Raw genomic sequence first — 72,089 nt, 5'->3', positions numbered from 1 at the left:
AGGTGCTTGGAGTCCTCCAAAGGTCCTATATACTATCTATACATTAGAATCCTATCTATGGTCTTAAGGTAACATACACCACATTTAATAAATCGGCAAGATAACACAAGGAGTCCCTGCAGGGGAGCCCCCAGGTCACTGAGGGACTCAACCTGACAAGGCCTACAGGTAATACAGGACTATGTACCTGTAGTGGGACACCACAGCTGCAATTCGATAAAACAAATCGGTTCATTAAACTCCATTTGGTGCAGTCCTGGCCAGGGGATCTAAAATGTCAGCTACACGTGTGAGGACATGGGGCAAGGAACTCTGGGAAGGCGGGTAGGCGAGATGACCCTGAATCATATGCGGCATGCAGTAGCCAGCCAGCCTTGTGATGTCACAGCCCCATATATTCGGCAGCTATTGCTGAACACAGGCATTTCTGGGACTTTTTGCTCAGAGAGCAGACACTGTGTGTTCCAATACAGAACAGATCTTTACAGCGAATCCATTCACCTGAAGCCCACATCACTGCAGGCAGATGGACAGGGACAGTAGAGGGAGAGAGAGAGTACACTTTATGTTGCAACTGTATTGGAGTATATTACTCTTAAGCTAATAGGGGCCAGTTAGTGTGAAAACTAAAATACCTAGTCACCTAGTCCCCTGCTTTTATAGCTCCCTATGGGGCTATAACATTGCAAAAAAAAGTGTAAAAAAAAATGTATAAAGATCATTTAACCTCTCCCCTAATAAAAGTTTGAATCACCCCCCTTTTTCCATTTAAAAAAAAACTGTAAATAAAAATAAACATGGTATCGCTGCATGTGTAAATGTCCAAACTATAAAAAATATATTGTTAATTAAACCGCACGGTCAGTGGCGTACACGTAAAAAAAATTCCAAAGTCCAAAATAGCGTATTTTTGGTCACTTTTTATACCATAAAAAAAAATGAATAAAAAGTGATCAAAAAGTCTGATCAAAACAAAAATGGTACCGCTAAAAACGTCAGATCACGGCGCAAAAAAATGAGCCCTCATACCACCCTGTACGTAAAACTAAAAAGGTTATAGGGGTCAGAAGAGGACATTTTTCAATGTATTGATTTTGGTGCATGTAGTTTCAATTTTTTTTTTGTAGTAAAATAAAATCAAACCTATATAAATCCTTGCGACCATAAATAATTTTTTTCTGGTTTTGCAGTAGATTTTGTGGTGAAATTATTAATGGTATTACAAAGTAAAATTGTTGGCACAAAGAACAAGCCCTCATATAGATTTGTAGGTGGAAAATTAAAAGTGTTATGATTTTTAGAAGGTGAGAAGGAAAAAACAAAAGCGCAAAAGTGAAAAATCGCCAAAGAGGGAAGGGGTTAAAGGCCAGAAATCTCTACACACCTGCTTTTAATGCCTAATTCAGATGTAACCGTACCGGGGCGTATTTTCCTATATACACTCTCAGCTGTTGTACAAATATGTCAGGCAGATTAGTGACAGGATGTGCACAGAGGAGTGGCAGAGGCGCAGGCAGAGGTTGCAGCAGATTAGGGGCAGGAGTAGCAGTGAGAAACCTGAGCTCCCGGTATCAGCTAGTGGTGGTGTTTCGAGCAGCAACCCATCTGCCATCATCGATTGGTTAATTTAGTCATCCACTTCATCCCAAGTGTCTTCTGACACACAGTCAGTCAACTGTCGGTGGGTTCCTCAGACTTAAGCCTCAGTTGGCATGGCCCGGGAGCAGTCCCTCTCCTCCAACTGCCTCTGTCATATGCTGTTCCCTCCTAAAAGCCTTGCAAGTTAGAAGGGTTCCATTTGAGGAACTGAATGTACATATAAAGTCGATAATGTTTAACCCCTTAAGGTCCCAGGACGTCAGCCCCCATGCCGACGATCATCGCAAATCGCGAGGGAAATCGCCCCTGCGATCTGCGGCGATACCGGGCTGATCGGGTGACCAGTAATTTTGCATGATCCTGGTTGTCACAGACAGCCAGGACCATGCTGAAGTATAGGAGCGAGGTGGCAAGTCTGCCACCTCCTCCTATACCCTGCCATTCCTCGGTTAGCTAACCTGGACAGTTTTGGCATACTCTGAGTTGTAGTTTTGCAACATATGGAAGGGCACAGATTGGGAACCACTGTATTAGTGGTCTGCAAACTGTAGTCCTCCAGATGTTGTAAAACTACAACTCCAAGCATGCTGAGTCTAAAGATGTTGCCGAACTACTACTTCCAGCATGCCTGAGAATGTTTGGGAGTTGTGGTTTTGCAACAACTGGAGGGACACTGGTTGGGAAACATTGTCTTTTTCCTAACTCAGTGTTTCCCAACCCGTGTGCCTCCAGCTGTTGCAAAACTATAACTACCTGCATGCCCTGAATGTGCATGCTGGGAGTTGTAGTTTTGTAACAGCTGGAGATTCCCCCCTGTGAATGTACAGGGTACATTCACATGGGCAGGGGGCTTACAGTGAGTATCAGGCTGCAAGTTTGCGATGCAGCAAATTTTGCGCGGCAGCTCAAACTCACAGCAGGAAACTCGCTGTAATCCCGCGCCCGTGTGACTGTACCCTAGAAACACTACACTACTCTAACACAAAATAAAATAAAAAGTAAAAAACACTACATATACACATACCTCTACACAGCCCCCCTCCCCAATAAAAAACGTCTGGTACGCCACTGTTTCCTAAATGGAGCCTCCAGCTGTTGCAAAACAACAACTCCCAGTATTGCCGGACAGCCGTTGACTGTCCAAGCATGCTGGGAGTTTTGCAACAGCTGGAGGCACTGGCGTAGAATACCCCTATGTCCACCCCTATGCAAATCCCTAATTCAGGCCTCAAATGCGCATGGCGCTCTCTCAATTTGGAGCCCTGTCGTATTTCAAGGCAACAGTTTAAGGCCACATATGGGGTATCGCCGTACTCGGGAGAAATTGCCTAACAAATTTTGGGGGGCTTTCTCTCCTTTCACCCCTTATGAAAAGGTGAAGTTGGGGTCTACCGCAGCATGTTAGTGTAAAAAAAAAAATTTTTACACTAACATGCTGGTGTTGCCCTATACTTTTCATTTTGACAAGAGGTAAAAGGGAAAAAAAGCCCCCCAAAATTTGTAATGCAATTTCTCCTAACTACGGAGATACCCCATATGTGGGCGCAAAGTGCTCTGGGGGCACACAACAAGGCCCAGAAGGGAGAGTGCACCATGTACATTTGAGGTGATTTGCACAGGGGTGGCTGATTGTTACAGCGGTTTTTACAAACGCAAAAAAACAAAACACATGTGACCCTATTTCGGAAACTGCACCCCTCACAGAATGTAATGAGGGGTGCAGTGAGAATTTACCCCCCACTGGTGTCTATCATATCTTTGGAACAATGGGCTGTGCAAATTAAAAATTTTGTACAGCCCACTGTTCCAAAGATCTGACAGACACCAGTGGGGGGTAAATGCTCACTGTACCCCTTGTTACATTTCTCAAGGGGTCTAGTTTCCAAAATGGTATGCCATGTGGGGGTTATTTTGCTGTCCTGGCACCATAGGGGCTTCCTAAATGTCGGTTATTAAGGCTCACTTTATTCCTTGTTACATTCCTCAAGGGGTCTAGTTTCCAAAATGGTAGGCCATGTGGGTATTTTTTGCTGTCAACTTATGGGGTACCTCCATACTGATGGGGTTACAAATTTTGAATTTGAATTTTGAATTGTGAATTTTCTCCTTCACTTTGCTGCTATTCCTGTGAAACACCTAAAGGGATAAAACACTGGCTGAATGTCATTTTTAATACTTTGGGGGGGTGCAGTTTTTATAATGGGGTCATTTGTGGGGTATTTCTAAGATGAAGACCCTTCAAATCCACTTCAAACCTGAACTGGTCCCTGGAAAATTGCTTGGAAATTTTGTGAAAAATTGGAAAATTGATGCTGAACTTTGAAGCCCTCTGGTGTCTTCCAAAAGTAAAAACACGTAAATTTTATGATGCAAACATAAAGTGGACATATTGTATATGTGAATTAAAAAAATTATTTGGAATATCCATTTTCCTTACAAGCAGAGAGCTTCAAAGATAGAAAAATGCAATATTTTCAAATTTTTTATCAAATTTTGGGATTTTTTACCAAGAAAGGATGCAAGTTACCACAAAATTTTACCACTGTGTTAAAGTAGAATATGTCACGAAAAAACAATTTCGGAATCAGAATGATAAATAAAAGTATTCCAGAGTTATTAATGTTTAAAGTGACAGTGGTCAGATGTGCAAAAAATGGCCTAAGGTGTAAAATGGCTGGGTCCTTAAGGGGTTAAAAATGTTTGACCAGAAGATCCCAAGTATAGCTAATATGGATGATGAACCTCCAGCCCACCAGCAATTACTCCATATTTGTCTACTCCACAATACTGCCTTCAGCAGGTGCCCACTATGACACAACCACAAGCTATTTCTCACATTGTCACTCCATGTCAACCTAAAGTGATCTATCACCAACCGTGTCCTGTTTGCATTGTGGAGACTGCAACACATCCGATTGGTAGGTGTCTGGTTGATTCTCCAAGCCCTGCAACATGTCCTTCATGCCATGAGAATGTAGTGACAAGAGTTACTTTCCATTCTGGACTTCTTACCTAGCGTTTTATGTATAACAATTATTTATTGAAATTATATTAAATATTATTAAAAAATTTACAAGTCAAATGTAGGTTACAGGTATCGCTATTAGAATCACTGACACAGAGCGTCCGGATGGGGCAGCAGGGTCGGGCATCACAATTGAAGAGATTAGAGATTTTTTAATGTAATTTTTATTTAATTTTAACTTTTTTAAATCCTTTTTTGAGGACCCATTGGAGGGCAAGTCTGGTGCCAGCAGACGCGGTAATTCCAGCTCCAAGTAGTGGAAGTGCTAACATTTTTGAGTAGAGGAAAATTACAAATCTGGAAAAATTGTTTTGAAACCTACTGGTGGCAAAACATTAAAGGGGTATTCCAGGAAAAAACTTTTTTTTTATATATCAACTGGCTCCAGAAAGTTAAACAGATTTGTAAATTATTTCTATTAAAAAATCTTAATCCTTTCAGTACTTATGAGCTTCTGAAGTTGAGTTGTTCTTTTCAGTCTAAGTGCTCTCTGATGACACGTGTTCTCGGGAACCTCCCAGTTTATAAGAGGTCTGCTATGGGGATTTACTTCTAAACTGGGAAGTTCCCGAAACATGTGTCATCAGAGAGCACTTAGACAGAAAAGAACAACTCAACTTCAGAAGCTCATAAGTACTGAAAGGATTAAGATTTTAATAGAAGTAATTTACAAATCTGTTTAACTTTCTGGAGCCAGTTGATATTTAAAAAAAAAAAGTTTTTCCCTGGATAACCCCTTTAATTTGAGAACTCCCCTGGTTAAACAACCTCACTCAGGTTTATGGAACGGACTGTTGCTGTTGTTGAAATTTCTACAACTTAAACTGTCCCTCTTTTAAATACACCCTTGATGACCTTGTCACATATAATACTACCTCTTTTTTGATAGAACTTTTGTCACAGATCTTAGTGTTTTTTGAAGTTTGTATTTTTTGCACTTGCATGCTCTGTAATCAGGGCTGTAGGTGCGCTGTTGCGAGGGGGAGCAGCGGCCAGGGCTGCATTTGCACAGGGAGTCCAGTACACATTACACTGAGGCATTGATTCCCAACCGGGATGCCTGGACACTCTGGTGGGAAATAAAAAATCAAACATTTTTTTGATTTTCCTGCCTAGTCCTGTGCACCTGTGAGTCACAGGTGTGCAGACCGGGGGGGGGGGGGGAGGGAAGTCTGTATGCAGTGCCAGGATGGGTGATGCTGCAGCTCCAATCCTCGTGTATCCTCCCTCTCCTGTGGAGCAGCTCTGGACTCCGGATTCTCCCTGGTCCCTCAGCAGAATGATGGGGGTGGGGATGGAGGGAAGGAGCAGGGGCAGCGCTGACAGAGGCCTACTCAGCTTCAGGTACTGAACCCCTCCCTTCTGTCACCCCTCTACACCCCTTGTCACCCCTGTACATACATCTATCACCCCTGTACTCCTCTCTACACCCCTTTGTCACCCCTGTTAGCCCTGTCCACCCCTATGTCACCTACGTACACCCCTCTACACCTCTGTCATTCATCTACACCCCTCTGTCACATCTCTACACCCCTCTGACACTCCTGTTCACCCCTCTAACACCCATGTGCACCCCATCTGTTTGTAATGCACATCATGTAACAATGTTTAGCACTTTTATGATCTCTGTTATAAATGCCTTGTAGTTTGCAAATTTTGTTTAAAGACGTTTTATAATTTATGAATAATTTTTAAATAATATTTCACATAATTTAAATACATAATTGCTATACATAAAAGCCAGGTAAGAAGTCCAGAATGGAAGGTAACTCTTGTCACTACATTTTCATGGCATGAAGGACATTTCCAAAAGAATCTGCTTGTCATACTGAATAACAGTATTATAACAGTATTATTTCACTAACCCAGCACACTACCTATGCATGTTATGGCAGGGCAAATTGTTCAAACACCCCTATTGAGGCTCTCTGTAGCCTGGAAATAGGAGTTTTTAATAGTGATTCACCGCAAATTGATTTGGATCGAACCAATTTTTGGGGAAAATTTGGCGAATCGGCCGAATCAAATTTTTCAAAAATTCGCTCATCTCTATTCATCATGTTCAACCAAGGAGTTAAAGGGAAGGGGTATGGGAGGCTTAATGAGAAGGGACACTATGTTTCTGCATATGCATTAATGTAAAAATTTACAGTTCTTATGGTAAAGAAAGCTTGTCGCCCCTGCAGACTAAACCTTTTTTCTCCAGACAGAGGCAGGCTTATTCTTCATTTGAATGGGCAATGGGGCAGGGTGGCCAGAAGGCAGCCTTTTCGGACAAATAAAAAATCTTTGCCGGGCTCAAGTTTGCAAAAACAAACATCCCCCCACCCAAGGCCTTGGGAAAATATTTTATGGTCTGATGAAACCAAGGTTAAACTTTTTAGCCATAATTTCAAAACAGCACAGAAATGACACTGCACATCACCTAAAGAACACCATACCCACCGTGAAGCATGCTGGTGGAAGCATTGTGCTTTGGGGCTGATTTTCTTCAGCTGGAACCGGGGCCTTTGTCAGGGGGGAGTGAATTATGAACATTTCCAAATACCAGGCAATTACGGCATAAAACCTTTAGGTGTCTGTTAAAAAGCTGTTAGGAGGCTTTTTTTTAAACACTAAAGAGGCGATCTAATTGGTTGCTATGGGCAGTGTAGGCCCAGGTCATAAGGACAGGTGACCTACAGTTAATAGGCAGGTATTATCAGGCAAGGGCGAGATCAGGGTTCCTGGCTCTTATAATTTTGACTGCACTAAGAACTGTTTTGTTCCCACTAATTGAACCATTGTTTATTCACAAATAAATATTCATATTGGAAAATGTTTTTCTTGATTCTCTATGGGCAACTAGTCAACTACCAGGGTTGGTGCAAGAATTTTTGCCCCCTAGGCAAAAGCTCATTTTGCTGCTCCATATACTCTGCCTATTGGCTCTGCCATTTTACACACCCCTCCTACTACTAGGTTTAAATGCTGTAACATACTCTCTCCTCGTGTAATTGCCTTACTACTGGAGTGACACACTGTAACAAAACCCCTACTCAGAGTCCTCACAGGTTTGGACAAATCTCCATTGAGTTTATTTATTTTTTCCTGGCATCATAGTTGTTGGTGTGATGTTAATTTTTTAAGTCATCATTGTATATACTGCACATACCTATTGGCCAGTGAATTGTATCTGGATAATAAGCGTAAACAAACAACAAAAAACGTGGTCTCAAATGGCTGGAGGTGCTCAACCCCAAATGCAGTTGTGCATATATACTGGGGGAGCAGATCCTGCCTTTGTAGTCTGTTGCTAGAGGCGATCCCCAGCATAAAAATGCATACAAGGGAGGATGCCTGCAACAGACTACAAGTGCCACAATAGAATCCTACACCAGATAGACGGTGTGGATGTGTAACAATTAGAATAATAAAATACAGGAATATTGGTGCACTACTGTGGTAGATGTATACAATGACATTGGCTATCCCTCAACACTGATGTTAAAATTGAGACATTCGCCAGTATATCCTTGTATGAAGGACATACCAGAGCCCGATGTTTCACATCCACACCGTCTATCTGGTGTAGGATTCTATTGTGGCACTTGTTTTCCGCTGCAGGCATCCTCCATTGTATGCATTTTTATGTTGGAGATCGCCCCTACAACGGACTACAAGGGCAGGATCTGCTCCCCCAGTATAAATGCACAACCGCATTTGGGTTTGAGCACCTCCAGCCATTTGAGACAACGTTTTTAGTTGTTTGTTTAAATGTTATACTTGAAGGTGTGTAAACTTCATATGCTAATGCGCCTTGAATATTTTCCAGGCAGCATTAGGGTAACACCTGTGAGGCCATGCACCTATATTAGCCAACTTAGGTGGGGCTTGCAGCTTGCCTCTCTCCACCCATTGTTTGTGTGTGCTTGTAGCCACGCTGGAGGGTATCTGGGAGGACGCTGTGAGTCGACCGAATGCTACCTTAATTGCCCACTGGCCCCTGTTTTGCTTATCGCGCACAGGTAGGTTTAGCGATAGGTCCCATTTGAGAAACCTTGGCGTTGGTGTGCGGGCTCTGGTATGTCCTTCATACAAGGATATACTGGCGAATGTCTCAATTTTAACATCAGTGTTGAGGGATAGTCAATGTCATTGTATACATCTACCACAGTAGTGCACCAATATTCCTGTATTGGATAATAAGGGTATACTAAATTTATGAATTGTTTTTAATTTTAATTGTAACAATGCTGGATGTGGATCCACTGACATGTGTGGCTGATGACACTGGCCGTATCGGGGAGCGGAGTCTAATGTGCCGCTGGTCTTCAAAAGAGCCCGCCACAAGGCAGGATGGGCTCACTGCGGCAGACGACATCCAGGTTGCTACCCCCTGATACGACTCTACCACACTGGTAGCTGGGCAGGCGAGGTACAGAAGGATAAGGCAAAAGGCGTAGTTGGACTTAGCAGAAGGTCAAGGCAGGCGGCAAAGGTGCGTACTCAAAAACGTAGCGGAAGGGTCTAGAACACGGGCAAGGCAAACAGAAAAAAGTACGCTTAATCTCAGGCAGTGGGCACTGAAGATCCGGCAGGGAGAAATGGGCAGAGCTGACTTAAATAACCTGGCAGAAGGACCAGGCACCAATCAATGGTAAAAAATTTAAAAAGATCAGTCCTCAGTGTTCCACTCACGAATGAGTGTGTAATGGATATCTGGTTATAATTAATTTTTATAAAGCCAGTTCGTGTTCAAAATAGTAATATTTATTGCACAATTCTAAAAAATCTCTAGAAGTCTGCCTGCCGCAGGGCCCTTGCGGTATATAGGCTCGCTTCAGAGAATATATAAAACAGTATGGATTAAGATAATATAATAATGCGGTTCACCTCTATAATCATAATAATTACAATATATGTAAAATAATCCTGTAATGATCCTGCAGCAAAGAAAAAATATGATATTTTTTATGTTTTATTATTTTTTCTTTGCTGCAGGATCATTACAGGATTATTTTACATATATTGTAATTATTATGATTATAGAGGTGAACCGCATTATTATATTATCTTAATCCATACTGTTTTATATATTCTCTGAAGCGAGCCTATATACCGCAAGGGCCCTGCGGCAAGCAGACTTCTAGAGCTTTTTTAGAATTGTGTAATAAATATTACTATTTTGAACACGAACTGGCTTTATAAAAATTAATTATCACCAGATATCCATTACACACTCATTCGAGAGTGGAACACTGAGGACTGATCTTTTTACATTTTTTACTTTTCTCCCTATCCTTTGAGTGAAGAAAATCAATTAACCTCGTGTTCCTTAGTGTGAGCTCCAAGTTTTTTTTTTAATCACCAATCAATGGTACTCTGGCCCTTTAAATTTCAAGAAGCCGGTGCGTGGACCCTAGGAGGCATGGGCACGCGCGCCAGGGACAAGAGGACAGAGCGTAGGCAGATGAGAGGCGGGTCGAGATTCGCATGTGGGCATGTCCCGGGATGCGAATCGTGGCCCGGCCGGGAGAGCGGGAAGGTGAGTGCTCACGGTTGGAGCGCTGGACCGGAGCGCTCACCAGGACATTAATAAAGTTCAGATTGTTATGGAGTATTTTCTGGATAAAGTGCCTGTAAAAGGTTCAGTTTGCCTCTTCCCCAGTTCCCAGATGCAGATGAAAAATGCCTCTCTAAAAATGTATGAAATAAATAACAAAATACCTCTTAAAATAAATCTCTGGTCTGCTCTCTAAGTGAATATTCAGAATCTCCAAACATTAGAAAACTTGAAGACAAGGGATATTAAAGACCTGAAAATAAATTAAGAATATAAACAAATTAATTTAAGTAACAAGAAGCTATTAAAATGATAGAAACAAATAATTACATAATAGTGCTATGCCCAGTTGACGAAGGGGGCAGCATTATTAAGCAAATTAAGCAAATTAAGACGATTACCCCAATGATTTGTCACTACTGCTGGGGGACACATACAAACAATGAACACAGGACCCTTCTAGGTTATATAAAATAGAATTTATGTCCTTAATTGCAAAGGAAGTAACTAGTGGTATACTGTCTAAACAAGAAGCCAACTATACTTCCATTAAGAGACTAAAAACTGGAGTTCTTTTTTAATCCTATCCTGAAAGTCCATTAATTTATCCTTCCGGACGAGCCGGTATTGACTGTCTAACTTCCAACCTATCCTGATACATTCAAACACAACTGTAAGTATGCTTCCAAAAAGCTTATCAAAAGGACACCAAGCATATATTACAATTATTCAATGAGATTGAATGAAAAGATAACTACATCCTAGGCACCCTTGAAGTAACGTCTTTATTCAGACTTTTTTTAGAACGAGAGAATTATCCCAAAATAACAAACCTTTTTATTAGAGACTGTGTTCATTTTATTTTAGCACATAATTATTAAAATTATGATTGAAGTTTTTATTTACAGCAGTAGGGCACCACTATGGGGACCAGATTCTTGCCCAGTTACTCAAACCTATATGTAGGATATTGGGAGAGGTCGGCCATCTTCTCTGGTGGAGACCATGTCGTGTGTCTGGTAAAGCTTCATAGATCATATTGTTTTATCTTGCAACACGAATTAGGTTTTTAAATTATATTAATAAAAATTATTTTTACTTAAAATGTATTCCCACTTACAACTCCGCTTAGGTAAACTTTTTGAATTTAAACATTTATATCACAAGGTTAACTGTGCACAAAAAACAAACCTTAAACCAACTGATAGCAATATCTACGTAAATATCACAAGTTGTTATTTGCCCTTATGGTTAAACAACATACCCAGGAGTCAATTCTTGAGACTTGATGGAATTTGTAGGGATTAAAAGGAATTTGAAGAAGAGGCAAAGCTATTACAAAAGACATTTGATAAAAAATGGTATAAGAAGGAAAAAGTCCACGAAATTGAAAGTCCGACAAATACATAGGGACACCTAACAAAGAAAAAAAAAACAACAATCCTGAATGAACAAGAACCCAGCAATATGGAAATAAATATTGTTATAATGACATAGTATGTAGGCATGTATACATAGTTTTTATACTACTAAAGAAAATTATAAAAATAACACTGGAGTACACTCCATAATGATAGTTACATGGAAACTTTTATCCTAGAATCCATCATTTGTATTTAAAAAAATCTCCCAATTTAGGACACCTAATAGCTCTTACTATAAAGAATTAAGGTTTAATTACCAAGTTCCACATTTTGTTTTCTTTTTTCCCCCCAAAATGTCAGCTTATTTCTTCTACTAGGCTTTTGCATAATGTTTCTCATCCCTTTCCATGCCTGCACTTTACCTTAAATTGACTTTGTCCCCAAGAAAGATTTCTGTTGATGCCCACATTGGGGAGATTGTTATAACTTTTCTGCATAAAGTCATAGGAAAAATGGCTTAAGTATTTATGTAAGATTCAAATAGCAATAGTTACTAATACTACAGTAAATGTAGGCATACAGTTCTAAATTTATATAAAGTAGGAGAGTCATCTTCTTTTCCTGCTGAAGTTCTCAATCTAGTTCTTTAGAGGTTCTATAAACCGTTATCAGGTCAACATTTCTGCGCATAGCCATATGGGGAAGATTTATCAAAACCTGTGCAGAGGAAAAATGAAGCAGTTGCCCATGGCAACCAATCAAATAGCTTCTTCTATTTTTAAAGAGGCCTCTGAAAAATAAAAGGCCCAATATAACTGGTTGCTATGGACAACTGCTTGACTTTTCCTTTGCCCAGGTTTTGATGAATCTCCCTCCATTTTCAAAAAATTTCTTACTTCAATTACATTAAATAGGGTCAACCTCACTGTTTCAGCTCTCCCTGTGGCAAATAGCGATTTAAAGATTAGTTACAGAACGTCTTGTTTCAAAAGTTACATTTTTACACAAGAAGACAACAGACTAAATCTTTTCTAGGAAGAACAAGAGACTGTGACTAAGCAATTATATATAAAGCTCTATGGCCTATAATAAAGTTAACCTTTGTATTCAACTAAAATAGATTATAAATATCATGACAATGTGGATGTTCTTAAAATGAACAGCTTTGAAACGCAGTATAAAAAATGAAAACAGAAAGAAAAAATGGTGTTCAGCTCCCCAACCAATAGGGGCACTGGATAACAGGATTGTGGCTGTAGTGCGGCAGTGCAGGAATGCTTGGAGAATGGACAATGCGGGCTGTATCCTATATGGAATAGATAGAACAAAAATGGTGGGGTCCAGCTCACAAAAATAAAAATTAAAACATAACTTTTACTGAGTGATATTAAAGCATGAACAAGTGCAACAAAAAAAACCTAAAGGTGCATCAAAAACACATCCCAGACGCGTTTCAAACTTCAAATGAGTTTTTAGTCAAAATAACATAAAATCGTAAAGGTTTAAATACATCCATACCTGAGTATTGGAGAGGTGTCGGCAGTGGATTCGGTGTGTGACGAGAGTTCGGGTTCAGCGAAGAGTGCAGTCACTTAGAGAATATCGTTCTCCACAGGGTAGTAACACTTGGATGTCCACTGTCAGATGCTGCAAGTGTCACCAACCGAGATGTTCTATGTGCAAATTCATGTCTAGTACAAAGCAATTAACATCTTGTGTCACAAATAGCACTTACCGTATCAAAAATCTGATAAACTCCAACACTGATCCCGTCATATATTTAGCCACCTGCAGAGACTGTTCCTTGCATTATGTAGGATGTACAACCAGAAAACTAAAGCTTTGAGTAGCGGAACATGTGAGACACACCCTGCCCTCCAATACTACCTCCGGTAACAGACCTTCTTCTGGTCTTACTAAACATATCCGTGAGGTACATGCAGGGAATACATCCTGCATTACGATCACTGGGATAATGGCATTAATTCCCAACCGGGATGCCTGGACACTCTGGTGGGAAATAAAAAATCAAACATTTTTTTGATTTTCCTGCCTAGTCCTGTGCACCTGTGAGTCACAGGTGTGCAGCCCGGGGGGGGGGGGGGGGGGGGGGGAGGGAAGTCTGTATGCAGTGCCAGGATGGGTGATGCTGCAGCTCCAATCCTCGTGTATCCTCCCTCTCCTGTGGAGCAGCTCTGGACTCCGGATTCTCCCTGGTCCCTCAGCAGAATGATGGGGGTGGGGATGGAGGGAAGGAGCAGGGGCAGCGCTGACAGAGGCCTACTCAGCTTCAGGTACTGAACCCCTCCCTTCTGTCACCCCTCTACACCCCTTGTCACCCCTGTACATACCTCTATCACCCCTGTACTCCTCTCTACACCCCTTTGTCACCCCTGTCAGCCCTGTCCACCCCTATTTCACCTACGTACACCCCTCTACACCTCTGTCATTCATCTACACCCCTCTGACACTCCTGTTCACCCCTCTAACACCCATGTGCACCCCATCTGTTTGTAATGCACATCGTGTAACAATGTTTAGCACTTTTATGATCTCTGTTATAAATGCCTTGTAGTTTGCAAATTTTGTTTAAAGATGTTTTATAATTTATGAATAATTTTTAAATAATATTTCACATAATTTAAATACATAATTGCTATACATAAAAGCCAGGTAAGAAGTCCAGAATGGAAGGTAACTCTTGTCACTACATTTTCATGGCATGAAGGACATTTCCAAAAGAATCTGCTTGTCATACTGAATAACAGTATTATAACAGTATTATTTCACTAACCCAGCACACTACCTATGCATGTTATGGCAGGGCAAATTGTTCAAACACCCCTATTGAGGCTCTCTGTAGCCTGGAAATAGGAGTTTTTAATAGTGATTCACCGCAAATTGATTTGGATCGAACCAATTTTTGGGGAAAATTTGGCGAATCGGCCGAATCAAATTTTTCAAAAATTCGCTCATCTCTATTCATCATGTTCAACCAAGGAGTTAAAGGGAAGGGGTATGGGAGGCTTAATGAGAAGGGACACTATGTTTCTGCATATGCATTAATGTAAAAATTTACAGTTCTTATGGTAAAGAAAGCTTGTCGCCCCTGCAGACTAAACCTTTTTTCTCCAGACAGAGGCAGGCTTATTCTTCATTTGAATGGGCAATGGGGCAGGGTTGCCAGAAGGCAGCCTTTTCGGACAAATAAAAAATCTTTGCCGGGCTCAAGTTTGCAAAAACAAACATCCCCCCACCCAAGGCCTTGGGAAAATATTTTATGGTCTGATGAAACCAAGGTTAAACTTTTTAGCCATAATTTCAAAACAGCACAGAAATGACACTGCACATCACCTAAAGAACACCATACCCACCGTGAAGCATGCTGGTGGAAGCATTGTGCTTTGGGGCTGATTTTCTTCAGCTGGAACCGGGGCTTTTGTCAGGGGGGAGTGAATTATGAACACTTCCAAATACCAGGCAATTACGGCATAAAACCTTTAGGTGTCTGTTAAAAAGCTGTTAGGAGGCTTTTTTTTAAACACTAAAGAGGCGATCTAATTGGTTGCTATGGGCAGTGTAGGCCCAGGTCATAAGGACAGGTGACCTACAGTTAATAGGCAGGTATTATCAGGCAAGGGCGAGATCAGGGTTCCTGGCTCTTATAATTTTGACTGCACTAAGAACTGTTTTGTTCCCACTAATTGAACCATTGTTTATTCACAAATAAATATTCATATTGGAAAATGTTTTTCTTGATTCTCTATGGGCAACTAGTCAACTACCAGGGTTGGTGCAAGAATTTTTGCCCCCTAGGCAAAAGCTCATTTTGCCGCTCCATATACTCTGCCTATTGGCTCTGCCATTTTACACACCCCTCCTACTACTAGGTTTAAATGCTGTAACATACTCTCTCCTCATGTAATTGCCTTACTACTGGAGTGACACACTGTAACAAAACCCCTACTCAGAGTCCTCACAGGTTTGGACAAATCTCCATTGAGTTTATTTATTTTTTCCTGGCATCATAGTTGTTGGTGTGATGTTAATTTTTTAAGTCATCATTGTATATACTGCACATACCTATGGGCCAGTGAATTGTATCTGGATAATAAGCGTAAACAAACAACAAAAAACGTGGTCTCAAATGGCTGGAGGTGCTCAACCCCAAATGCGGTTGTGCATTTATACTAGGGGAGCAGATCCTGCCTTTGTAGTCTGTTGCTAGGGGCAATCCCCAGCATAAAAATGCATACAATGGAGGATGCCTGCAACAGACTACAAGTGCCACAATAGAATCCTACACCAGATAGACGGTGTGGATGTGTAACAATTAGAATAATAAAATACAGGAATATTGGTGCACTACTGTGGTAGATGTATACAATGACATTGGCTATCCCTCAACACTGATGTTAAAATTGAGACATTCGCCAGTATATCCTTGTATGAAGGACATACCAGAGCCCGATGTTTCACATCCACACCGTCTATCTGGTGTAGGATTCTATTGTGGCACTTGTAGTCCGCTGCAGGCATCCTCCATTGTATGCATTTTTATGTTGGAGATCGCCCCTAGCAACGGACTACAAGGGCAGGATCTGCTCCCCCAGTATAAATGCACAACCGCATTTGGGTTTGAGCACCTCCAGCCATTTGAGACAACGTTTTTAGTTGTTTGTTTAAATGTTATACTTGAAGGTGTGTAAACTTCATATGCTAATGCGCCTTGAATATTTTCCAGGCAGCATTAGGGTAACACCTGTGAGGCCATGCACCTATATTAGCCAACTTAGGTGGGGCTTGCAGCTTGCCTCTCTCCACCCATTGTTTGTGTGTGCTTGTAGCCACGCTGGAGGGTACCTGGGAGGACGCTGTGAGTCGACCGAATGCTACCTTAATTGCCCACTGGCCCCTGTTTTGCTTATCACGCACAGGTAGGTTTAGCGATAGGTCCCATTTGAGAAACCTTGGCGTTGGTGTGCGGGCTCTGGTATGTCCTTCATACAAGGATATACTGGCGAATGTCTCAATTTTAACATCAGTGTTGAGGGATAGTCAATGTCATTATATACATCTACCACAGTAGTGCACCAATATTCCTGTATTGGATAATAAGGGTATACTAAATTTATGAATGGTTTTTAATTTTAATTGTAACAATGCTGGATGTGGATCCACTGACATGTGTGGCTGATGACACTGGCCGTATTGGGGAGCGGAGTCTAATGTGCCGCTGGTCTTCAAAAGAGCCCGCCACAAGGCAGGATGGGCTCACTGCGGCAGGCGACATCCAGGTTGCTACCCCCTGATACGACTCTACCACACTGGTAGCTGGGCAGGCGAGGTACAGAAGGATAAGGCAAAAGGCGTAGTTGGACTTAGCAGAAGGTCAAGGCAGGCGGCAAAGGTGCATACTCAAAAACATAGCAGAAGGGTCTAGAACACGGGCAAGGCAAACAGAAAAAAGTACGCTTAATCTCAGGCAGTGGGCACTGAAGATCCGGCAGGGAGAAATGGGCAGAGCTGACTTAAATAACCTGGCAGAAGGACCAGGCACCAATCAATGGTAAAAAATTTAAAAAGATCAGTCCTCAGTGTTCCACTCACGAATGAGTGTGTAATGGATATCTGGTGATAATTAATTTTTATAAAGCCAGTTCGTGTTCAAAATAGTAATATTTATTACACAATTCTAAAAAATCTCTAGAAGTCTGCCTGCCGCAGGGCCCTTGCGGTATATAGGCTCGCTTCAGAGAATATATAAAACAGTATGGATTAAGATAATATAATAATGCAGTTCACCTCTATAATCATAATAATTACAATATATGTAAAATAATCCTGCAATGATCCTGCTGCAAAGAAAAAATAATAAAACATAAAAAATATCATATTTTTTCTTTGCTGCAGGATCATTACAGGATTATTTTACATATATTGTAATTATTATGATTATAGAGGTGAACCGCATTATTATATTATCTTAATCCATACTGTTTTATATATTCTCTGAAGCGAGCCTATATACCGCAAGGGCCCTGCGGCAGGCAGACTTCTAGAGATTTTTTAGAATTGTGCAATAAATATTACTATTTTGAACACGAACTGGCTTTATAAAAATTAATTATAACCAGATATCCATTACACACTCATTCGTGAGTGGAACACTGAGGACTGATCTTTTTACATTTTTTACTTTTCTCCCTATCCTTTGAGTGAAGGAAATCAGTTAACCTCGTGTTCCTTAGTGTGAGCTCCACGTTTTTTTTTTAATCACCAATCAATGGTACTCTGGCCCTTTAAATTTCAAGAAGCCGGTGCGTGGACCCTAGGAGGCATGGGCACGCGCGCCAGGGACAAGAGGACAGAGCGTAGGCAGATGAGAGGCGGGTCGAGATTCGCATGTGGGCATGTCCCGGGATGCGAATCGTGGCCCGGCCGGGAGAGCGGGAAGGTGAGTGCTCACGGTTGGAGCGCTGGACCGGAGCGCTCACCAGGGCATTAATAAAGTTCAGATTGTTATGGAGTATTTTCTGGATAAAGTGCCTGTAAAAGGTTCAGTTTGCCTCTTCCCCAGTTCCCAGATGCAGATGAAAAATGCCTCTCTAAAAATGTATGAAATAAATAACAAAATACCTCTTAAAATAAATCTCTGGTCTGCTCTCTAAGTGAATATTCAGAATCTCCAAACGTTAGAAAACTTGAAGACAAGGGATATTAAAGACCTGAAAATAAATTAAGAATATAAACAAATTAATTTAAGTAACAAGAAGCTATTAAAATGATAGAAACAAATAATTACATAATAGTGCTATGCCCAGTTGACGAAGGGGGCAGCATTATTAAGCAAATTAAGCAAATTAAGACGATTACCCCAATGATTTGTCACTACTGCTGGGGGACACATACAAACAATGAACACAGGACCCTTCTAGGTTATATAAAATAGAATTTATGTCCTTAATTGCAAAGGAAGTAACTAGTGGTATACTGTCTAAACAAGAAGCCAACTATACTTCCATTAAGAGACTAAAAACTGGAGTTATTTTTTAATCCTATCCTGAAAGTCCATTAATTTATCCTTCCGGACGAGCCGGTATTGACTGTCTAACTTCCAACCTATCCTGATACATTCAAACACAACTGTAAGTATGCTTCCAAAAAGCTTATCAAAAGGACACCAAGCATATATTACAATTATTCAATGAGATTGAATGAAAAGATAACTACATCCTAGGCACCCTTGAAGTAACGTCTTTATTCAGACTTTTTTTCAGAACGAGAGAATTATCCCAAAATAACAAACCTTTTTATTAGAGACTGTGTTAATTTTATTTTAGCACATAATTATTAAAATTATGATTGAAGTTTTTATTTACAGCAGTAGGGCACCACTATGGGGACCAGATTCTTGCCCAGTTACTCAAACCTATATGTAGGATATTGGGAGAGGTCGGCCATCTTCTCTGGTGGAGACCATGTCGTGTGTCTGGTAAAGCTTCATAGATCATATTGTTTTATCTTGCAACACGAATTAGGTTTTTAAATTATATTAATAAAAATTATTTTTACTTAAAATGTATTCCCACTTACAACTCCGCTTAGGTAAACTTTTTGAATTTAAACATTTATATCACAAGGTTAACTGTGCACAAAAAACAAACCTTAAACCAACTGATAGCAATATCTACGTAAATATCACAAGTTGTTATTTGCCCTTATGGTTAAACAACATACCCAGGAGTCAATTCTTGAGACTTGATGGAATTTGTAGGGATTAAAAGGAATTTGAAGAGGGGCAAAGCTATTACAAAAGACATTTGATAAAAAATGGTATAAGAAGGAAAAAGTCCACGAAATTGAAAGTCCGACAAATACATAGGGACACCTAACAAAGAAAAAAAAAAACAACAATCCTGAATGAACAAGAACCCAGCAATATGGAAATGAATATTGTTATAATGACATAGTATGTAGGCATGTATACATAGTTTTTATACTACTAAAGAAAATTATAAAAATAACACTGGAGTACACTCCATAATGATAGTTACATGGAAACTTTTATCCTAGAATCCATCATTTGTATTTAAAAAAATCTCCCAATTTAGGACACCTAATAGCTCTTACTATAAAGAATTAAGGTTTAATTACCAAGTTCCACATTTTGTTTTCTTTTTTTCCCCCAAAATGTCAGCTTATTTCTTCTACTAGGCTTTTGCATAATGTTTCTCATCCCTTTCCATGCCTGCACTTTACCTTAAATTGACTTTGTCCCCAAGAAAGATTTCTGTTGATGCCCACATTGGGGAGATTGTTATAACTTTTCTGCATAAAGTCTAAGAAAAAATGGCTTAAGTATTTATGTAAGATTCAAATAGCAATAGTTACTAAAACTACAGTAAATGTAGGCATACGGTTCTAAATTTATATAAAGTAGGAGAGTCATCTTCTTTTCCTGCTGAAGTTCTCAATCTAGTTCTTTAGAGGTTCTATAAACCGTTATCAGGTCAACATTTCTGCGCATAGCCATATGGGGAAGATTTATCAAAACCTGTGCAGAGGAAAAATGAAGCAGTTGCCCATGGCAACCAATCAAATAGCTTCTTCTATTTTTAAAGAGGCCTCTGAAAAATAAAAGGCCCAATATAACTGGTTGCTATGGACAACTGCTTGACTTTTCCTTTGCCCAGGTTTTGATGAATCTCCCTCCATTTTCAAAAAATTTCTTACTTCAATTACATTAAATAGGGTCAACCTCACTGTTTCAGCTCTCCCTGTGGCAAATAGCGATTTAAAGATTAGTTACAGAACGTCTTGTTCCAAAAGTTACATTTTTACACAAGAAGACAACAGACTAAATCTTTTCTAGGAAGAACAAGAGACTGTGACTAAGCAATTATATATAAAGCTCTATGGCCTATAATAAAGTTAACCTTTGTATTCAACTAAAATAGATTATAAATATCATGACAATGTGGATCTTCTTAAAATGAACAGCTTTGAAACGCAGTATAAAAAATGAAAACAGAAAGAAAAAATGGTGTTCAGCTCCCCAACCAATAGGGGCACTGGATAACAGGATTGTGGCTGTAGTGCGGCAGTGCAGGAATGCTTGGAGAATGGACAATACGTGCTGTATCCTATATGGAATAGATAGAACAAAAATGGTGGGGTCCAGCTCACAAAAATAAAAATTAAAACATAACTTTTACTGAGTGATATTAAAGCATGAACAAGTGCAACAAAAAAACCTAAAGGTGCATCAAAAACACATCTCAGACGCGTTTCAAACTTCAAATGAGTTTTTAGTCAAAATAACATAAAATTGTAAAGGTTTAAATACATCCATACCTGAGTATTGGAGAGGTGTCGGCAGTGGATTCGGTGTGTGACGAGAGTCCGGGTTCAGCGAAGAGTGCAGTCACTTAGTGAATATCGTTCTCCACAGGCTAGTAACACTTGGATGTCCACTGTCAGATGCTGCAAGTGTCACCAACCGAGATGTTCTATGTGCAAATTCATGTCTAGTACAAAGCAATTAACATCTTGTGTCACAAATAGCACTTACCGTATCAAAAATCTGATAAACTCCAACACTGATCCCGTCATATATTTAGCCACCTGCAGAGACTGTTCCTTGCATTATGTAGGATGTACAACCAGAAAACTAAAGCTTTGAGTAGCGGAACATGTGAGACACACCCTGCCCTCCAATACTACCTCCGGTAACAGACCTTCTTCTGGTCTTACTAAACATATCCGTGAGGTACATGCAGGGAATACATCCTGCATTACGATCACTGGGATAGAAAAAGTCCAACAACCCCGTCGGGGAGGGGATTGGGCCCATCTTGTGTTTACACGGGAGGCATTCTGGTTATTGAGTCTAGACTCCCGTGTACCAAGCAGGCTTAATTATCGTAACAACCTTATGCATATCTACTAGTCCATCAGTATAATGACTTTGATAACCCAAGTGTGTACCGTAATACACAGTAACTATCATGTGCGATTTAGGTCTTAGGTTTCAATTATAATATTATCATCATTATATCTTTAGTTTATGTCTATTGCAATTTGTTTCTACTCAAATTGCTCTGTTTATATGTTGAAACTTGTGGTCTCCCTTAGCAACCACTGTTCATCACTCAACACATGGTGCACTGTCGTTGCTACGTAAGAAGGCATTTGACATATCAGTGCTAGCCATGTCGATCCTCAGTGAGACTCTCAATAAGCCATACAAATATATTATTCCAGATTTATGTTTTCACTGTTCATAATTTACTTTTCGGTCCAAAATGTTACTGATCGGTCGACATGACATCATATTGCTGCTATTTATTTGTATGGAGATTTCTTTAGATGTAGTGATGATGAAATTCATATGTTGTGTCCCATTTTGGCCAATTTGCAAATGTCAGGCAGTGAGTTGCTAATGACTACCACGATTCTCTTGTTCACTCGTCTGCAGGGTCTGGTTCCACACTAGATATTACTCCTTATCCTTGCAGCCGGCTGAACCGGAACTCTCGTCACACGCCTAATTCACTGCCCGGCACCTTTCCGATACTCAGGTATGGATGTATTTAAACCTTCACGATTTTATGTTATTTTGCCATGACTAAGAACTTGTTTGAAGTTCGAAACCCGTTGGCATTGTGTTTTTTATGCACCTTTAGGTTTTTCTTCTGCGCAAACCATAGTCGTGTCCTGGCCATAATAATATACCAGTCGCAATGCAATATGGACCAACCAATGAGAAAACAATGAGACGTAATGTAACGGTTTAGTCCTTTTCCACAAGGAATTCACAAATTTGATTGACTGATTTAAATTAGTTACCCCAAGGTTAAAGATGATCCCTTATCCAGGTCTCCTTGTTCGAAGTGCCTCAGGTTAAAGGAGTGGCAGTGGGCATACTGATCCAATCACCCCTGAAGAAAGAGATCTCCGTTCTCGTGATCAGTGAGAGTCAATGCCCCCAAGGTATGACTGGAAAAGGAGGTCTAATGACTCATATGGCCAGTAAAAGAGGCCGACACAGTGACCTCTATGTACTGCAGCTCAGCAGAATTTACTTGAACGGCTTTAGCTATGATGCCATATATGTGTGGATGGTGGTCAATATGTAGAGTACTGTAGTGAAGAGGGTACATAGCTTCTGTGAGTACTGCAACTACTTCATTCTACTGATCGTGGAAGGTCCCTCAATGATTACACACTGATAAGCCAACAAGGTAATAGCCCATCTACATATTATCCCTGAAAACCCATTTAGTAATTGATAAGTGTTTTTTTTGGTACTTAATGCCGTATCCTGTCTTTTGGATGCAACATGCGGATCAAGAACTGGATAGGCTGTGGCCTATCCTGCATCCTGCAAGGGTACCAACATTTTACCTGTGAGACAATTGCCTTCAAGAAAGTACTACCCATTAGTGTGGGGGAGCAGACACCACTCCAAGCCATCAAGGGACACTTTATTGGACTTTTTGGTGTCTTTCAGCCACGCAAGATTTAATTCAGCCGTGCCACACAAGTTACCACCCCATCAGGGGTTAACATTACGCCACAATGTTGCACCAGAAGAAGTTACCATCTAAAAGCTCCAGCGTCAGCCCATAATCATGTTGCTGCCCATTCAGAGCAATTAACCAAATCAAATTATAATAACCAAGGGAAAACTTAGATGAGATCCCCAGATTAGGATGTCGAGAGTCCAGACATAGTAATAGATGTGAGACAATGTATCATCTTTATTATTATCGCTTCAGTGGCTTCATGGAAATTGAAATGAGTTCTATTGAATCCCAGTTTTGTAGACCATGACTCAAGTCACTAAATTGCTCTTCATTCACTTAATATATTTTCATAGGCACACATTATTTTAGTTAAAGATAATTTATTCTAGAACTGTCAAAAGGTTAACTGTTTGCTATTAGGTCTACAATCTGGGAAATTGTCCAAACTGAGATTATTGTGTCAGTATCCATACATGTTGCTTCTTGCTAAGAGTCAACAATATAACTTATTATGTTTAACATCAGAAGGAAATTAAATTAGCTCTGAATAATATCCATTAAGCAGTTGCCTAGGCCTCCAAAGCCAGAAGCTGCTGCAAATAATTAACTCTAAGCTATTTGTTTTACTAGTTCATCAAATATACCAGTAAGACTTCTGGCCATCAAGTATAATGCTATGTTCCTCTCCCGCTGGTGTTCTGCTCGTCCCCACAGGTACTCCCATCAGGTTACCTTTTCCACTCTCCCTCTTGTATTCTGCTTATTCTCCTGTATCCCTAGCTTTGTACCCTGTTGAAGGGCCAGCATGCGTACTGTCAACCATTCCTCAGCCTTTCACCATAGGTCATCTGGTATTTAGGGCAGTCACTCCCATCTCAATCTGCCTGAGCAATATGGTTTCCACACCATTAGAGTTTCCTGTAAAGGTATGCTTGTGTATCCTGATGTGGTTACAGCAAAATACTCCGGCTTGTTACCTGACAGGATCTCTGCATACTGTCCATATTTTGTAGGATCTCCTTTGTCTGACATTGGACTGTTTCCGATCTACAAACCTGTGTTGCCCACCCTGAACAGCTTGCCCTTCCAATGACTATGAATAGACTCAATTCATGCCAATGTCAATTCAAATCTCGACAAGTATCCAGATTCCTTTCCTGTCTGACCTTTGGTGTCTTGCGTTGGTGTCTCTTGCCCCACAAGGCAGCTGCTCCCTACAGTGGGACCACTCCTATTCGTAACAACCTGGTAACCCTCTCCACCAAAGTCCAGACCTTCATAAGGGGGTTAAAGGGTAATTACCAGGGGACCACTTAGACAAAGCCCTCAGGAGTGGCCCAAATTCAAACGAGTTAGGGGGCACGGGGATTCACACTGTGCCACCACACTATCCATAGATGTATACATAGGTGGCTATTATATAACAACTGTCCACAAAAGGGGACCACGAAAATGAATACTAATACAACATCTGCATAATAACCGTGTTCATTGCCTCATTATTCAAATGCTTTTCAGTGTTGCTGTGGGTATTTACATTCAAAAACATATGTTTGAGTTTAGTAATATGTTGTCTACCTCACCCATAAGATATAGAAGCTTGGACACAAAAAACCTATAAAGGGTTATTCCGGTGAAAAAGATATATATTTTTTTGTATCAACTGGCTCCAGAAAGTTAAACAGATTTGTAAATTACTTCTGTTAAAAAAAATCTCAATCCGACCAGTACTTATCAGCTGTTTAAGTTGAGTAGTTCTTTTCTGTCTAACAGTGCTCTCTGCTGACACCTCTGTCTGTCTCAGGAACTGTCCAGGAGAGGTTTGTTATGTCGATTTGCTCCTACTCTGGACAGTTCCTGAGACAGACAAAGGTGTCAGCAGAGACCACTGTTGTCAGACAGAAAAGAACAACTCAAGTTCAGCAGCTGATACATACTGGTAGGATTAAGATTTTTTATTAGAAGTAATTTACAAATCTGTTTAACTTTCTAGAGCCAGTGGATATGAAAAACATTGTTTTTCACCGGAATACCCTGGAGTTACATAATATAGTATTCATTATCGTCAATTCTCTTCCACCTTATCCTATATATTCCTGAAAAAATCATATCAATGAGGGGCATGGGTATAAATGCACACTAAAATTGGGGGAAAAGGAAAGATCTCAAATCAAACCTTTACTCCTTAAGGACTGAGCCCTTTTTCACCTTAAGGACTGAGCCCTTTTTCACCTTAACCCCTTAACGACAATGGACGTAAATGTTCATCATGGTGACGTGGTACTTAACGCACCATGACATACATTTACGCGCCGCCATGATCGAGAGCACCATGCGTGGCAGGTCCCGGCAGCTATCAGTATCCAGGGACCCACCCGTAATGGCGGACATCCACGATCGCGCGGATGTCCGCCATTAACCCCTCGGATGCTCAATACAGATCATGGCATCTGCGGCAGTGCAGTACTTTGTATGGATGATCGGATAGCCCGCAGCGCTGCCGTGGCGATCCGATCATCCATCATGGCGGCCGGAGGTCCCCTCACCTGTCTCCGGCTGTCTCCCGGGGTCTTCTGCTCTGGTCTGAGATCGAGCAGACCAGAGCAGAAGATCACCGATAATACTGAGCAGTGCTGTGTCCTATACATAGCACTGCACAGTATTAGCAATCAAATGATTGCTATGAATAGTCCCCTATGGGGACATAAAAAGTGTGAAAAAATGTAAAAAAAAGTAAAATAAAAAAGTAAAAAAATTTGAAAAATCCCCTCCCCCAATAAAAAAGTAAAACGTCCGTTTTTTCCCATTTTACCCCCCAAAAAGCGTAAAGTAAATAATGAATACACATACTTGGTATCACCGCGTGCATAAAATTCTGAACTATTAAAATATATTGTTAATTATCCCATATGGTGAACAGCCTAAGCGTAAAAAAATTTAAAAGAAGTCAAAAATTGCAGTTTTTTGTCACATTTTATTAAAAAAAAATGTATACAAAATTAATAAAAAGTAAAACCTAAGAAAAAGTTATACTGTAGCTATTACGCCCCCTCCTGTAGGCTTGCATTGCGGGGCTGAGCGTGACGTCACACGCCGCCCGCCCTGTAGTCGCCCGTAATCAGACCCGGAGGGAACACGCTTCGGGGACTGATTATAAACAGGGTGCCGCGTGCATGATCCCGGGGGTTCCCAGCGGCGCGACTTCCGCGATCAGGCATCTTATGCCCTATCCTTTGGATAGGGGATAAGATGTTTAAGCACCGGAGAACCCCTTCAGGGTCCTGAAGCAGACACTGTTGAGGAACCTGAGGAGGACATCAGTGACGTGCAGACACAACTCGATGATGATGATGATAAAGCCGATCGCAATTGGGTACAAAAGGGGCTTCATCATCATCAGGAGAAGAGAGTTGAAGGTTGCCCGTGAGGCAGCAGCTGAGCCAGCAAGGTGGTAGCATGGTTGGCAGTCAGCGTGGTGGCAGAAGTGGAAATTCTGGAGCCAAACGTGCCTGGGGGAGACCACCTGCTTCGCAGCAGCCTACCTTTCTGGGAGGTAGTGGAACAGGGGTTCCTGGAGACGGCGGCAGTAGCAGTCAATTAGTGCGGACTGTTGGTGGGAAAATCAGCTACTCGGCGGTGTGGCAGTTTTTTATCAAGCATCCGGAGGAGGTTCACATAGCCAAATGCAAGATATGTCAGCAGAAGGGGAAGCGTGGGCAGGGTTTCAATTTTGGCACCACGGCCCTGCGTCAACACATGCTTCGCCACCATAAAGCGGCCTGGGAGAACCGTGGCTCCAATGTAGTGATCCAGACTGCTGCATCACCCAGTGGACAGCCGCTCCCTCCTTCAGCCAGCCAAGTCTCCACCACCTCAGCTGAAGGGAGCTGCACGTCATACCCTCCTTCTGTCGCTCCAGATGCTCCTGCTTTTCCCATTTTTAGTCAGCCATTCCGCCAACAATCCCTCCGCGAAGCCATGTCCAAGAGACAACACTCATCCACTCATCCAATGGCGCAGAAGCTGAATGTGCTCCGGTCTAAGTTGCTGGTGTTGCAGTCCCTCCCTTTTCAAGGGGTGTACTCTGCACCTTTCAGAGAACTGATGGCTTGTGCCGAGCAGAGGTGGAGAGTAGCAAGCCATCATTTCTTTGCGAAGAAGACAGTACAAGCCCTGCACAATTTTGTGGAAGAGAAGGGGGGCCAGTCCTAGAGCCTGTCGGTATGTACCAAAGTACACTGCAGCACCGACGTCTGGAGCTGTAACTACGGTCAGGGACAATACATGTCCTTTACGGCTCACTGGGTGAATGTCGGTCCTGCACAGCCACAATCCCAACTTGGACAGGTCAAGCCACTTCCTCCTCCACGCTGTCAGCCTGTTGGTCCTGTGACAGTGTGCAACTCCGCCTCCTCATCCTCCAACGTATCCTTAGCCACCACTGCCCGGACAAGTCTCAGTGGCCCTTCAGCATACCAGTGTGCAGGGCACGGCGGTGTCAGGCTGTTCTTCACCGGGTTTGCCGTGGCGAAAAGAGTCCCACAGGGGATGAACTGCTAAAAGTAATTCGTAAAGAAATCGGAGCATGGCTTACTCAATGAAAACCGGAATGGGAACCATGGTGACCGGCAACGGGAAAAACATTGTGGCGACAAGGAAGGGTGACCCATGTGCCCTGCATGACACACGTTTTAAACCTGGTTGTCAAGCAGCTCCTGAAGTGTTCCCCCCATTTGTGAGACATCCTAAGAATGGGAAGGAAACTTTGCATGCACTTCAGCCACTCGTACACCGCAAAGCAAACCCTCCTTGAGCTGCAGCATCAGAATGGTATCCCCCAACATAGTCTGATTTATGATGTTGCCACACGTTGGAATTCCACCCTGCATATGTTGGACCGACTGTACGAACAGAGAAAAGCCATCACCGATTTCTTGATGATCCAAGCGGATAGGGGTAATCTTGTGTGTAACTTCAATGTGAACCAGTGGCAGCATATACGTGACACCTGCCGTTTTTTCAGGCCCTTTGAGGAAGCCACATTATACGTAAGTCGCCAGGATTACGGGATGAACAACGTCATTCCACTGCTTCATTTCTTACAAGTGTTGGAAACGATGGCTGGTCAGGGCAATGGAGACGTTGTGCCTGCATCTCACGGCTACATGATCCCTGTGGGGGCTGAACTGGAGGAGGAGGATGAGGGGCACAGTGGAGCACAGTTTAGGTTTGATGAGATGGGTGGTGTTTCTAGTCACTTGACAGGAGTATGATGAACTAGAGGAGCTAGAGGGTTATGAGGAAGGCGAGACAGAGGACCCAGACACACCGTGGCAGTATGCAGTGGAGATGGAGGCAGGGAGCCCCTCCGAGTCACTTGCACAAATGGCACGATGCATGCTCACTTGCTTGCGTAGTGACAGCCAAATTGTCACTATTAGGCAGTGGGATGACTTCTGTGTCTCCACCTTATTAGACCCTCGCTACCGGCACAAAATGGGTGCCTTTTATACACCCATTGAGAGGGAGGACAAACTGAACTACTACAGAGAGATCCTATGTAGTCAGTTGGCTGATGCCTATCGGCGCCATCGTCCATCCACTAGCAGGTCTTACTCGGGGGGCCATCTGCACTCACCTTCCACTGCCATGGCTGCTGGGGAGGGGTGGCAGGAGCAGTACCAACTCTGTCAGCAGCAGCCTGAGTCTACAGTCACTGATGAGTACCTTTCTTCACCCGCATAGTGAAGCAGCTCATCAACAGCAAGTAGACATGGAGCAGGACCTGAACCAGCAGGTGGTGGCATACCTTGATATGCCAATGCCAACACACCTTGAAGATCCGCTGGACTTCTGGGCAGCCAAACTTGATTTGTGGCTGCAACTTGCAGAATTTGCCCTGGAAAAGCTGTCCTGCCAGGCCAGTAGTGTGGCATCAGAGCAGGTGTTTAGTGTGGCGGGGGCCATAGTTACCCAAAGGAGAACTCGTCCGTCCACGAAAAATGTGGAGAGACTGACCTTTGTGAAGATGAATCAGGCATTGATCAGCCAGGATTTCCAACCACCGATGCCAGATGCATCAGAGTAGATTGACCATGGTGCTACACCAACACTGCACAAATATGGATAGTGCCAAACAGATTTAAGCCACTGCTTCCCAGTTACAAACATTCCATGCATCTTCATCACTGGGTACTGGTATTGCCACCCACCGCACCACTCTGTCACCGGGTCACTTTCGGGACTCCTGATGCTGCTCCTGCCACCTCCAAGCTGTTTCATTCAGCCACTATTTTGTCTCCTTATGCTTCTGCCAACTCCAGGCTGTGTCATTTAGGCAATATATACTCTCCCAGCATTATTGCCATGTTGATACCAGACCAGTAATAAAAGGAATATTGCCAAGGACTAGCAGAAATAGGGAACTGTGGATACTGAACACCGGCTGTTGGAATTGACTGACTATGTCAGGTGGTAGATTTACCATTTAGAAGTTCCTCAGTTCCAGTAGGTTTTAAGTCGTTCATTCTTTGTTGTGGTTCTTCAGATGCAGAATTAAATTGTATCATGTTTTCCTGTTCCTCCTTTGAGACAATGTCACCGGAACACACAATACTCATATTGTCATGTAATGAAGGATCCTTTTCTTCAGAAAACATATCTATCATTTTATTATTTTGAATGTCAGGTGGTATTCTGACAATTTTTGTGAAGCCCTGGGGTCTCCTCATGCTTCAACCAACTTCAGGATGTGCCATTCAGACACTATATGGTCTCTGCCTACTGATGCCACCTCCAGGCTCTGTCATTGGGCTGACATGTGACATGGGACTCCTTGTTAGATGAGGTCCTTTGTACCCACACACCGGGGCCTGGGCTAATAAAACTTGGGAGTTAAAAGTTCCATTTCAAAATCCTCAATTTCAATTTCAAAATCTTAGATTTCTATTTAAAATTCTTGTATTTCAATGGTCTCCTCATGCTTCAGCCACCTTCAAGCTGTACCATTCAGACACTACATGGGCTCCTTATGCTTTCCCCACCTCCAGGCTGTGTCATTCAGCCAATATATCGTCTTCTGATGCTACTGGGACTGGGATATTAACTCCAAATATGTTCTGGTAGCACTAGCTAACATAAATGCTTAATTGAGATTTTAAGCTTGATCTTTCAATGTAAGGGGATATGAAACCCTCTGGTGTACTGCTGATGCCTGCTCCGGACTGCTCCTGTGTCTTTCAGGAATTACTTGGCTTACTGATGCTTCTGGGCTTGGGCCTTACATTTTTGGATGTTTAGCACGAGCTAAATACATGCTTATTAGAAATTTCAACATTGATCTTTCAATGTAAGGGGTTATGAAACCCTGTGGTGTATTGCTGATGCCTGCTCCTGGCTCTGTGTTTCAATAACTACTTGACTTATTGATGGTTCTGTGCTTGGGCTTTACATTTTTGGATGTTTAGCACTAGCTAGATACATGCTTAATAGAAATTTCAACTTTGATCTTTCAATGTAAGGTGTTATGAAACCCTCGGGTGTGCTGATGCCTGCTCCTGACTGTGTTTCAGAAACTACTTGGCTTATTGATGATTCAGGGCTTGGGCCTTACATTTTTGGTTGTTTAGCACGAGCTAAATACATGCGTAGTAGAAATTTCAAAATATATCTTTCAATGTAAGGGGTTATGAAACCCTCAGGTGTACTGCTGATGACTGCTCCTGACTGTGTGTTTCAGAAACTACTTGGCTTACTGATGCTTCTTGGCTTGGGCCTTAAATTTTTGGATGTTTATCACAAGCTAAATACGTGCTTAAAAGAAATTTCAACATTGATCTTTCAATGCAAGGGGTTATGAAACCCACTGGTGTACTGCTGATGCCTGCTCCTGACTGTGTGTTTCAGGAACTACTTGGCTTATTGATGCTTCTGGGCTTGGGCCGTACATTTTTGGATGTTTAGCACTAGCTAAATGCATGCTTAATAGAAATTTCAAAATTGATCTCTCAATGTAAGGGGTTATGAAACCCTCAGGTGTACTGCTGATGCCTGCTCCTGACTGTGTGTTTCAGAAACTACTTGACTTACTGATGCTTCTTGGCTTGGGCCTAAAATTTTTGGATATTTAGCACAAGCTAAATACGTGCTTAATAGAAATTTCAACATTGATCTTTCAATGTAAGGGGTTATGAAACCCTCTAGTGTGCTGCTGATGCCTGCTCCTGACTGCTCCTGTGTCTTTCAGGAATTACTTGGCTTACTGATGCTTCTGGGCTTAGGCCTTAAATTTTTGGTTGTTTAGCACAAGCTAAATACATGCTTAGCAAGGGGTTATGAAACCCTCTGGTGTACTGCTGATGCCTGCTCCTGACTGTGTGTTTCAGGAACTACTTGGCTTATTGATGCTTCTGAGCTTGTGCCTTAAATTTTTGGATGTTTAGCACGAGCTAAATACATGCTTAATAGAAATTTCAACATTGGACTTTCAATGTAAGGGGTTATGAAACCCTCGGGTATACTGCTCCTGACTGTTCCTGTGTCTTTCAGGAATTTCTTGGCTTTCTGATGCTTCTGGGCTTAGGTCTTAAATTTCTGGATGGTAGCACTAGCTAACATGCTTCTTCAATAGAGATTTCAACATTCACCTTTTGATGTTAGGGGTTGTGAATCCCTCTTGTGTACTCATGCTCCTGCCTGCTCCTGTATGTGTCATATAGCAACTACGTGGTTTAGTGATGCTGCTGAACCTAGGACAGTACCTATATATGTTTATGGTAGAACTAGGTACCATACATCTTCAATTGAAATTTCAAAATTCATCTTTTATTATTAGAGATTGTGAGGCCCTATTGTCTCCTCATCTGCTGCCAACTCCAGGCTGTGCCATTCAGACACTATATGGTCTCCTCATGCTTCAGCCTCATCCAAGCTGTGTCATCCAGCCACTATATGGTCTCCTCATGCTACCACCACCTCCACGCTGTGTCATTCAGCCACTGTATTGTCTCCTCATGCTGCCAACACCTCCATGCTGTGTCATTCAGCCACTATATGGTAACCTCATGCTTCAGCCTCATCCAAGCTGTGTCATCCAGCCACTATACGGTCTCCTCATGCTGCCACCACCTCCACGCTGTTTCATTCAACCACTATATGGTCTCCTCATGCTGCCAACACCTCCACACTGTGTCATTCAGCCACTATATGGTCTCCTCATGCTGCCACCACCTCCACGCTGTTTCATTCAGCCACTATATGGTCTCCTCATGCTGCCAACACCTCCACACTGTGTCATTCAGCCACTATATGGTCTCCTCATGCTGCCAACTCCTCCACGCTGTGTCATTAAGCCACTATATGGTCTCCTCAGGCTTCAGCCTCATCCAAGCTGTGTCATTCATCCCCTATATTGTCTCCTCATGCTGCCAACACCTCCACGCTATGTCATTCAGCCACTATATGGTCTCCTCATGCTGCCAACACCTCCACACTGTGTCATTCAGCCAATATATGGTCTCCTCATGCTGCCAAAACCTCCACGCTGTGTCATTCCGCCACTATATGGTCTCCTCATACTGATGTCACCTCCGGGCTCTGTCTTTGTGCCGCTCTGCGGCAGTGATTCTAAAAGCGATGCCGGTAATCTGCATGTTATTCTGAATAACAGTATTATTTCACTACCCCAGCACACTCCATATCTCTGTAGGCCAGAAATAGCTGTTTTTAATATAGATTTGCCGCAAATAAATTAGGATCAAAACAAATTTTTTCAAAAAATTCGGTGAATCGGCTGAATCTAATTTTTCAAAAGTTCGCTCATCTCTAGTCGGTATATCACTTCGGTGTGGTGGAGGGTGCACACCAGTGAATATACCTCTACAGGGAGAGCCCCCTTGCTTGTTTTTTATCTGTCCTTTCAAGCTCTTATCCACTACTAAGATCTTATGATTGCCCAACCCTATTTGACCATATTTAACTTTTTTCAAAATTCTGGCCAAGAAGTAATATTTAAAGTTTGGCATAGAAAGGGGTCACCCTTATAAGGGTGAGTGCCCAGACGGTAACTGTGCAAATAGGGGTAGCCTCGCAACATCTCCCATTACAGGGTATACTAGGGATATCATTGCCCTGTGACCACCCTCTCTCCCTGTTTTAACTTATCCTAGGCATCCCTTGGTTATTACCGTGATCATTATGCATGATGGCTGCTAATCTCTGTTTTTGAGTTACACTATATCCAGCCTCTCAGCATTGTCTCATGAATGGTTTTCTTGTCCATTTCTGAAATATTATTGTATATGTGTTAGTGGGGTTTGTATGTTTTTACTGGCACTTTATTAAATTTCAAAGTGTACCCGTCTGATCCAACAAAAAAAACTGTTTTTTAATATATCCCTCAGTACCTAATCCTGATCATGTGCATCTAATTTTTATGTGTCTAGCACTTTTATTTATTTTTTTATTGCTTTTTTAATTTAGCTCACTAGTCTGAATTCCTCTCAAAAGGAGGGGGCGTGGCCTCACTGTGCAGGTCTCCGCCCCCTCCCACAGTAAGCTGTCTGCTCACATCTCCCCTAGCATTAGCAAAACTACAACTCCCAGCTTGTCGTCACTGACAGTAGCGGGACACAAGCTGACAATGGGAGGATTTTTCCTCCAGCTGTGAGCCATGGGCTCATAGCTGTCAATCAAGTAAGTTTGTCCATGATATAGGTGATGATGCATGGACACAGCAGGACTAGTATGTGTCCAGGTAGGCACGGTGGGGGGGGAGTTGGGGGGGAGCAGTTGTTTGACTTGTTTTTTCAGTATGAAATACTGAAAATTTTCTAATGAAAGCAATTGCAAAACCTATTGGTTTTACATGCTTTACAACATATCAAAAGTTTTTTTATATCTGACAGTGCCCATTTAAGTTTTATATATTGTGTACCCCATCTGTGATTTTTTTTTTCGCAAGTTTTTACGGTTTTGCATGTGCAAACTAAGATCTGTGAATTGTTATTCATAGGAATAAATAATGTCCGATCAAAAGATAGGTCACTATTTTGTATAATATGCACTTCAATGAAATCATTCCTGTTACGTCAATGGAAACTGAACAGAAGTCCCGGGGCAGATGTTATATTTGTAATGAATAATGCATATATGTGTGAATGGGTGATAACATTGTATAATATTGATTGAATATAGAGAAAGATGGAAGGTGAGAAACCCTTATAAATGTATTTATTTGTTTTTGATTTTTTTGCTGTGGGTGTTTGGTTGGTTATATGTCTTGGTTTTCTTTGAATGGATGTATTGACCTATGGATAGAATAAATATCCCTAAAAAAAAAATCTATCATATTTATATTGATACAAGAGCAAGTTCCCAGTGGACAATGTAGAGAGATATGCTTTAGCTAGTTTCAAGTTAATGCATTTAATCTTGGGATAAATCCTTTGCTATGTTGGGGGTTCTAAACAACAACATGTCTCCTGTTATAATTAAACCTCCTTGCTATGTTTTCTTGGTACAGGCTACCTGGGATGCCTTCTAGTCCTGCCTAATTCTGAACACATTGCATGCTGCTGTAAGGGACCGGTGAGCTTGTCTTGTTGACTGTCTGGGACTCACAGTTTTAATTAGAGACCATTGTAAGAAACCTTCAGAAATACAAGTCCCTCCGGTTACCGATGTTCACCGTATCCCATTTAAAAACATAAGCACGTCAGTAAAAACACAGGTATCCATGGGACTCCATAACTTAGTCAACATTTCGCCTTTACGCATACATTAGTGCAGACACATTAAATTCTTTCCATCCACTTTATCTAATAGCAAATAAACAGGTTACTAAGCTTTATTTAGACCACGATCATATGAGACTTTCAGCAGTCTCCTAGTCTCATAGTTTTTTCCTATGATTATGGACTGAATAAAACTAATCAGCCTCTTTATTTGCTATCAGATAAAGTGAATAAATAAATATATGGAAAGATTCAGATGGCTCTGGAGTAGTCGCATTCTAATGGCAGCGGTGCCTGCCACATTAGTAAGAGACATTGTCAGACGTGGGCCAGACATCAACCAAGCCTTGCATAGACAAAGCCTTCTTTCTCACATAACAGTGACAGGGCTTAAAGGGGAACTCCGCTGCTCAGTGTTTGGAACAAAATGTTCCCAATGCTTAGAGCCAGCGCCGGGAGCTTGTGACATCATAGCCCCGTCCCTCATAATGTCACGTCCTGCCCCCTCAATGCAAGTTTATGGGAGGGGGCATGATGACTGTCACGCCCCCTCCCATAGACTTGTATTGAGGGAACGGGGCGTGACGTCATCAGGGATGGGGCTATGACATCACAAGCTCCCAGTGACGGCTCCAAGCTTTCAGAACATTTTGTTCCAAACGCTGAGCAGCAGAGTACCCCTTTAAACCTTACTGAAGCTCCATTCTGCTTGGACAAAACCTTGTTCAGATCCTGTTATGATAAAGCTGATATTGGTGGATCAAGTCCCATGCCTGCTAAATAATAGCAGTAAGCAGAAAAGTCCTTGCTGTACTCTGGCCCACTGTTGGTTCATGTCTCTATTAATTCAATATTACTGTGGTCTAAAGTCTTTCACTAGGACACGGCCCTTGCTAAGGGTAGCAATTAATCTTGCTCAGTAGACTCCATGTGAGCGTTCTGTTAGAGTTTTAGAGAAGATATTCTACAAAGCTAAGAGAGTGTTAACAATGAACTGTAATCTCAATTGCAGTAATCTTACAAAACTTCTAGTAACTTTGTGTATCACTGTATCTTTTATTATAAGAACATTACATTAGTAACAAAATGGCAATTGACTTCTACCAGCTAACTGCCTGCTGTGCCACATTCTGGGCCCATTACATCAGTCCTAGTGAGTTACAGCAGCTTATTTGGAAAGACCCATATGAGACTGGCTTTACACTTAGGATATTCACACAGCAGAATTTATGCACATTTGCACCAATTCCACATTCACATTCATTTGGGTGGTTTCTGGCTTGTGCAGATTTTGAATGAAATCGGTGCGGATTCTGTGCAAAATCCATGCGGAGTCCGCATGCTGAAATTCTAAAGTGTGAATGGTAGCGCAGAATCCCATTAAAGCCTAATGGAAATTCTGCCTTGTGAATATATCCTAAGGGTACGTTCACACAATTGGATCCCCAGCGCATTTTACGCTGCAGATCCGGCACTGAAGGACTGCTGTATGGTGCCTTTACGTGTGCCTGCTCGCAGACACACTGCGATGTGTGAATTGCGCAGCATACTCGCACATCGTGGCAGTTCTTGGCCTTTCTCATAGAGCAAGAGGAGCGGCCACGATGTGTGCGAGTGCACCGCGCATGCGTGGCGACTCGCATATCGCTTCAGTGTGTCTGCTTGTAGCGGTGTATTGCCGCTTTGAGCAGGCACATGTAAAGGCACCACACAGGTCCTTCAGTGATGGATCCGCAGCGTAAAATACACTGGGGATCCGCTTGTGTCCTCTTGATGTCAGACCAAGCATCCTCAATGCAAGTCTATGGGAGGTGGCGTGGCGACCGTGTGGTGTGATATCACGAGGGGTTTGGTCATGACGTCATGACCCCTGCTGCCGGCACCCATCGTTCTAAACTAACGCTGGGTACTGCACAGAGATTGCGGGGGTCCCAGCTGCGGGACCCCCACAATCAGACATCTAACCCCCTATCCTTTGGATGTCTAGGGGTTGGAGTACCCCTTTAAAGTGTTACTATCATTTATAAAAACTTTTGGCATGTTGTCTAGACTTTTCAAAAGTTTAGTTTGCACTAGGTCTCCTGTAACTCAGTGAAGTGATGCCTGCCTCATCCGACTTACTTCACTTTGATATGAGTTGGGTTTGATTGACAGCTGGGGAGTGAAGCGTGTCTTAGGACTGACACCTGATGCGATCTGAGCTTTTCACATGTCGAGATAACATGTTAAAATCTTTTATAAATGACAGTAAAGCTGTCATGCAATGTAAGGGGCATGGGCATCTCATGGAAACACCGGACGTTGTTCTCATATACTAGCTCCCTTTAAAATCCCTTTTTACTCAAATAATAACTGACAGACTACATATCAGCCATTTTTATTACATTGGCTCAGGCTGTTTAAAAACCTTTACTCTCCAGCCTAACTTTGCCCCATCTATTTGTTGGCTTAGTTTTAGGCCAAAAATGTGCGATTTTTGCACTTTTTTTTTTAAACCATATTTATGCCGTGCCCCTTTTTCACCAAAGTCATGACCACTTTCCAGTAAGCCCCACCCCCTTTGCTAGCAAAGTGAAAAGTGCATAAAAAGTGTCTAAAATGTGGTGTAAGTCAGTTTTTTTGTGCAGGCATTTTTAATTATCTCTAAGAAACCCACCTTATCCCTGACAGAACTTGTCTGATGACTCTGTTAACCAATGTTTGTGCAATATACATTGCAGTCCTGCAGTAACTCCTATTTGATAGTGGCATAATTGTTAAAGGAGTATTCCGGCTTTATACATTTTATCCCGTTTCCAAGGACAGAAGATAAGATGTATGATTGCGTACGTAGGGCCTGCCACAGAATGCCTGGGGCTGCACCGAGATCGGGGGGTCCCAGCGGCGGAATCCCTGCGATCATTCATCTTTTACCCTGTCCTTTGAATAAGATGTATGAAGCCGAAATACCTAATATATAAAAATGACATTGAGAAGATAAAGGTCAGTCACTAATGCAGGTGGTAGATGTGTCTTTTTCTGCTGTTATTATTGGCTCCTCATACAATATTTTGGTATAAACACCCCTCTAGCTACACTACATGTACTTTACCAGGTGGCAGTACTTAAAGCGGTACTCCGGCCCTAAGACATCTTATTCCCTATCCAAAGGATAGGGGATAAGATGTCTTATTGCGGGGGTCCTGCCACTGGGGACCCCCACAATCTCTCATGCAGCACCCACCTGTCTCAGCTGCACGCAGTGCTGGAGGCTCCATGTCCGTAGCCTCACGGCGACCAGGGGGCCGTCCCAAGGGGTGGAGTCACATCCCCGTGGTGGTGAGGCTTCAGACACAGAGCCTCCAGCGCTGCGTGCAGCTGAGACAGGTGAGTGCTGAATGAGAGATCATGCGCAGGACCCCCGCGATCAGACATCTTATCCCCTATCCTTTGGGCCTGAGTACCCCTTTAACCCCTTAACGACGCAGGACGTATATTTACATCCTGCGCCGGCTCCCGCGATATGAAGCGGGATCGCGCCGCAATCCTGCATCATATCGCTTCGGTCCCGGCGCTCATCAACGGGCGGGACCCGCGGCTAATACCACACATCGCCGATCGCGGCGATGTGCGGTATTAACCCTTTAGAAGCGGTGGTCAAAGCTGACCGCCGCTTCTAAAGTGAAACTGAAAGTATCCCGGTTGCTCAGTCGGGCTGTTCGGGACCGCCGCGGTGAAATCGCGGCGTCCCGAACAGCTGATCGGACACCGGGAGGGCCCTTACCTGCCTCCTCGGTGTCCTATCAACGAATGACTGCTCCGTGCCTGAGATCCAGGCAGGAGCAGTCAAGCGCCGATAATGCTGATCACAGGCGTGTTAATACACGCCTGTGATCAGGATGAGAGATCAGTGTGTGCAGTGTTATAGGTCCCTATGGGACCTATAACACTGCAAAAAAAATGTAAAAAAAAGTGTTAATAAAGGTCATTTAACCCCTTCCTCACCCCCCTTTTCCCATAAAAAAAAAAAAACTGTGTAAAAAATCGCCGCGTGCGTAAATGTCCCAACTATAAAAATATATCATTATTTAAACCGCACAGTCAATGGCGTACGCGCAAAAAAATTCCAAAGTCCAAAAAAGCGTATTTTGGTCACTTTTTATACCATTAAAAAAATGAATAAAAAGTGATCAAAAAGTCCGATCAAAACAAAAATCATACCGATAAAAACGTCAGATCACGGCGCAAAAAAAGAGTCCTCATACCGCCCTGTACATGGAAAATAAAAAAGTTATAGGGGTCAGAAGATGACATTTTTAAACGTATAAATTTTCCTGCATGTAGTTATGATTTTTTCCAGAAGTGCGACAAAATCAAACCTATATAAGTAGGGTATCATTTTAACCTTATGGACCTACAGAATAATGATAAGGTGTAATTTTTACCGAAATATGCACTGCGTTGAAACGGAAGCCCCCAAAAGTTACAAAATGGCATTTTTTTTTCGATTTTGTCTCACAATGATTTTTTTTCCGTTTCGCCGTACATTTTTGGGTAAAATGACTAATGTCACTGCAAAGTAGAATTGGCGACGCAAAAAATAAGCCATAAAATGGATTTTTAGGTCGAAAATTGAAAGGGTTATGATTTTTAAAAGGTAAGGAGGAAAAAACGAAAGTGCAAAAACGGAAAAACCCTAAGTCCTTAAGGGGTTAAAGCAGTTCAGTCATGTGCAATGAAATATGTAAATATTTCAATACTTTAAACTACAATGTCCAGGATAAATTCTTCCAGCCCATCAGAACTTCCACACCATCCTCACAAAATCTGAACTATTTCTTGACTGGACTCAATTTGCTGGGCTACTGGAGGAATAGCCACCAAAAATGTCATCGCTCCAGTCACAATGCATTAATTTGGCATTATTATTGTAAGTACAAACTCCCTGTAATTACAACTCAGGTCTATCCAATATACTATGAGTTGCATATCAGATCTTTTCACTATTTTGGACACAATGACAAAAATGCCCCTTCCATTATGTACATAATAGCCATCCACACTCAGTTTAATAGATTCTGCAGATGGAATCTCTGACCAGCAAGTTTTCCTCCTTGTCTACACAATCAAAATAATAGACTGAAGTGGGATACACTTAAGGAATGTCTCAGGGGCTGCCTACAGACCTCTATCTATTATATTAAAAAGGAATTACCTTATAAAGAGTTAGAAATAGCCTCTTTATGTATAGAAAAACAATACATATCAGAACCAACGGCGTCAGATAGGTCAGCTTGGTTTCATACCAACTTATAGGTGAGTATCTATAATGTATAGACCTGTGTGTCCGCTAAATGTGTAATAGGAAAAGGGACACCTAGGTCTTAAAAAATTGCTTTTATTGATATACATTAAAATAGGAACATGAACAAAATAATAAGTGCAAGATACATTGATAACACATAAATATGTTATAATCCAACACAGCTGGCCCTGGATGATGGACCAATCACAAAGGCCCCTATATGCTGACCCTGTTGGTCTGTGTAGACCCCCTACCTGTTACTGCAGAGAGGCATTCCTAGAGCGTGCCACCTGCATTCGGAACCTCCCACCTCTCCCTATGTAGGAAGGATTGGGGAAGGTGCCAGATGCAGTACAAAAATAAGGGCCGTAAGTAGTTAAATGCTTGTTGGTATACATCTCCAAAGCACATACAGTGAGTTATAGAAATTGCAAACACATATATACAATCTATACAGTGATTACAAGACAATGCTAGTCAGTCAAGCAACATCCAACGCGTTTCGTTGTTTCTCATAGCCAAGCGGCACAACTCCTCAAGGACTAGTGCAGAGGGAGCAGGAGTAGAAACAATATTATAAACTCCTGTCGCCCAACTGACAGAACAAAATGTCAAATTATAAGACAAGGAGGTACTGGTAAATATTGGGTACACTCTGATGAAGAGACCCTAGGTGCATCTTTATGTACTTGGTAGTCCAACCAAAGTCCAATAGTAGACAGGCTGTATTAGGTGTTCCTCTAAGTATGACCTCTAGTTCAGCAGATTATTATGTGAGTAGGTAACTGCTTCAGTGAGGATACCCGTACAGTAGGCCTCTATCTTAGAGGAGGTATTTTAGAGGTAGGTCCTACCAGGGGTCTCTATATGGAGTGATAACCTTAATGTCCATCCAGAATGGGGTAAGGGAGTAATCTTATAGTGAGACCGGAGTGGCTACATTTTAGGCTGTGCTTTGTGACACCGCTGGCTCCCGACTGGAGCGGCATTTGAAATTTGATCGGGAGAAAACTTTACTTGTGCATCACTGGATATAACTTCACCAGGTTTGGCATTTCACTGGTAAAACCCCTGTATGGCTCAGGTGCATGCAGTGATTGTCTGTACACATAGCACATCATTACACTGTGGTATTGTACTGCTCTTTACCTCTATCAGGATGGGCTGTTCATTTACACCCTGGTGAGTGTGGCACTCCTTTTGTTTTCTGGTTCACTGTGTGTATTGTATAAAACCCTACATATGAATGTATTAGTAGCTTCTTATACGTAAGGCCTGTCTGTAGCTGTGTTAGTTATGTGGTTATCAGTATTAATATTATTTTAATAATCTATAATATTTCTTATTTTGGCTTCACATTTTGGGGGCTTTGGAACCAATTACCAGTTTTCCATAGAGTTATAGTCTAAAGATAAATTAGTTCCAGCTTAAATTGGCTGTTCTGAAACCAATTACTATTGTAACTTGAGGGAGCACTATATATCTTATAGAAAAATCTATTCTATTTGTGTTCACTGTCACAGTACAGGCTTAGTCTGTCACCATTATTGCCGCCAATTTTTGTTCCATAAAAGGAAAATTCGCCATTTAAGTAAATTGGATCTTTAAAGGTTTTACAAGATGTTACAATGTAATGACTGTGTGCAGAAATCTTTTAAATCAGCATAAAGACTATAGAGACAGGGAAAAAGCAGAGTATAACAAGGAAAGAACTGTTATTCACGCTGCCCACAGTAGCAGCCAGAGAGGGGCCAAAACAATATTATTCTTCCTTATTTAATTTATTTTATTCCAGTAAATTATTCTATCTGTTTAAAAGCTTTGAGAAGCCTGTTAGGCTGGGTTCACATATGTCTGGCATCCGGCATAGGTGAACTCAGCCTAGATCTCGACGCAACTGATGCCACAACTAATGGCAGGATGCATCAGTTGTATGGCATCCGGCCTCCATTGTTTCCGGACAGGCCGTCCGACATGTCCAACCATCCGGCGTCAAAACTGAGATGCTGGGTGATTGTCAGCTGTCCCATTCAATTGCATCTGCACACTGAAGTTCAAGAATAAAAGTCTCCTAAGAAATAAAATAGCAGCATTTAATACGGAATTATTTGGAAACACAAACAATAATTTATTAGATCACATTTATTTCAATATGATTTGTGAAAAGCATACATTTTTGTGATGAAATCTGCAGCAAAACCACCATACTTAAAATATATGTTACACAGTGCAAGTTACGTATATACATTCAATATATATTGTGAAAGTGGGAAAATGTATAGTTTTTTTTCTTCACATTAAGCACACGGTAAAGTTCATATATTATACTACACAATTTACATTCAAAGAAGAAATCCACTCCAAACAAGAAGTCTTTTGTAAATCCAATGAGCTGAAAACTAAAAGGGCATATCTCTAAAATGGTGGTGATCATGTGTTTGTGTTCTTCAGGTTATCGGCAAGCAGTTCTTTTTTTTATGCCAATGGTTTTTTCAGATTTGCATTACATTGAAACCTCAAAAATGAAATCATGCAGTCCATAATATTGAAATCTTCTGGTGAACTTTTGATGCACAACCAATCATCAATGGTTGAAAGGTTCTATGCTGTCTTTTTTGTCATTTCATACGCAGAGATATACACTGCTCAAAAAATGAAGGGAATGCTAAGATAACACATCCTAGATCTGAATGAATGAACTAATCGTATGAAATACTTTTGTCTTTACATAGTTGAATGTGCTGAAAACAAAATCACACAAAAATGATCAATGGAAACCAAATTTATCAACCTATGGAGGACTGGATATGGAGTCACACTCAAAATCAAAGTGGTAAACCACACTACAGGCTGATCCAACTTTGATGTAATGTCCTTAAAACAAGTCAAAATGAGGCTCAGTAGTGTGTGTGGCCTCCACGTGCCCGTATGACCTCCCTACAACGCCTGGGCATGCTCCTGATGAGGTGGCGGATGGTCTCCTGAGGGATGTCCTCCCAGACCTGGACTAAAGCATTTGCCAACTTCTGGACAGTCTGTGGTGCTACATGGCGTTGGTGGATGGAGCGAGACATGACGTCCCAGATGTGCTCAATCGGATTCAGGTCTGGGGAACAGGCAGACCAGTCCATAGCATCAATGCCTTCCGCTTGCAGGAATTGCTGACACACTCCAACCACAATAGGTCTAGCATTGTCTTGCATTGGGAGGAACCCAGGGCCAACCGAACCAGCATATAATTCACCAGGGGTCTGAAGATCTCATCTTGGTACTCAATAGTAGTCAGGCTACCTCTGGCAAGCACATGGAGGGCTATGCGGCCCCCCAAAAGAAATGCCACCCACACCGTTGCAGGCAGCAGAACGTTCTCCACTGCATCTCCAGACTCTGTCATGTCTGTCACATGTGCTCAGTGTGTACCTGCTTTCATCTGTGAAGAGCACAGTTCGCTAGTGGCGAATTTGCTCTCTGGCAAATGCCAAGCGTCCTGCACGGTGTTGGCCTGTAAGCACAACCCCCACCTGTGGACGTCGGGCCCTCATACCACCCTCATGGAGTCTGTTTCTAACCGTTTGAGTGGACACATGAACATTTGTGGCCTGCTGGAGGTCATTTTGCAGGGCTCTGGCAGTGCTCCTGCTGCTCCTCCTTGCACAAAGGTGGAGGTAGCTGTCCTGTTGTCTGTACCATTTGCACAACAGCATGTGAAATTGATTGTCAATCAGTGTTGCTTCCTGTTCCCTTTAGTTTTTTTGAGCAGTGTGTGTAGTATGCATTATTGGATCTTGCAAATTATGTAAAAATGAATAGACCCAACAAAAATTGCAGTGCTTTAAATGGTGTTACCCTATTTGTGGACCTAACGTTGCAAATAAACTACTTTAGCTTGATGCAATCGACCTCTTCGGTAATTGGCACAGCGGCAGTCTTGATGTCAGTCTCAGCACTACATTTACTCCCATTGTAAGTAGACCTCCATTTTAGAAGCATAAGCTTTTTGAAATACTTCATGGTATTGTTTTTGACCGTCACAAAGCACATGGTATTTATCATGCTATTACTCATGGCAATGCATTCCACAATGTAGAAAGCTGAAAGAAAATGCTTCTCTTTTACAAAAACTGTGGGGAAAAAATCACGAACAATGGTGAATCCATAAAATGGAGCCCAGCACAGGACGTAAGCTGTGAGGATACACATCAGTACCAGAACGGTCTTCCTTCGACATCTCAGCCGTTTTCGAATTTGCTCTGTCTGGAACCCAGGTACTGTTTTAAACCAAAGTTCCCTGGAGATTCTGGCATAGCATAAGGTCATTGTAAAAACTGGGCCAACAAACTCAATAGCAAAAATGAAAAGAAAATAAGATTTATAATAAATCCGTTGGTCCACTGGCCAAATCTGACCGCAAAATATCTTTTCTTGACTATCCACAATAAAGAGGACAGTTTCTGTAGCAAAGTATGCTGAAGGGATGGCTATGAGCAATGAGATAATCCAGACCAAAGCAATCAAAAATGAGGCTGTCTGATAATTCATCCGAGGTTTCAGAGGATGTACTATGGCTAAGTACCTGCAAAGACAAAGAAATTAAAGATATTAGGCCAAACACAATAGGTGGTATATCAGAAGAGTTTTTATTCAATTTCAGTCTTGCAGACACAGGAAAAGTTACATCTAAATTTCACAGACTTTGACTGGGAGGTGGAGCCTTGAACTAAAAATAAGGTGACTTGGTAATCTGCTGATTGTTGCAGGTCAAGTCTGCTGGTCAGAAGAAGTTACGTCTCCACTGTAGGGCAAATGTAGCATGTTGGTCATTCTATATATATTCTTCTGTCATTAGAACCTATATTGTATTACTTCCAAGTAGAATAATCACATCTGCACTCACCTGTTAAAATAATTCCTTTATTGCATCATCACAGGTAGATAGGAGCCGGCCTTGGTGGGGTCGGGAATGGAGCGCAACAGCCGAGGCTGTTGCGCTCCATTCCCGACCCCACCAAGGCCGGCTCCTATCTACCTGTGATGATGCAATAAAGGAATTATTTTAACAGGTGAGTGCAGATGTGATTATTCTACTTGGAATCTATACAGATGTCTTCTTCTCTTCTTTTTACCTCTCCTTGCTTGGGATACTCCCGACAAGATTTGCACATTAGAACTTACAGTAGTGCCGTCTTATCCTGTTTTCTACTACCTCACTATATTATATTACACTTTAGTTCCCCAAATGCACTTAATAAATACTTTCTAAACAGAGTAAATAGGGTGTTTCAAACGTAAGAAATCAACATAGCAAATGAAAATGCTTTGGAAGATGTTATTCCAATTTAAGGTATAAGCTGTGGGAAAAGGGGGCACCTGTTGTGGCCATGGCACCAAAATTGTGGCCATCTTAAATTCTGCCATAATAGATATAACTTCAGTTTTCCAAACAGAAAGGAAGGTGTATGACACATGTAACTGCTAGAGAATATCACCAGATAAATAATGTGGTTTACATTGACATAACTTTATTTGTTCTCTATGTTAAAATAGTATCTCCCAGATGATATGAACAATGTACTATGCTAAGTAGAACGTGTTGAGATCATCTTTATTTTTAGTACATGAAGCAACGTTTCTTCACATAAGATTTCAGCCAACACCACCCAAACTGATCTTCCATTGCCCACACAGTTATTGCTGAATTTCTATGGATTTAGTAGGAGCAATGCTTTTACTGTCCTCAATAAGCAAGCTGTGCCACAATTCAGTAAATTATGTCCACTGATAAATGACATACTTAAAGGAGTACTCCGCTGCTCAGCATTTGGAACAAACTGTTCCGAACGCTGGAGCCGACGCCGGGAGCTCGTGACAACATAACCCCCCCCTCCTAATGATGTCACGTCCCCTCCCATAGACTTGCATTGAGGGGGTGGGGCGTGATGCCATGAGGGGCCGAGCTATGTCATCACGAGCTCCCGGCGCCGGCTCCAGCGTTCGGAACAGTTCCAAGTGTGGAGTTAGTGTGTAGTTAAACATGCTGGTCAGTATAACATGCTTAACTCTTTCTGCGCTGTTCCTTTCAATGCACTGCATATATAACACCAAACATTTCTTATAACTACAGCTATTATAAAAATGCCTTATAACTGCACACTTCATTAAGTTCTTTTGGTTAAATCGTTCCTAATTCCGTTATCAAAATCCAACCAGTTGATTTAAAAAAAAAATGTTTTCCAGTGGAGTACCCCTTTAAGGCACATTGCAATAGGTGAACACAAAAAATGGCAGAAGTGGAAGTATCAATTGTGCCTCCCACAACTCATTGGCACCTTCTTCAGGCTTAATCCGCAGCACCTTAGAAGAGTATATAAAGCTTATTATGTATGGTATGGACTTCATAGCTGCTTAACAAGGCAAAAGTGGCATGCACAAACATAACATGCATGGATAATGTGGTCCTGTATTATGGCAGCGGTACACCTCCATATGGTACTGCAGTGCAGAGATATTCTTCTCCGGGAGAGAATACCTACATGATACAGCATTAGATGGTGTATGTCACGATAAAGCTTCTGACAGAAAAATACTGTGTGCTTCTATTAGAAAATGGAGACAGAGAGGAGACAGTGTGGATCTATTGACTTCTATCAGGGGATATCAATACTCTGTATAGATCAGACGTTGCACAAGATAATACAGTCATGTATCTACAGGAACTTGGAGGATGTCATTTTTGTCATTATGAGTTTTTCCAACAAATGACACAAAAGGATCTCACATAAACACAATGTTCTGCAGTAGTGCATCCTCTATTACAGGATAGTACAGATCTAATGATATTTATAATTTTCTGTCTTTGTTCTTTTACTTTAATGTAATTTTCTTTGCACCTTTCTTTATTCCGCCACTAAACCACTACTTACTTATTCATTTTGCTATAACAGTGAGCCGAGTAATCGAGCCCGAGAAAGTAAATGGAATCATTATTCAGTTTGTCAGACAATACAATGACCAGAGCGTCCATGCCTAATGAATAGTTATATGGAATTGATAGCACTATAGAATGTCATTGTGGTAAAAAATTGTGTTACTTTAGATCCATAAGAATAATTCTGTATCATTCAGACGGTTTATCTATATGTATAAAACTCAACGTGTGTGTGTGTGTGTGTGTATGTATGTATGTGTGTGTATGTATGTGTGTATGTTCCACAAAAACTTCCAAACGGCTAAAGATATTAAAATTAAACTTGGCACACATGTTACTTATATGTCAACAACAAACATAGGATAGGTGATTTAACCCTTACTCACCCCCATTTTCCAGGGGCGGGGTTTATGTTTAAAGTCCTATACAAGTCTATGGAAAATATATGTTACTGCATAACTTCCAAACGGCTGGAGATATTTCGATAATACTTGGTCACATGTTACTTATATGCCCACTTAAAATATAGGATAGTTAATTTAACCCTTAACCACCCACATTTGTGAGGGTCAGGGTTTTTGTTTAAAGTCCCATGCAAATCAATGGGAAATGTATGTTCTCACTTAACTTCTGTATGGCTGGAGATATTTCAATACCTGGTACACATATTACAGGTCGGGATATGAGGACAGGATGGGAGGTTGAGATAGGAGGTCGAGATAGGAGGTCAGGATAGGAGGATGGGATATGAGGACGGGATATGAGGACGAGATGTGAGGTCGCGATAGGAGGTCAAGATAGGAGGATGGGATATGAGGACGGGATATGAGGACGGGATATGAAGACGGGATAGGAGGTGGAGATAGGAGGTGGAGATAGGAGGTTGGGATAGGAGGCTGGGATAGGAGGTCAAGATAGGAGGACGGGATAGGAGGTTGAGATAGGAGGTCGGCATAGGAGGTGGAGATAGGAGGACGGGATAGGAGGTTGAGATAGGAGGACGGGATTGGAGGTCGAGATAGGAGTACGGGATAGGAGGTCGAGATAGGAGGACGAGATAGAAGGATGGGATAGGAGGTCGAGATAGGAGGTCGGGATAGGAGGTCGAGATAGGAGGTCGGGATAGGAGGTTGGGATAGGAGGTCGAGATAGGAGGTTGAGATAGAAGGACGGGATAGGAGGATGGGATAGGAGGTCGAGATAGGAGGCCGGGATAGGAGGACAGGATAGGAGGATGGGATAGGAGGACGAGATAGGAGGATGGGATAGGAGGTTGAGATAGGAGGTGGAGAAAGGAGGTGGAGATAGGAGGTTGGGGTAGGAGGTCGGGATAGGAGGCCGGGATAGGAGGTCGACATAGGAGGACATGATAGGAGGTTGAGATAGGAGGTCGGGATAGGAGGTCGGCATAGGAGGTGGAGATCATAGGAGGACAGGATAGGAGGTTGAGATAGGAGGTCGGGATAGGAGGTCGGCATAGGAGGTGGAGATAGGAGGACGGGATAGGGGGTTGAGATAGGAGGACGGAATAGGAGGTTGAGATAGGAGGATGGGATAGGAGGACGGGATATGAGGATGGGATAGGAGGACGGTATAGAAGGACGGGATAGGAGGTTGAGATAGGAGGACGGGATAGGAGGTCGGGATAGGAGGTTGAGATAGGAGGTCGAGATAGGAGGTCAAGATAGGAGGACGGGATGGTCGGGATAGGAGGTCGGGATATGAGGACGGGATATGAGGACGGGATATGAGGACAGGATAGGAGGACGGGAAAGGAGGACGGGATTGGAGGACGGAATAGGAGGTGGGGATAGGAGCTGAAGATAGGAGGTTGGCATAGGAGGTGGAGATAGGAGGATGGGATAGGGGGTTGAGATAGGAGGACGGGATAGGAGGTCGGGATAGGAGGTCGGGATAGGAGGTCGGGATAGGAGGTCGAGATAGGAGGACGGGATAGGAGGACGGGATAGGAGGACTGGATAGGAGGACGGGATATGGGGTTGGGATATGACAACAATATATGGGGATAGGATTTGAAGTCAAAAGCTTCCTCCTTTGATTTTTCTCCCCAACAAGGATGAGGAAGGAAAAACTGGGCAACACCGGGTAGCTAGTATATATATAAAACTCAACATGTGTGTGTGTGTGTGTGTGTATGTATGTATGTATATATTTATATATGTATGTATGTATGTATATTCCACAAAAACTTGCACATGGCTAAAGATATTAACATGAAACTTGGTACACATGTTACTTATATGTCAGCAACAAACATAGGATAGGTGATTTAACCCTTACTCACCCCCATTTGCCAGGGGCGGGGTTTATGTTTAAAGTCCTATACAAGTCAATGGGAAATATATGTTACTGCGTAACTTCCAAACAGCTGGAGATATTTTGATAATACTTGGTCACATGTTACTTATATGTCCACTTAAAATATAGGATAGTTAATTTAACCCTTAACTACCCCCATTTGTGAGGGTCGGGGTTTTTGTTTAAAGTCCCATGCAAATCAAAGGGAAATGTGTGTTCCCACATAACTTCTGTACGGCTGGAGCTATTTCAATACCTGGTACACATATTACAGGTCGGGATGTGGGGACGGGATGGGAGGTCGAGATAGGAGGTCAAGATAGGAGGACGGGATGGTTGGGATAGGAGGTCGAGTTAGGAGGTCGGGATATGAGGACGGGATATAAGGTGGAGATAGGAGGGGGAGATAGGAGGGGGAGATAGGAGGACGGGATAGGAGGTCGGGATAGGAGGTCGGGATTGGAGGTCGAGATAGGAGGACGTGATAGGAGGACGTGATAGGAGGTGGAGATAGGAGGACGGGATAGGGGGTCGAGATTGGAGGATGGGAAAGGAGGTCGAGATAGGAGGATGGGATAGGAGGATGGGATAGGAGGACAGGATAGGAGGACGGGATAGGAGGATGGGATAGGAAGACGGGATAGGAGGTCGGGATAGGAGGTCGGGATAGGAGGTCTGGATAGGAGGACAGGATAGGAGGACGAGATAGGAGATCGGGATAGGAAGTCGAGATAGGAGGTCGAGATAGGAGGACGGGATATGAGGATGGGATAGGAGGACTGGATAGGAGTTTGGGGCATGAGGACGGGATATTAGAATGGGATATAGGGTTGGGATATAACAACAATATATGGGGATGGGATTTGAAGTCAAAAGCTTCCTCCTCTCTTGATTTTCCTCCCCAACAAGGATGAGGAAGGAAAAACCGGGCAACACCGGGTACTCAGCTAGTATGATATGAAGACAAGCTCCTCTGCTTTGCTCTTTCATTGTTTAAACATGATACATTAAGGAAACCTTTTACTTTGATAGCCTGTTTGTTTTAATTTTTAATTTTTCTGCATTAAGACAATTGTTACTGAACATTTTCCCTGAATGTCTATAACACATTTAAAAATGCTGCAGTTACATGATCATTCGTTACACAAGACTTGAATTTATATCTGGAGCATACAGCAGCTGATAAGTATGGGAAGGGTAAAGATTTTTAAATAGAAATAATTGACAAATCTGTTTAACTTTCTGACACCAGCTGATTTAAAAATAAATAAATAAATAATTATTTTCCAGGGGAGCACCCCTTGAACCCCTTAAGGGCTCAGCCCATTTTCACCTTAACCCCTTACTGCAGAATTACTTATATAAACGTCATGATGTGCAAGTAGTTTGCGCATCATGACGTTTATGTAAGTCATTCAGTTAACCCGGCGATGCGCAGCATGACGCGGCAGGCAAGTGGAGAAGGCAGCGGCAGTAGGCAAGTCGAGGCAGCAGAGAAAATCTCTGTAAAGTGATATTCATTGCTGCTTCTAGGAGATTCAAAACTACAACTCCAAGCATGCCCAGACAGCCTTTGGTTGTTGGGGCATGCTGGGAATTGTAGTTTTGCAAAATCTTGAGGGCCGCAGTTTGGAGACCACTGTGCAGTGGTCTCCAATCTGTGCTCTTCCAGATGTTGCAAAACTACAACATAACTACGACATAAGCGGAAAAAAAATACCCACATGTGACCCCATTTTGGAAACTACACCCCTTAAAGAACGTAACAAGGGGCACAGTGAGCCTTAACACCCCACAGAATTTTGCATTTTTTCACTAAAATGCTGGTGTTATCCCAATTCACCCCCTTTCCACAAGGGATAATAGGAAAAAAAAAAAAAAAGAAATTTGTAACCCCATTTCTTCTGAGTATATAAATACGCCACATGTGGATGTAAAGTGTTCTGCGGGCGAACTACAAGGCTCAGAAGAGAAGGAGCACCATTGGGCTTTTGGAGAAAGAATTTGGCTGGAATTGAAGGCCATGTGCGTTTACAAAGCCCCCATGCCGCCAGAACAGCTAAACCCCTCCCATATAACCCCATTTTGGAACTACACCCCTAACAGAATTTTCCAAAATGAGGTCACATGTGGGGGGGGGGGGATCCACTGTTCTGGCACCATGGGGGGCTTTGTAAACGCACATGGCCTCCGACTTCCATTCCAAACAAATTCTCTCTCCAAAAGCTCCTTTTCTTCTGAGCATTGTAGTGCGCCCGCAGAGCACTTGACGTCCACACATGGGGTATTTCCATACTCAGAAGAAATGGGGTTACCAATTTTAGGGGGCATTTTCTCCTATAACCTCTTGTAAAATAGTTAATTTGGGGGAAAAGACTGCATTTTAGTGAAATGTTTTATTTTTTTTATTTACACATCCGACTTTAACGAAAAGTCGTCAAACACCTGTAGGGTGTTAAGGCTTATTGTACCCCTTGTTATGTGCCTTGAGGGGTGTAGTTTCCAAAATAGTATGTCATGTGCTTTTTTTTTTTTTTTGCTGCTATGGCACCACAGGGGCTTCCTGAATTTGACATGCCCCCAAAAACTATTTCACCTAAATTTGCTTTCAAAAAGCCAAATGTGGCTCCTTCTCTTCTGAGCATTGTAGTGCGCCAGCAGAGCACTTGATGTCCGCATATGGGTTATTTCTATACTCAGAAGAAATGGGGTTACAAATTTTGGGGAGCATTTTCACCTTTTACCTATTCCAAAATAGTATGCCATGTGTTTTTTTTTTTTTTTTTTGCTGTTATGGAACCATAGGGACTTTATAAATACGACATGCCCCCCTAAAACCATTTCAGCAAAATTCACTCTTAAAAATCCCATTGTCGCTCCTTCACTTCTGAGCCCTCTAGAGCACCCACAGAGCCCTTTACTTTCACATATGAGGTATTTCCTCACTGTAGAGAAATTGGGTTACACATTATTTTTTATTTTGGGGAGGGGGGGGGGCATTTTCCCCTTTTACCCCCTTGTAAAAATTTTAAAACTGGGTCTACAAGAAAATGTCAGTCTAAAAAAATGGAGATTTTGAATTTTCTCCTTCAATTTGCTGCTATTCCTGTGAAACACCTAAAGGGTTAAAAAATGTTCTGAATATCATTTTGTGTACTTTGATAGGTTCAGTTTTTATAATGGTGTCATTTATGGGGTATTTCAAATATGAAGACCCTTCAAATCTACTTCAAAACTGAACTGATTTTCAAAATTTTGTGAAAAATTGGAAAATTGCTGCCGAACTTTGAAGCCCTCTGATGTCTTGCAAAAGTAAAAACATGTCAACTTTATGATGCAAACATAAAGTAGACATATTGTATATGTGAATCAATATAACATTTATTTGCATTGTCTATTTTCCTCACAAGCAGAGAGCTTCAAAGTTAGAAAAATGCAACATTTTCAAATTTTTTATGAAATTTAGTAATTTTTCACCAAGAAATTATGCAAGTATCGACAAAAATGTACCACTATCATAAAGTAGAATATGTGACGAAAAAACAATCTTGGAATCAGAATGAAAAGTAAAAGTTATTAATGCTTAACGTGACAGTGGTCAGATGTGCAAAAAATGCTCGGGTCCTTAAGGTGAAAATAGGCTGGGTCCTTAACCTGTTAAGGACCAAGGGCATACCTGTACGCCCTGAGTCCGCTCCCTTTCTATTACTCGGGGTCAACTCTCGGAATCAACTTCATAAGTAAAAGCATCCCAGAGTTATTAATGCTTAAAGTGACAGTGGTCAGATGTGCAAAAAATGCTCTGGTCCTTAAAGGGGTACTCCGGTGGAATTTTTCTTTTAAATCAACTAATGCCAGAAAGTTAAACAGATTTGTAACTTATTTCTAATAAAAAATCTTAATCCTTCCAGTACTTATTAGCTGCTGAAAACTACATAAAGTTTTTTGGAACACAGTGCTCTCTTCTGACATCACGAGCACAGTGCTCTCTGCTGACATCTCTGTCCATTTTAGGAACTGTCCAGAGCAGCGTATGTTTGCTATGGGGATTTTGTCCTACTCTGGACAGTTCTTAAAATGGACAGATATGTCAGCAGAGAGCACTGTGCTTGTGATGTCAGCAGAGAGCTCTGTGTTCCAAAAAGAAAAGAATTTCCTCTGTAATATTCAGCAGATAATAAGTACTGGAAGGATTAAGATTTTTTAATAGAAGTCAATTTACAAATATGTTTAACTTTCTGGCACCAGTTGATTTAAGTACCCCTTTAAGGCCCAAATTACCTCGTCCTTAAGGGCTTAAGGACTCAGCCCTTTTTTGCAATTCTGACCACTGTCACTTTATGCATTAATAACTCTGAGATGCTTTTACCTGTTGGCATAAAAAAGTTGACATGTCTTTACTTTTTGAAGACATTAGAGGGCTTCAAAGTATAGCAGCAATTTTCAAAATTTTACTGAAAATATTCAAAATCTGAATTTTTTTCAGGGACCAGTTAAGTTTGAAGTGGATTTGAGGTTCCTTTATGTTAGAAATACCATATAAATTACCTCATTATAGAAACTGCACCCCTCAAAGTATTCAAAATGACATTCAGAAAACTTGCTAACCCTTTAGGTGATTCACAGGAATAGCAGCAAAGTGAAAGAGAAAATTCAAAATCTTAATTTTTTACACTCGCATGTTTTTGTAGAGCCATTTTTTGAATTTTTACAAGGGGTAAAAAGAGAGAAATCCCCTAAAAATGCGTAATCCAATTTCTCTCGAGTAAAGAAATACCTCATATGTGGATGTAAAGTGTTCTGCGCAGTAGAGGACTAAGAAGGGAAGGAACGAAAATGGGATTTTGGAAAGCAAATTTTGCTGAAATGGTATTTGGGGGCATGTCATATTTACGAAGCCCCTATGGTGCAAGAACAGCAAAAAAAAAAAAAACATGGCATACTATTTTGGAAACTACACCCCTCAAGGAACGTAACAAGGGGTATAGTGAGCCTTAACACCCCACAGGTGTTTGACGACTCTTCGTTAAAGTCGGATGTGTAAATTAAAATTTTACTAAAATTTACTAAAACGCAGTTTTTTCCTCAAATTTTACATTTTACATGGGGTAATGGGAGAAAATGCCCCCCAAAGTTTGTAACACCATTTCTTCTGAGTATGGAAATACCCCATGTGTGGACGTCAAGTGCTCTGCTGGCGCACTACAGTGCTCAGAAGAGAAGGAGCGCCATTGAGCTTTTGGAGAGAGAATTTGTTTGGAAGAGAAGAAGGGGGCCATGTGCGTTTACAAAGCCCCCACAGAATTTAATAAGGGGTGCAGTGAGCATTTACACCCCACTGGCATTTGACAGATCTTTGGAACAGTGGGCTGTGCAAATGGAAAATTAAATTTTTCATTTTCACAGACCACTGTTCCAAAAATCTGTCAGACACCTATGGGGCATAAATGCTCACTGTACCCCTTTTTTACATTATGTGAGGGGTGTAGTTTCCAAAATGGGGTTACATGTGGGGGGGGGGTCCACTGTAAACACACGTGGCCTTCAATTCCTGACAAATTTTCTCTCCAAAAGCCCAATGGTGCTCCTTCTCTTCTGAGCATTGTAGTTCGCCAGCAGAGCACTTTACATCCACAATTGGTTATTTTCTTACTCAGAAGAAATGGGGTTACACATTTTGGGGGGCTTTTTTTTTTTACTATTTTCCCTAGTTAAAATAAAAAATTTAGGGTAACACCAGCATTTTTGTGAAAAAAAAATTGTTTTTCATTTTCCCATCCAACTTTAATGAAAAGTTGTCAAACACCTGTGGGGTGTTAAGGCTCACTATACCCCTTTTATGTCCTGTGAGGGTGTAGTTTCCAAAATGGGGTCACACGTGGGTATTTATTTTTTTGCGTTTATGTCTGAACCTCTGTAAAATCATCCACCCCTGTACAAATCACCAATTAGGCCTCAAATGTACATAGTGCAGTAGAAGGAGAAAAAGCCCCCCATAATTTCATGAGCAATTGCTCCCGAGTACGGAAATACCCCATATTTGGCCTTAAACTGTTTCCTTGAAATACGACAGGGCTCCAAAGTGAGAGTGTGCCATGCGCATTTGAGGACTAAATTAGGGATTTGCATAGGGGTGGACTAGTGGACTAGGATGCAAGAGTTAGGCCCTATTCACATGGCAGAGTTTCCTCAGGTGGAATTCCGCTTGAGGAATTCCTCCTCAAATGAAAGCATAAAGGGGTACTCTGGTGGAAAACATTTAATTTTTTTTTTAAATCAACTGGTGCCAGAAAGTTAAACATATTTGTAAATGACTTCTATTTAAAGCTTTACCCTCCCAGTACTTTTTTTTAGCAGCTGTATGCTACAAAGGGAATTCTTTTTTCTTTTTGAATTTCTTTTTTGTCTAGTCCACAGGGCTCTCTGCTGACACCTCTGTCCATGTCAGGAACTGTCCAGAGCAGCATAGGTTTGCAATGGGGATTTTCTCCTGCTCTGGACAGTTCACAATATGGGCATCAGGTGTCAGCAGAGAGCACTGTTGACCCAGACAAAAAAGAAATTCAAAAAGAAAAGAATTTCCTCTGTAGGAAATTTTTTTATTGAAGTTATTTACAAATCGGTTTAACTTTCTGGCACCAGTTGATTTAAAAACAAATTTTTTCCACCGGAGTATCCCTTTAATACACTTCTATGGGAGTCCACACTCCCACTGACACTTCTGCAGAATTTCCGCTTGGATTCTGCACCAATTCAGCACAAAATCCTTAAAAGCCGAAGTGGAATTGGGGCGGATGAGTGGAAATTCTGCCGTGTGAATAGCACCTTACAATTGCCTCTGTTACCAAAAATATTCTACGCCAGTGATCCCCAAACAGGGTTCCTCTAGCTGTTGCTAAACTCATAGCATGCCTGGACAGTCAGTGGCTGTCCCGCAATGCTGGGAGTTGTTGTTTTGCAACAGCTGGAGGCTCCATTATGGAAATACTGCCGCATGAGACGTTTTTCATTTTTATTGGGGGGGGGGGGGGGTGGGGGGTGGTAGGGGGGGACAGTGTAAGGGTGTGTATATGTAGTGTTTTATTCTTTATTTTGTTGTAGTGTAGTGTTTTTAGGGTACATTCTCTCTGGCGGGGGTTTACAGTTATTTTTCCGCTGGGAGTAAGAGCTGCTGCATAAAGTTTGCCGCAGCTCAAACTTGAAGCAGGAAAACTCACTGTAAACCCCCGCCCATGTGATTGTACTCTGTGCATTCACATGGGAGGGGGGGGGGGGCAGACCTCCAGCTGTCGCAACACTACAACTCCCGGCATGCACTGACATACCGCGCATGCTGGGAGTTGTACCTTTGCCACAGCTGGAGGCACACTGGTTGGAAAACCTTGAGTTAGGTTCTGTTACCTAACTCAGTATTTTCCAACCAGTGTGCCCCCAGCTGTTGCAAAACGACAACTCCCAGCATGTACTGATCACCGAAGGGCATGCTGGGAGTTGTAGTTATGCAACTACAACTCCCAGCATGCCAAGACAACCGTTTGCTGTTCATGCATGCTGGGAGTTGTAGTTTTGCAAGATTTAGAGGGATACAGTTTAGAGACCGCTGCACAGTGATCTCCAAACTGTGGCCCTCCAAATGTTGCAAAACTACAAATCCTAGCATGCCCAAACAGCAAATAGCTGTCTAGGCATGCTGGGAGTTGTAGTTTTACAACATCTGGAGGGCTACAGTTTAGAGACCACTGCATAGGGGTCTCCAAACTGGCCCTCCAGATGTTGCTAGCAACCAACTACTAACCTCCTGGTTCCTACAGCAGGATCGCTGCCCACCACACCAGCAGGAGGGCCCACCGCCGATCACCGCCCGTTAAGGGACCGCCACTGCTGCTCACATCACAGTTCCCCTGCTCTGTTCAGACAACCGTGGGTCGGCAGAGCGGGGGAACCGAACTTTAACCCCCCCGCCCCCCATCTGCTATTGGTTGGTTGCTTCTGACCAATCAATAGCAGGGATAGGAGGAGTGGCACCCCTGTCACCTCAATCCTATCACTTCAGGGGGATCGAGACCCGAGCATTTTTTGCACATCTGACCACTGTCACGTTCAGCATTAATAACTCTGGGATGCTTTTACTTTTCATTTTGATTCCAAGATTGTTTTTTTTGTCACATATTCTGCTTTATGATATTGGTAAATTTTCGTCGATACTTGCATCATTTCTTGGTGAAAAATTCCATAATTTGATGAAAAATTTAAAAATTTTGCATTTTCTTTTACTTTGAAACTCTCTGCTTATAAGGAAAATGGACATGCCAAATAAATGATATATTGATTCACATATACGATATGCGTACTTTATGTTTGCATTATAAAGTTGACATGTTTTGATATTTGGAAGTCATCAGAGGGCTTCAAAGTATAGCACAAATTTTCCAATTTTTCACTGAATTTTTCAGGGACCAGTTCAGTTTTGAAGTAGATTTGAAGGGCCTTCATATTAGAAATACCCCATAAATGACCCCATTTTAAAAACTGCACCTCTCAAAGTATTCAAAATGACATTCAGAAAGTGTGTTAACCCTTTAGGTGTTTCACAGGAATAGCAGCATGTCACATTTAGGAAGCCCCTAAAGGGGTAATAGGAAAAAATGCCCCCCAAAATTTGCAACCCCATCTCTTCTGAGTATGGAAATACCCCATGTGTGGACGTCAAGTGCACTGCTGGCTCACTACAATGCTCAGAAGAGAAGGAGTCACATTTGGCTTTTGAAAAGCAAATTTAGCTGAAATGGTTTTTGGGGCATGACGCTTTTAGCAAGCCCCTATGGTGCAGAACAGCTAAAAAAAACAACACATGGCATACTATTTTGGAAACTACACCCCTCATGGAACGTAACAAGGGGTACAGGGAGCCTTAACACCCCACAGGTGTTTGACGACTTTTCGTTAAAGTCAAATGTGTAAATGACATTTTTTTTTCCACTAAATTGCTGGTGTTACCCCAAATATTTCATTTTCACAAGCGGTAATAGGAGAAAAATCCTCCCCAAATTTTTAACCTCATTTCTTCTGAGTATGAAAATACCCCATATGTGGATGTAAAGTGCTCTGTGGGTGAACTACAATGCTCAGAAGAAAAGGAGCACCATTGGGCTTTTGGAGAGAGAATTTGTTTGGAATGGAAGTCAGGGGCCTTGTGCGTTTACAAAGCCCCCATGGTGCCAGAACACTGGACCTTCCCACCACATGTGACTCTATTTCGGAAACTACACCCCTCACGGAATGTAATAAGGGGTGCAGTGAGCATTTACACCCCTCTGACATTTTACAGATCTTTGGAACAGTGGGCTGTGCAAATGAAAAATCAAATTTTTAATTTTCATGGACCACTGTTCCAAAAATCTGTCAGACACCTGTGGGGCATAAATGCTCACTGTACCACTTATTACATTATGTGAGGGGTGTAGTTTCCAAAATGAGGTCACATGTGGTGGGGGGTCCACTGTTCTGGCACCATGGGGGGCTTTGTAAACGCACATGGCCTTCAATTCCAGACAGATTCTCTCTCCAAAAGCCCAATAGTGCCCCTTCTCTTCTGAGCATTGTAGTTTGCCCGCAGAGCACTTTACATCCACATATGGGGTATTTATATGCTCAGAAGAAATGGTGGTACAAATTTTGGGCGGCTTTTTTTCCTATTACCCCTTGTGAAAAGTTTTCATTTTCACGTCCAACCTTAATGAAGATTTTACACCTGTGGGGTGTTAAGGTTCCCTATACCCCTTATTACGTTCCATGAGGGGTGTAGTTTCCAAAATGGGGTCACATGTGGGTGTTTTGTTTTTGCATTTATGTCAGAACCACTGTACTTGGCGCTCTCACTCCTGAGCCTTGTTGTGCACCCGCAAAGCATTTTACATCCACATATGGGATATGTCCGTACTCAGGAGAAATTGCTTACAAATTTTGGGGTTCTTTTTTTTCTTTCACCTCCTGCGAAAATGAAAAGTATGGGGATGAAAGGAGAAAAAGCCCCCCAAAATTTGTAAGGAAATTTCTCCCAAGTACGGAAATACCCCATATGTGGCCCTAAACTGTTGCCTTAAAATATGACAGGGCTCCGAAGTGAGAGAGCGCCATCTGCATTTGCGGCCTAAATTAGGGATTTGCATATGGACGGACCCGGATGCTAGAATTACATTTGCCTCCGATTCTAAAATTACCCTACGGCAGTGTTTCCCAAACAGGGTGCCTCCGGCTGTTGAAAAAATCCCATCATGCCTGGACAGTCAATGGGTTTCTGGCAATACTGGAAGTTTTTGTTTTTGAAACAACTGGAGGCTCCATTTTGGAAACAGTGCCGTACCATAAGTTTTTCATCTTTATTGGGGGGGGGGGGGGGGGGGTAACTGTGTAGGGGTTTGTGTACATGTAGTGTTACATTTTTATTTTGTGTTAGTGTAGTGTAGTGTTTTTTAGGGTACATTCACACAGGTGGGGGTTTACAGCGAGTTTCTCGTTGGGAGTTTGTGCTGCAGTGAACATTTTCCACAGCTCAAACTTGCTGCGAGAAACTCACTATAAACCCCCACCCGTGTGAATGTATCCTGTACGGTCTGTCAGTGCATGCTGGGAGTTGTAGTTTGCAACAGCTGGAGGCACACTGGTTACGAAACACTGAGTTAGGTAACAGACAATGTTTCCCAACCAGTGTGCCTCCAGTTGTTGCAAAACCACAGCTCCCAGCATGCCCAGACTGTTCAGGCATGCTGAGAGTTGTAGTTTTGCAACATCTAGAAGGGCACAGTTTGAAGACCACTGCACAGTGGTCTCTAAACTATGACCCTCCAGATGTTGAAAAATTACAACTCCCAGCATGCCCAGACAGCCTTTGGCTGTCTGGGCATGCTTGGAGTGGTAGATTTAAAATACCTAGAAGCAGCAGCGAAGATCACTTTACGGCGATTTTCACTGCTGCATTTGACCCCGCTGCATCCACTTGCCTGCTCCAGTCCCCCGCTGCTTGCAGCCCGTGATCAGGTGACTGTCACTGTTCCCCCCCCTCCATGCTGGCCCCCGCAGCCATTGCTGCCATCTTTTCCTGCTCTGCCCGAACTTCCAGGGGCGCGCAGAGCAGAGGAAATAAACTGTCCCCCCCCTGCACCTGTCCGGCAATTCGCCGATCAGTCCTGACCAGCCAATTGAAGGGGATTCGGAGAAGGTGGCACCCCAACCAGGCATTTGCAGGGGATGCCTGCTGAATGATTTCAGAAGGCATCCCGTTCCGGTCCCCGCCCGGCGCACGGCGTGTACCGAAATTCCAACGGACGTACAGGTATGTCCTGGGTCCTTAAGGGGTAAATGACCATGTAGAGGGATTACAGAGTAGAATTTCTATATTTGCAGATGACACTAAACTGGGTAGGGTAATTACCACAGCAAAAGATAACATAATATTATAGAGGGATCTGGGGAATTTGGAGACTTGGGCACAGATATGGCAAATAAAGTTTAATGTAGATAAATGTAGGGTTCTACACTTGGGTCGTAAAAACTAAATGTACAATTATGTGCTAAATAATAAGACATTAGGTAAAACTGCTATCAAAACAGGACTTGGGGTACTGGTGTACAGTAAACTCAACTTTAGTGCCAAGTGCCAGGCAGCGGCTGCCAAGGCTAACAAAGTCATGGGATGTATCAGGAGAGGGATAGAGGCTCGTGACAAGGCCATAGTTTTGCTGCTGTATAAATCTCTTGTCAGACCACATATGGAGTATTGTGTCCAATTTTTGGCACCTATATATAAGAAGGAGATGGCCGAACTGGAGAGGGTGCAGAGGAGGGCGACAAGGATAACTAATGGAATGGGAGGATTACAGGACCAAGACAGGTTATCGAGCTTGGGGTTATTTAGTTTAGAGAAAAGACGCCTTAGGGGCGATCTGATCACAATGTATGAATATATGAATGGACAGTACAGAGATCTTTCAAGTGATCTTTTTTATACCTAGGCCAGTAACCATGACAAGGGGGCATCCTTTACATCTAGAGGAAAGAAGTTTTCGCAGAGACCCGGCGCGCGCGCGCCCTAAGGAGCGGGGCCGCGCGCGCCGGGACAAGACCGACGGAGAGCGAGTCAGGTACGGGAGCCGGGATGCGCATCGCGAGCGGGCGCCTCCCGCATCGCGAATCGCATCCCGGCTGGGAGAGGTATCGCAGCGCACCCGGTCAGCAGGTCTGACCGGGGCGCTGCAATTGCGAGGATGTTGCGAGCGCTCCGGGGAGGAGCGGGGACCCGGAGCGCTCGGCGTAACAAACACAAGTCTTTGAATATGGGCATATGTGTGTATATGTTCCAGCATCACTTCCAAATGGTTGAAGATATTTTGATAAAACTTGGTACACACGTTACTTATATGTCAACTACAAACATAAGATGGATAAATTAACCCTTACTCACCCCCATTTGCGAGCGTCAGGGTTTTTGTTTAAAGTCCCATGAAAGTGTATGGAAAATGTATGTTCCAGCATACCTTCCAAATGGCTGGAGATATTTTGATGAAACTTAGTACACATGTCACTTTTATGTCAAATAAAAATATATGATAGTTAAATTAACCCTAATCTACCCTCTTACGTGAAGGGTGGGGTTTTCATCTAAAGTCCCATGCAAGCGTATAATACTTCCAGTACCTTACTCCACAAGCTCTGTTCTACATCTCCTGGTGAGTGCGTCAGTCACAACCCTCCCGCATGCCACATCCCATCTTGCAAAGCCACACCCCTTTTATATACTACCCTTTTTGTGCATTGTTCCGGCTTGTCCACTTCCACAAAACGACAAGTCATGCCCACTTCCACAAAACCACACCTCCTTCTATTTTCAGCCTACAATCTCTTCATCACAACTCAGCCCCACCTGAGGATAGAATATGAGGATGAGATTTGAGGACGGGATATGAGGACGGGATATGAGGTCAGGATATAAGGATGGGATATGAGGACGAGATATGAGGATGATATAAGAGGTCGAGATATGTGGATGGGATATGAGGTCGGGATATGAGGACAAGTACTTTCTCCTATGTTGCTCTTCCTCCCCCATAAAGTTTAGTCAGGAGAAACTGGGCAACGCGGGTACTTAGCTAGTATTACATATTGTCCATTCAAAGCAATGGGTTTTCTATTACAGGCCAGGACAGGTCCTCTAAAGCAAGAGATTATCTTTGTAACTGCCCTCCACCCTTACCAAGAATTTTAACAAAGGACCCCTCTTTTTTAACTCAGAATTCCCTAATAGGTTTTTGAGACCTGGAGAACCCCTTCAACAAAGAATCTAATACAGTAAGTCATATAAATAAGGGTGGCTGACACCTGAACGTGTGGCTTCCTGTACCTCACTGGTCATAGTTATAAAATATGAAATAAAGGACACAAGTATCTGTATTTTATTTGTGCTGGACAATCGATCGGTTTGCTACAAATTCTACAGTATAATTTTTCAAACATGATAACATTGAATGAATAGTTTGTAATTTTTTTCCAGTTTTGACAATTTTACATTGGTAAACTTTTTAAGTAAAAATTTTAGAGAAGATGAGCAGGACCTACCTGTCAACAGCTATCGCCAGTAGGGCATTGGTCGAAACATACAATGAGACAGTCCTTAGGTAGTTGACTGAGGCGCACAGGATGTGACCATGCTCCCAAGAAAGTTGCTTTATAACATAATAGTCCATTTCAAAAGGGCAGCAAACTATGGCCACGATGAAATCAGAAATGGCAAGGTTGGCTATCAGAAGGTTTGTTAAATTTCGGAGTTTCTTGTATCTTGCCAGCGCTGCAATAAATATGAAGTTCCCAATCCCACAAATCAGCATAATGCAGGCCAGAGCGACACCTATGACTATTTTTGCAGCGTAAAAAGTTCTGGTTTTGGTTACGTCATCATCATCTATTTCATAGTCACTGTAGTTGTAGTCTGGTAGAGAAGTTAAGTTTCTGCTGTAATCCATAGTTAGAGACATCATGAGAGTTATATTTAATATATGAAGAATGAACTGACTGAATACACAAGAAGTTGCTTCTACTAAGATAAAAAATGATGGGGAGCAGTCTCGAAATTCCAAAACATATCTTTAATGAAGGCCATGGGAGATAAGGGACAGATGGGTTCTGATCCAAAATTGATCTGCAAGTAATGAATAAAGTCATTAAAATATTGTATTTACCACAATGTAAAAGGTAAACGGAGGTGACAGCTAACAAGTCATAGTGATATCAGAACGTCTTCTCTACACATTTTCACCATATTGCATGTAAAGAATAACCCCTTAGTGATCAAGCCAAAATAAGGAGTTTCTTTTGCCCAATTTCCTATGTATTTTTTGCCAACAAGTTTTTGGGTTGATTATATATATATATATATATATATATATATATATATATATATATATATAAAATAGCAGAAGATAGTCGCAGCACTCCATAAAATAGTGAAAAAATAAGGTGGCTTTATTCCATGTTACAAATATAAGAGCAACGTTTGCACCCACCTATTTTTTCATATTTTCCTTTGGTTGTGCTGCTCTTCCGTTATTTTTTTTCATATATCTATATATATATATATATATATATATATATATATATATATATATATACTGTATTTTTTTGAACATATAAAACAAAAATGCAATATTGTGTTTTTTTTTGCGTTACATTTAAAGTTGCTTTATTTGACACTTTCATTTTTTCCTCCTCGCCTTCTAATAAGATAGTGCCTAAAATGTCACTTTTAATTAGTGTTTATTAAAACACACAAAAAAACATGTAAGCTTGTCACCATTAAAAAATGAGTAACAGGCTAACTTGGTGAGCAGCAGTAGCCGGTAAGTCACGGCTCCCTGCACCACGGCAAGTTCTGACCAGCATCTTGATCGCAGAGAGCACATATAATTCGAGATCACAACTCGGGTAGGGCAAATGTGACAGATACCTCTGAGTGCTTGGGTTTTGCGATGCTCCAATGATCTCTTACAGGCGGAGATCTTTGCTATTTCTATTCACAGGTTTACTTCACTGGCACAAAATAGTGTAACCAAACTAGTGCTACATTATGTGTAAATCCCAGTGTCTACATTCTATACTATATATGCTATTTTCCATTCACAGGTTAACTTAAATTGGCACAATATAGTGTAACCAAGCTAGTGCCACATTGTGAGTAACTCCCTGTGTCTACATTCTATACTATATTGATTGTTTGGCTCCTCGCCATCCTGATGACGTTGATCGCTACAGATCAACAGAAGCGCATTGAAGGTGCGAGTTTTGGAGCAATACTATCCTTTATGGGACTGTTTTACATGTAGCATTTCTATCCTACATAGGACTGTTTTTTTTTGTGTGTAACACTTGTATTTGTAAAACCTGAGTAGAAATTGCTCAGATACATAGTTAACCTGTTAAAATGATATAGGTTTTAATCTATTTTACTACTTTTAAAGAATTTACATTTTTGTTACAAAAGTTAGTGGGGGAGATTTATCAAAACCTGTGTAAAGAAGGAGTGGTGCAGTTGCCCATAACATACAATCAGATTGCTTCCCTCAGAGGCCTTTTTAATAAATGAAAGAAGGGTTCTGATTGGATGCTATGGGAAACTTCACCACTCTTCCTCTATATAGGTTTTGATTAATCTGCCCGATTATGCTTAAAATGTTTCTCTTAAGCCCCCTGTAAGATCTTTATTTTTCCACATAAGGTGCTTCATTAGGGCAAATTTTTCCCCTTTCCCCCTTTCTGTAGGGTCTGACAAAGGGGTGTGGTCTCAGCAAAGGGAGCATGGCCCAGATGTGCCAAAATTTTGGCATATGATTCTGGTTTGGAGTAAAACAAATAATAATCTTTAGATATGCCAGGCTTATCAATCAGCCTGATACATTTTGATAAATCTGGCACATTTGAAGACTGTCTAGTCCACTTTAGGGGGTTAGGTAGCAGTCTAACCCCTATGAATATTGTCATCCCTTTTGATCTCAAAAAATTAAGTGGTGGTGGCCTCTTTATCTTTTTGTACATTCCATGTCACTTAATTTAGGTTGCATAGTCAGCCATTGTCTAGGATGAGCCAACCAGGTGGAAAAAGCCACTTTGGTCTAGAAATCAGCATGGGCTTTAGAAGTTGGAGTCTCCACCTACCTGAAAATAATGTGATATATTAAATTTGGCAAGTTTATTACAGTATATTCTATTTACTTGGTAACTTTTCACTAACTGATTTTCAGGTTTTCTAATTACTTCTTAACATTTCTATAATAAATAATTGTGACGTTGTAATTCATTGACCCAGATTTATCAATCTTCCTGAAACTATAACTGTCTGGTTTTGTCCTGTAACAACCAATCACCGTTCAAATTGTATATGTTAATGAGCTCTGGTAAAATGAAAGCTAATCTGTGATTGGTTGTTATGGCAGACTGGTTGGTTTCTGGCAGATTGATAAATCTTTGTGTCTTTGTGGTAAGAGTTGTGCTGTTGTTCATCACCAAGCGACGTTAGGATTTGCCAACTATACCATGTTTTACAGACAGTTAATGAATAGGAAGACATTTAGTAATCGAATAAGTCTTGTGTTTTCTAATGGAATATGTTACATGATCTGCTATGTGACCCTTTTTATGAAGAAGAATGTGAAGATAAGTATTCCTGTCTAGGAGAAACGTGGAATTAAACCGCTTTAAGCACAAATCAATAGTTTTGAGAGGGAAGCTTCACAAAAGATTATTGCTTCCATCATTTACAGACAGAACTGATGGAGTTCAATTTACACCAGAGCAACACAATGAAAACAAATGTCCGTACAATGTTTAAATCTAGAATGGAGGAATAGCAACTAACTAAATGTAACCAAATGTTCAACTTAATAGGCACCTTGGGAATGCATAGAGTAGTTCTATATTAGTAAAAAAAAGACTAAAGAATGATAATAGTAATGAAAATATTATAATCAGTAGTAATAATAATAATAACAACAACAACAACAACAAAAAGATGAATAATAATTAAAAACAAAATTAGATAGAGGGTTATTATGCAGATTTGTACTGTAGATGATTACTTTTATGATAATATAATACAAGTTTACCTGATAGACAGACAGGAAAATAGATAGATAAATAGTTTACATTTTAAAGCTCCAAAGATACAAATGGCATGAATTTAAGATATGCAGGTACATGAATGGATGAATATATAAATGGTATAGATGGGTAGATAGATAGAAAGATAGATAAATATATAGATAGACAGATAGATATGAGATAGATAGATAAATAGATAAATAAATGATAGATATGAGATAGATAGATAAATAGATAGATAAATGATAGATAGATATGAGATAGATAGATAAATAGATAGATAAATGATAGATATGAGATAGATAGATGGATGATTAATTGATAGACGACGGACATGTGTAAAAATCCCATTGCATAATAAATATATATATATATATATATATATATATATATATATATATATATATATATGTGTAACTGAGACAGGACACACGGGCAGAAATGTGAATAAACGTTGGTATCAGGTCATTGTAAAGAACGAATCTGTACAGACGCCTCTTGGCTTGTACATGAACTGTATATAATTTGTAGGTTAGAATTCTAACAAGGCTCCAGATTACATTCAGCAAATGTTAAACACAATGTACTATGTAATGTTCTTGTCCACATAATAGAATTTGAGCTAGGGATTTTAGCACTTAGAAAACCTCAAATAGCTCTTCCCGCAGGCGATGTATTTTTATTAAAGGAACAGAAGAGGAACAGTCAAATGCTGTTCAAATGTCACAATACAGAGTTGGATGGAACATTCCTATTAATATCATACCTTGTAGTGCAGATGTATTGTATTCTAGAGCAGATTAAACTATGTACAGAACTAACTTTTTACTTCAGGGTAAAACAATGCAACACATTTCTACAAGTGTATGATGTATTATCTATAATCTAGATGTTGGATAAATAACTATACATTTCCTCCATCACTTTCCGTCAGTAATAAAAATGATCATGAAAATAAATAAAAGATAATATAGAGAACACAGGACTGAATAGTCAAAAGCATGTATAATATTATAAGCTATGGCACACCTAATGAATAGTGCTTCATACAGAAATTGTTTCTTACTACCCTTCTCATTCTGCATAAAGATGTAGCAGTGCAGAGCTGGCCATTTGACACACTAAAATAATACTGTAATGTATTTACTATAGTGTATCTATCCATTTTACAGAGATAGTCATCCTCATTAACATCAGTCCCAGTCCCCAATGGGTATTTTTTTCTATAATATAGCTATCTATATTCTATATGTAACTATACCTCCTAATTATCTATCTATCTATCCATCCATCCATCAATTATGCATCCATCTATCCATTATCTATCTATCTATCTATCTATCTATCTATCTACTTATCTAGCTATCTGTCTTCCCTCTATTATCATTAAGTAGTATTAAATATATAAAATAACTACCTAAAACTGTAATGAACTGTACTGTTAATCTATAGAACAGAGCTGATTTGTGGAGTTGACTTTGTGAAATGTACTTCCTCAATGTGTTTTATGTGGTTTTTACATATGCACTTAAGAGTCTACATCTGGAGGAAAAAAAATGAAATAAAAATAGAGATCCAGGCATCAGTCCAAATACTAAACAATCCAAAATACTAAACAATGCAAGGTTCCCGCTCTCCATGACAATTTCTTAAGTAATAAGAAACTGTTTTTAAGTATTACTAAATCATTATTACAGTGAACAGTCTATCTATCTATCTATCGTTCTTTACCCACGCTAACGTGTTTATACTGTACTGTATCATGCTTCAGTGGTGAGTGCCCACCCTTATTTCAGCATTATTAGTATTAATTATCTATTGGTTTTAATCTGCACTATGTTTGTAAGAGATCATGCACTGATTATCTTTATATATATGCACCTTACTATATTTTGCACATACTGTGTCCTCGGCCTTCTGATTCACTGTAAAATATAGAAATATGTGTTTGCACTATATTGATTGATTGATTAATTGTTTATTGTAAAAGTGGATTATTCAAAAACCCATGTATGACTCACTTATTATGCTTGAAAAAGGTGGTTAGAGACCACAGAAACATTGCACTTTGTTTGCTGAGGATGTAGTAAACACTGCACTTTATTTGACTCTTTGTGTGCAGCGATCCTTTCCTATGGATTGATGTCTTGATTCCCTGACCAGGAACCATATGATGGTGTGCACCCAAACTGGATATTATGCTGAAGTCGATGTTCTGTTCTTCTGGACCATTTTATCTATCTATCTATCTATCAATCAATCACCTATGTATCCCCTATCTATCAATCATCTATGTATCCCCTATCTATCTATCTATCTATATCCATCATCTATGTATCTCTAGCCATCACATTATCCATTTAATACATTATGTTGTCCGTTTCACCAAACAAGAAATATCAATAAAATTTAACAAACAATTTTTCTTTCAAATAATTTTACATATAAAATTTAAAAAACATTACCTCTAAATGTTACGTTTTATTTTTGCATAAATAAACAACACACCATTGTTGGTAAACAGAATACATAGCTGTTTTGTCAATATAAAAAGTAAGGGTTTCATAGCTCCATCAAGTTAACAACTTAGAAATGAAGAACAATGTGAAACATACAGATGCAATAAGGAAGTGTAGTCCTTACCTGTACTTGGCAATAGCTGCGATAAATGCTTTGTTGCCATTGATAGAATAAAAATCGAACTCTGTGCTTGAATAAATAATCAAGTTTTCTCTCGGCTTGTTCAGCTCCTTCCCTTGTCAGTGATACAGTGTGTGCTTCCAAATTCTGCTTCTGTGTATTGAGAAAAATCCAAGGACCTCCCTATAGTGGGTTATATGGGCAGCCGGACTCAGAACAGGAGATGCTGCTGTCCCCTGCTGTTCTATTTCCAGATTGCAGCTTTGGATAGATGCAGAGAACTTGGAAGTAAATCTCTGTCACCTACAGCTATAGGCAGGACTGAGGAATCAATACACAGAGGGAGAGCTTTGTTGACTCTGTGCTGCTCTGTAGTATATACCGCCTAGGGATATATTATTATGATTTTTAACTGTGACTGTAATTGTCAGGCCAGCTCTAACCAATTCTAGGAGACTTTAATATAGCAATAACAATTGTGATACTTAGTGTAACAGAATAAGACAAGAAGTCAACAGGGGATACTTAACCATATTTCTGCGCTGCATACTGAGCATGCATACAGCTAATGTAACTATGGCGGTACTGTCTTCAAGGCAGATTTCTTTCATTTCCACTCAGATACGATGTCCTGCCAGTTGTGAAGTCATTTAATGCAGTGATATAGTATATCCACTAGAGATGAGAGATTTTTTTTAAAATTTAATTAGGCCGATTCGCCAAATTTTTTTAAAAATCGCTATTAAAAATGGCAATTTCTGTCCTACAGAGAACATCAGTAGGGGAGTAGAACATGTTGCCTTGCTGTGACTGTGCTGGGTTAGTGAAATAATTATGTTATTAAGTATGACATGCAAATCAGAGGCGTCGCTATTCGAATCACTGTCGCAGAGCGGCACAATTGCAGAGCCTGGAGGTGGCATCAGTATGAGGAGACCATATAGTGGCTAAATGACACAGTGTGCATGTGGCAGCAGCAAGAGGAGACTATATAGTGTCTGAATGACATAGCCTGGAGGTGGCAGCAGCATGAGGAGAACATATAGTGGCTGAATGACACAGCCAGGAGTTGGCGGCAGCATGAGGAGACCATAAAGTGGCTGAATGACACATCCTGGAATTGGCAGCAGCATGAGGAGACCATATAGTGGCTGAATGACACAGCCTGGAGTTTGCGGCAGCATGAGGAGAACATATAGTGGCTGAATGACAAAGCCTGGAGGTGGCTGAAGCATGAGGAGACCATATAAAGGCTGAATGACACAGCATGGAGGTGGCGTCAGCATGAGGAGAACATATAGTGGCTGAATGACACAGCCTGGAGGTGGCAGAAGCATGAGGAGACCATATTGTGGCTGAATGACACAGCATGGAGGTGGTGGCAACATGTCGAGACCATATAGTGGCTGAATGATACAGCTTGGAGGTGACGGCAGCATGAGGAGAACATATAGTGGCTGAATGGCACAGTCTGGAGGAGGCAGAAGCAGGAGGAGACCACATAGTGGCTGAATGACACAGCCTGGAGTTGGCAGTAGGATATCGTGGCTGAATGACTCAGCCTGGAGGTTGCAGCAGCATGAAGAGAACATATAGTGGCTGAATGACACAGCCTGAAGTTGGCGGCAGCATGAGGGGACCACATAATGGCTGAATGACACAGCGTGGAGGTGGCGTAAGCATGAGGAGAACATAGAGTGGCTGAATGACACAGCCTGGAGGTGGCAGAAGCATGAGGAGACCATATAGTGGCTGAATGACACAGCATGGAGGTGGTGGCAACATGTGGAGACCATATAGTGGCTGAATGATAAAGCTTGGAGGTGACGACAGCATGAGGAGAACAGATAGTGGCTGAATGGCACAGTCTGGAGGTGGCAGAAGCATGAGGAGACCACATAGTGGCTGAATGACACAGCCTGGAGTTGGCGATAGGATATCGTGGCTGAATGACTCAGCCTGGAGGTTGCAGCAGCATGAGGAGAACATATAGTGGCTGAATGACACAGCCTGGAGGTGTCGGAAGCATGAGGAGAACATATAATGGCGGAATGACACAGCGTGGAGGTGGCGACACCATGAGGAGACCACATAGTGACTGAATGACAGCCTGGAGTTGGCGGCAGGCTAAAGTGGCTGAATGACATAGCCTGGAGTTTGCAGCAGCATGAGAACATATAGTGACTGAATGACACAGCCTGGAGGTGGCGGAAACATGAGGAGAACCTATAGTGGCTGAATGACACAGCCTGGAGGTGGCGGCAGCATGAGGAGAACATATAGTGGCTGAATGACACAGCCTGGAGTTGGCGGCAGCATGAGGAGACCACATAGTGGCTGAATGACACAGCTTGGAGGTGGTGGCAGCATGAGGAGAACATATAGTGGCAGAATGACAAAGCCTGGAGGTGGTGGAAGCATGAGGAGAACCTATAGTGACTGAATGACACAGCCTGGAGGTGGCGGCAGCATGAGGAGAACATATAGTGGCTGAATGACACAGCCTGGAGTTGGCGGCAGCATGAGGAGACCACATAGTGGCTGAATTACACAGCCTGGAGGGGGTGGCAGCATGAGGAGAACATATAGTGGCTGAATGAAACAGCCTGGCGTTCGTGACAGCATGAAGAGACCTCATAGTGGCTGAATGACACAGCCTGGAGTTGGGGGCAGCATAAGGAGACCACATAGTGGCTGAATGACACAGCCTGAAGTATGCGGCAGCATGAGGATAACATATAGTGGCCGAATGACACAGCCTGGAGGTGGTGGAAGCATGAGGAGACCATATAGTGGCTGAATGACACAGTGTGAAGGTGGTGGCAGCATGTGGAGGACATATGGTTGCTGAATGACATAGCCTGGAGTTGGTGGCAGCATGAGGAGACTAGTGTTGAGCGGCATAGACCATATTCGAATTCGCGAATATTCGCGAATATATGGATGAATATTCGTCATATATTCGCGAATATTCGCATATTCG

At 41.7% G+C, this 72,089-nt stretch overlaps 1 protein-coding gene across 1 annotated transcript; it reads right to left on the bottom strand.

The window, feature by feature from the left end:
- Nucleotides 1–40,177: 40,177 nt before the first annotated feature.
- Nucleotides 40,178–69,246, bottom strand: PROKR1 (prokineticin receptor 1). Its single transcript, XM_056567902.1, has 3 exons — nucleotides 69,110–69,246; nucleotides 62,936–63,515; nucleotides 40,178–44,653 (listed from the first exon to the last, which is right to left on the bottom strand). The coding sequence occupies exons 2-3, from the start codon at nucleotides 63,352–63,354 to the stop codon at nucleotides 43,957–43,959; spliced, it is 1,116 nt and encodes a 371-aa protein (XP_056423877.1). The 5' UTR covers nucleotides 63,355–63,515; nucleotides 69,110–69,246; the 3' UTR covers nucleotides 40,178–43,956.
- Nucleotides 69,247–72,089: the final 2,843 nt, after the last annotated feature.

The sequence above is a fragment of the Hyla sarda genome, chromosome 3 (genome assembly GCF_029499605.1).
Source record: "Hyla sarda isolate aHylSar1 chromosome 3, aHylSar1.hap1, whole genome shotgun sequence".
Taxonomy (NCBI): Eukaryota; Metazoa; Chordata; class Amphibia; order Anura; family Hylidae; genus Hyla; species Hyla sarda.
The sequence above is the reverse complement of the archived record's forward strand: the minus strand, read 5'-3'. Positions and strand labels throughout refer to the sequence as shown.

Bases quoted from the DNA above. Each gene is read 5' to 3' on its own strand.
- PROKR1 (XM_056567902.1), bottom strand. From the start codon at position 63,354: ATGATGTCTCTAACTATGGATTACAGCAGAAACTTAACTTCTCTACCA. The intron at 44,654-62,935 runs GTAGGTCCTGCT...TTGTCTTTGCAG, and splicing joins CTGGCGATAGCTGTTGACAG to GTACTTAGCCATAGTACATC.